This window comes from Callithrix jacchus, chromosome 8 (genome assembly GCF_049354715.1).
Source record: "Callithrix jacchus isolate 240 chromosome 8, calJac240_pri, whole genome shotgun sequence".
NCBI lineage: Eukaryota > Metazoa > Chordata > Mammalia > Primates > Cebidae > Callithrix > Callithrix jacchus.
This window is the reverse complement of record NC_133509.1, coordinates 26,575,476-26,646,769: the sequence shown is the minus strand read 5'-3', so window position 1 is coordinate 26,646,769 and position 71,294 is coordinate 26,575,476. Positions and strand designations below refer to the sequence as shown.

At 50.1% G+C, this 71,294-nt stretch overlaps 2 pseudogenes; both read right to left on the bottom strand.

Annotated features, from left to right (window-relative positions):
* Nucleotides 1-13,551: 13,551 nt before the first annotated feature.
* Nucleotides 13,552-14,224, bottom strand: LOC100389429 (NADH dehydrogenase [ubiquinone] iron-sulfur protein 8, mitochondrial pseudogene; annotated as a pseudogene).
* Nucleotides 14,225-29,674: 15,450 nt separating this feature from the next.
* LOC144577504 (netrin-G2-like) lies at nt 29,675-32,933 on the bottom strand (annotated as a pseudogene).
* Between the last annotated feature and the right edge of the window lie 38,361 nt (nt 32,934-71,294).

Below are 71,294 nucleotides of genomic sequence, written 5' to 3'. Positions count from 1 at the left end.
AATGGCAGTTCGTTCTTGATTTGGTTCTCCTTAAGTCTGTTATTGGTGTAGAGGAATGCTTGTGATTTTTGCACATTGATTTTATATTCTGAGACTTTGCTGAAGTTGCTTATCAGTTTCAGAAGTTTTTGGGCTGAGGCGATGGGGTCTTCTAGGTATACTATCATGTCGTCTGCAAATAGAGACAATTTGGCTTCCACCTTTCCTATTTGAATACACTTTATTTCTTTTTCTTGCCTGATTGCTCTGGCTAGAACTTCCAGTACTATATTTAATAGGAGTGGTGAAAGAGGGCATCCTTGTCTAGTGCCGGATTTCAAAGGGAATGCTTCCAGTTTTTGCCCATTCAGTATGATATTGGCTGTTGGTTTGTCATAAATCGCTTTTATTACTTTGAGATACGTTCCATCGATACCGAGTTTATTGAGGGTTTTTAGCATAAAGGACTGTTGAATTTTGTCAAAGGCCTTCTCTGCATCAATTGAGATAGTCATGTGGTTTTTGTTTTTGGTTCTGTTTATGTGGCGAATTACATTGATAGACTTGCGTATGTTGAACCAGCCTTGCATCCCCGGGATGAATCCTACTGGATCATGATGAATACGTTTTTTGATTTGCTGTTGCAATCGGCTTGCCAATATTTTATTGAAGATTTTTGCATGTATGTTCATCATGGATATTGTCCTGAAGTTTCCTTTCCTTGTTGGGTCTCTGCCGGGTTTCAGTATCAGGATGATATTGGTCTCATAAAATAATTTGGAAAGGATTCCCTCTTTTTGAATTATTTGGAATAGTTTCAGAAGAAATGGTACCAGCTCTTCTTTGTGTGTCTGGTAGAATTTGGCTGTGAACCCATCTGAACCTGGGCTTTTTTTGTGTGGTAGGCTCTTAATTGCTGCCTCGACTTCTGACCTTGTTATTGGTCTATTCATAGTTTCAGCTTCCTCCTGGTTTAGGCTTGGGAGGACACAGGAGTCCAGGAATTTATCCATTTCTTCCAGGTTTACTAGTTTATGTGCATATAGTTGTTTGTAATATTCTCTGATGATGGTTTGAATTTCTGTGGAATCTGTGGTGATTTCCCCTTTATCATTTTTTATTGCATCTATTTGGTTGTTCTCTCTTTTCTTTTTAATCAATCTGGCTAGTGGTCTATTTTGTTGATCTTTTCAAAAAACCAGCTCTTGGATTTATTGATTTTTTGGAGGGTTTTTCGTGTCTCAATCTCCTTCAGTTCAGCTCTGATCTTAGTTATTTCTTGTCTTCTGCTGGGTTTTGAGTTTTTTTGATCTTGCTCCTCTAGCTCTTTCAATTTTGACGATAGGGTGTCAATTTTGGATCTCTCCATTCTTCTCATATGGGCACTTATTGCTATATACTTTCCTCTAGAGACTGCTTTAAATGTGTCCCAGAGATTCTGGCATGTTGTGTCTTTGTTCTTATTGGTTTCGAAGAACTTCTTTATTTCTGCCTTCATTTCATTCTTTATCCAGTCAACATTCAAGAGCCAGTTGTTCAGTTTCCATGAAGCTGGGCGGTTCTGGGTTGGTTTCTGATTTCTGAGTTCTAACTTGATTGCACTATGGTCTGAGAGACTGTTTGTTATGATTTTAGTTGTTTTGCATTTGTTGAGCAGTGCTTTACTTCCAATTATGTGGTCAATTTTAGAGTAGGTGTGATGTGGTGCTGAGAAGAATGTATATTCTGTGGATTTGGGGTGGAGAGTTCTGTAAATTTCTATCAGGTTTGCTTGCCCCAGGTCTGAGTTCAAGCCCTGGATATCCTTGTTGATTTTCTGTCTGGCTGATCTGTCTAATATTGACAGTGGAGTGTTTAAAGTCTCCCACTGTTATTGTGTGGGAGTCTATGTTTCTTTGTAAGTCTTTAAGAACTTGCCTTATGTATCTGGGTGCTCCTGTATTGGGTCCATATATGTTTAGGATCGTTAGCTCTTCTTGTTGTATCGATCCTTTTACCATTATGTAATGGCCTTCTTTGTCTCTTTTGATCTTTGTTGCTTTAAAGTCTATTTTATCAGACATGAGAATTGCAACTCTTGCTTTTTTTTGCTCTCCATTTGCTTGGTAAATCTTCCTCCATTCCTTTATTTTGAGCTTTTGTGTATCCTTGCATGTGAGATGGGTTTCCTGGATACAGCACGCTGATGGGTTTTGGATTTTTATCCAATTTGCCAGTCTGTGTCTTTTGGTTGGTGCATTTAGTCCATTTACATTTAGGGTTAATATTGTTATGTGTGAATTTGATACTGCCATTTTGATGCTAACTGGCTTATTTGCCCGTTAGTTGTTGTAGATTCTTCATTATGTTGATGCTCTTTAGCATTTAGTGTGATTTTGGAATGGCTGGTACTGGTTGTTCCTTTCTATGTGTAGTGCCTCTTTTAGGAGCTCTTGTAAAGCAGGCCTGGTGGTGACAAAATCTCTGAGTACTTGCTTGTTGGCAAAGGATTTTATTTTTCCTTCACTTCTGAAGCTCAGTTCGGCTGGATATGAAATTCTGGGTTGAAAGTTCTTTTCTTTAAGAATGTTGAATATTGGCCCCCACTCTCTTCTGGCTTGTAGTGTTTCTGCCGAGAGATCTGCTGTGAGTCTGATGGGCTTCCCTTCGTGGGTGACCCGACCTTTCTCTCTTGCTGCCCTTAGTATTTTCTCCTTTATTTCAACCTTGTTGAATCTGACGATTATGTGCCTTGGGGTTGCTCTTCTTGCGGAATATCTTTGTGGTGTTCTCTGTATTTCCTGTATTTGAGAGTTGGCCTGTCTTGCTAGGTGGGGGAAATTTTCCTGGATGATGTCCTGAAGAGTATTTTCCAGCTTGGATTCATTCTCTTCGTCCCCTTCTGGTACACCTATCAAATGTAGGTTAGGTCTTTTCACATAGTCCCACATTTCTTGGAGACTTTGTTCATTCCTTTTTGCACTTTTTTCTCTAATCTTGGTTTCTCGTTTTATTTCATTGAGTTGGTCTTCAACTTCAGATATTCTTTCTTCTGCTTTGTCAATTCGGCTATTGAAACTTGGGCATGCTTTGCAAAGTTCTCGTATTGTGTTTTTCAGCTCCTTTAATTCATTCATATTCCTCTCTAAGTTATCCATTCTTGTTATCATTTCCTCGAATCTCTTTTCAAGGTTCTTAGTTTCTTTGCATTGTGTTCTTTTAGCTCACAAAAGTTTCTCATTATCCACTTTCTGAAGTCTAATTTTGTCATTTTGTCACAGTCATACTCTGTCCAGCTTTGTTCCCTTGCTTGTGAGGAGTTTTGGTCCTTTCTAGGAGGTGAGGTGTTCTGGTTTCAGGTGTTTTCCTCCTTTTTGCACTGGTTTCTTCCCATCTTTGTGGATTTATCCAGCTGTCGTCTGTGTAATTTCTGACTTTTCAATTGGGTCTCTGAGTGGATGCCCATATTGTTGATGATGAAGTATTTCTGTTACTTGGTTTTCCTTCTACCAGTCTAACCCCTCCACTGTACGACTGCTGAGGTCCACTCCAGGCCCTGCTTGTCTGGGTGCACCTATAGCAGCTGCGGAACAGTGAGGGATGCTACCAGTTTCTTTTTCTGCTATCTTTGTCCCAGGATGATGCCTGCCAAATGTCAGTCTTTTGGATATAGAGGGGTCAGGGAGCTGCTTGAGGAGACAGTCTGTACTTTATAGGAGCTCAATTGCTGAGCTGTGAGCTCTGTTGTTCATTCAGGGCTGTTAGGCTACTACATTTAATTCTGCTGCAGCAGCACTCATAAAAAAACCCTTTTTTTCTCAGATGCTAGTCTCGGTGGGGGTTGGGGCTTTCTTTGTGCATGATCGTTTTGCTGTCCTGCCCAGCTAGGAGACAGTCTAGTCACTATTTGTCTGCCGAGGCTCTGCCCTGCTGGTGTGAGGTTTCCCCTGTTTCTGCAGGCTCTGTCCTGCTGCTGCAGTCTCCGCCCTGCTGCCATGGGGTATGCCCTGCATCGGAGTCTCTCTGTTGTAGTGGGTTGCCTCAGCAATGGCAGGCTGCGTCAGCAATGGGCGTGTACCTCAGTAGGGGCGGATTGCCTCGGTAATGGTGGACACCCCTCCCCCATGGAGCTGCACCATCCTGGGTTCCACTGTGCCCTCAGGGAACCTCTCCATCTGGAGCGTTTGGAATTGCCATTTTGTTTGTCCCACTCCACTACCCCAAACGCTGTTTCCCTGAAATTTCCTGGTCTGGCTCACTGTCCAAGTCCCATTCAGTCTCAAGTTCAGCCTTCTCAAGTCTCAGATTGCTGGTTTAACAGGGCACCCAGACCAGTGCGCTTCATGTGGAGCGCTGTGGAGTGCTGCTGTGCTACAGTGCCAGCCACCGGCTGCACCGGCTGCCAGCTGCACCAGCCAAAGCCTCTGCCTGGCGTCCCACATCTCTTTTATACCTGGGAATTTCCCCATTCTGTGGGCAACAAAGATCCATCTGGAAATGCGGCCCTGACTCACCTTCTCCGCGCATTCACCGAGAGCTTTGATCCTGGGTTGTTCTTACCACGCCATCTGGAGTCCTCTCCCTTGTTTGTCTCTTTCTTTTTCATTTTTGTTGTTGTTTTTGAGATGGAGTCTCACTCTGTCACCCAGGCTGCAGTGCAGTGGCACAATCTTGGCTCAGTGCAACCTCTGTCACCCGGCCTCCCAGATAGCCAGGATTATAGGCACATCCCACCAGGCTCAGCTAATTTTTGTATTTTTAGCAAACACAGAACTTTACCATTCCTGGCCTCAAGTGATCTGCTTGCCTTGCCCTCCCAACATGCTAGAATTACGTGCATGAGCCACCAGGTCTACCCAGATCCTTTGTTTTTGTTTGTCTGGGGGTGTTTTTTCTTTATTTTACTCTTGCTTTTAATGTAAGGCTTTCTAATCCCAAATGCTTTAAAGGAAATATGCACTTTAGTGTTCTAACCCTTCAACCAAATTAAATGTTGGGTATGTCTGAAATTCATACTAAGAAAAAGAAGCAAAAATTGTAGGTAAGAGATAATATTTGTAAATAATTCAACTTGGTAGCTATTACTACTGATATGCAAAGAGTCTGTATTGCTCCATAATACCAAGGACGTTTAAAAATGATGCTAAAATCATGAAAAAAATAAAGTAAATCTATAGATAGAATTTATTTCCTGTAATTAACCAGTGTTTGATAACCACAGTTAGTTATTCACCACCAGTCACTGGCATAGAACAAAACAATAAGTAAAGAAACAAAGTGAAAAAACTCAGAAATACGATCTCCCCCAAATGTTATGTTTATTGCTTTTGACAGGTATAAACACCATATATTGTATTTGAAAATTTACTGTAGAATGACATAATGATGTAAATGATGTTCAGCAAAACGCATGCTATTGTATAGGAGGGACATTTTGTTCATGTTTTGGAATCACTGCCATTGGTATAGCAAGTGCTATTGGTTAGCTATCCAAAATTCATTCCTTCTCATCTTTTTTCCTTCCTGGAAGATCACTGCTTTGTTTTGTTTCACTTGTTTACCCTACCTCTGTGGTCAAGTGCTTAGGAAAAATATTCCAATTCCTAGCTATGTAGTCATTCTGATTAGTCTATAGCAATCATAGCAATTCCTTGCCAGTGACTAGCTTAGAAATGGGCATGTGCTGCACATGTATGTTTATTGCAGCATTATTTACAATAGCAAAGACATGGAACCAATCCAAATGCCCATCAATCATAGACTAAAAAAAAATGTTGTACATCTACATCACAGAATACTATGCAGTCATAGAAAGGAATGAAAGGAATGAGATCATGTCCTTTGCAGTGACGTGGATGAAATTGGAAGCCATCTTCCTCAGCAAACTAACATAGGAACAGAAAATCAAACCAAACACTGAATATTCTCCTAAGAAACATCAAACTCTCCTAAGTGGGAGTTGAACATTGAGAACATGTGGACACAGAAAGGTAAACAACACACCCCAGGGCCTGATGGGGGTTGTGGGATGATGGGAGGGAACTTAGAGGAAGGGTCAATAGGCGTAGGAAACCACGATGGCACAGGTTTATCTGTGTAACAAACCTGCACACTCTGCATATGTATCCCCCCCTTTTTTTGGTTAGAAAAAAAAGAAATGGGCAGGTGTACAATTCAGAGCAATGAGATGTAAGACTGAAGTCTTCTGGAGAGTCTTCACTGATTTGAAAAACACAAAGACACATGAAAAGATGCCCTATACCCTCTCCTACTGGTGTTTTCTGGTGTGATGCATGGAACTACCATAGCTATCTTATGACCCAAAGGGAAACAAGCCTAAAGGTGAGCCAGTCGACTAAGGATGGCAAAGCACAAAAACAGAAAGATCCCAGTTCCTTGGTGTCACTGAGCTGCTAAATTAACAATCTTGGAGCTACCCTACCTCTAGCTTATAATTATGCAAGAGAATATGTATTTTTACTATTTAAGCTGATTGAGTCTGAATTTTCCATTATTTGCAACCACAGACTATTTTAGAACATATGTTAATCACAGCAAAGAATTTAAGAGGTCTCTCATAATATCTTTATGAATTTGATGGGGAATGTGGATTGAAGAATAATTCAATTTGGAAGTTTCATAGATGATTAAATAACAGAGGGAGACTTTAGTAGTGTGTCTCAGAATTTATTTTGCCTTTAGTTTCTCCTGTTGAATATTTATCAGCAACCGAGAAACATACAGATGACATAAAAAATGCATGTGACTTAGCAGAGGGGGATAACTAATATGCTAGATGGCAGAATCAAAACTCAAAATGTTTTTTCCTAAGGAATGTAATGAATGCCCAATACTTCTACCCTTTCCCAACAGTTTCTTCTTCAACTCTTACCAAACTCAGATGTCAAATAAAAAAGCTTCACTGACAAATTAAATCTGTGAAGGTTTGATTTATCTCCCACTTTTAACCACAGTTTAACATAAATAGCAAATGCCACTCTGACCTCTGTATCTACCGCTATAAGAGTACTCACCACACCTTAATATTTATTTACTTAATTTTCTGTGTCCTTGAGCTCCTATATAACAAAAACTCTGCCTTCTTCATTGTTAGACTTTCAGCTCCTTGTTTGGTGCTATTGATGGAATAAAGACAAGCAGGAATAAATAAGTGAATAAAGGAAAAACTGAATGGATTGATTTAAAGAAACAATTTCACTCATTTGAAGTGAAAGATAAGAATAAAAGAAAATTGGGAAGGTAATGGAGACTACTGAAGACCAGGAATAATCTGAGTTCAGGTACAACAAATGATTAAGAAGTATTTCGGGTATCTGTTTGCTCTCCTGATGAAGCCCCCACTCTTCCACTTTTAGTTTGTTCACACATGTGTGTTTACATCACACACAACAGAACATTATAAATGGCTACCATTTTTCACACTTTTCAAAACTTTCACTGCAAGTACACTAACTAGCTTGTATTATGCTTTAAAAAACAATCACTGTGCATTTGCAGTTACTGCAGGGAGTCAGTATTCTGTCCACTGGGAACTGGACAGAAAAACTCTATACTTCAGCCTTTCTAAAAAGTTCTGCAACATAATGGTGGCAATGTAAATTACCTGGAATTAAAATATTTTTAAATGTTTTACTTTCCAATGCCACTCCATGCTCTCTTTCACTACTCATGCAACATAACCATGTTAAGACCTGAGATGTGAGATTCACACTAATGCTTAACCCTACACAACTTAATATCAATTATATGGTTTCTGGAAAACCTCACAATTCCAAAGCTAGTATATATGTTAAGCATTAAAGAGGCATATCCAATTAACTTAAGGAGGAAATAGAGATGCACTATTTTCGGAGAATAAAAAGGAAGCCAATGTGGTTTGGAAGTTCCTCCCTTCCAAATCTCTTGTTTGAAGTGACTTCCAATGTTGGAGGTGGGGCCAACATTTGTGGGAGATATTGGATCATGGAAGTGGATCCCTTATGAAAGGTTTTGTGCCATCCCCTTGGTGATGAGTGAGTTCTCGTTCAATTAGTTCATACGAGAAGTGATTGTCTAAAAGTCTAGGACCTCTGCCTTCTCTCTCTCTCTTGCTCCTGCTCTCACCATGTGATGGAGAGGAGTAACGCTCTCCTCTTCACCCTCCACCATTAGTGAAAGCTTCCTGAAGCCCTCACCAGAAGCAGATGCTGGCACCACACTTCCTGCACAGCCTACAGAACTCTCTTCTTTATAAAGTATTAAACATCTCTTCTTTATAAATTATCCAATCTCAGGTGTTTCTTAACAGAAACACAAGAACATCCTAACATAAAAGCCAAAGAGATGATCTACTACTTCTTGATTTGAACTCCAAGTCCCACTTACCAGAAATTTCTTTAAAAAGGTGAATAAGGGGAGGGCCAGTGGGAGGGGGAGGTGGGGAGGGATAGCCTGGGGAGAAAAGCCAAATGTGGGTGAAGGGGAGAAGAAAAGAAAGCACACTGCCATGTGTGTACCTACGCAACTGTCTTGCATGCTCTGCTCATGTACCCCAAAACCTATAATCCAATAAAAAATTTAAAAAAAAAGGTGAATATAACAGCTGATTAAATAATAAAAAGCATAATATTAGGGTTTTATTTCCTTATCAAAACAAGGCTCTAGGTTAACTTCAGTACATAGAATGAACCCTCAGTACACATTCTTAAACCTTCTCATTTAGATTGTGTTGTAAAATTAAACTGAGAATAGGCATGAAATCTGAACCCCTGAAAATTCATGTATCATTCCTAGAGAAGATGAATTTAAATTGTTACTTAGAATTTAGGAAGTGTGACTTTAAAGTGCTTTAGTTGCCTTTTTCATCTAAGTTTAATGATCATGTCAAGAGGTCACTAACTTCCATTATCGCAGGCTATTCCCAGTAACCACTGTCTCCTAAGGCTCTGAGTGGAAATTGTTTATAAGAAATATGGTATTCAAAGATATCCAGGATAATGGCTCTCTATGTCATGTCTTCTATGATTCATTGGATTCTTAACACTGGGTTATGGTATGTTATATACAGAGAAGTGAAGAATGAACATTACATGAAACTATATAAATGTGATGGAATATAAGGAAAGGTTCAAATACTAAATTTTAAAACTCTACATAACAATAACTCGCAGAGATCACATTCTATCTACTGTTCTATATTATATGTTATATATATTTTTAATCACATGTATCAGTAGGCACTCAAAAAATCCTCTTAAGAGAAGTATAATTGAATGGTTAAGAGAAATGGTTCTCAACATATGTTCCAGCACAAAATATTCAATATGAACTCTTCACATCACATTTCTATGTGTCTTGGGTCTGAGCCTGATGCCAAATGCAATGAGACTTATATGTAGACTATAAGCAGAGTCTACATATGGGAGACTGGCCAGAGGCCAGATTCTGGAGGTTTTAAAATATGGCTCCAAATTCTTTGGCACTTCTGTACAGAGGTGTGGTCTTTGTCTCCACATCATGAATTTGGGCAGGCTTGTAACTGTTTCAACAAGAGAAGAGAGTGAAAGTGATGCTGGGTGACTCCTGAGGCTGGGTCAGAAAAGGCCATGCAATTTCCACCTGGTTCTTAAATTCTTGCTCTCTGGATGCTTGCTTTCAAGAAACTCCCTTTGGGATCCCAGGTGCTATGTTGTGATAAGCCTAAGCCACACAGAGAAATCATACACAGGTGTTCTGCTTGACAGCCCCAGCCGACCCCTTTTTTCAGTCATCCCAGCTGTAATGCATATGTGTGAGTGAAGACACCTCTAGATCATTGGCTCTCAAATTTTAGCATGCATCAAAGTCAGCTGGAGGACACATTAAACCACAGATGACTGAGCCCCACATAGTTTCTGATTCAGTAGATCTTTGGTGGGGCTGGACAATTTGCCTTTCTGTTTCCAGGTAATCTGGAGACCACAGTTTGAGAGCCACTGCTCTAGCTCATTCAAGTCACCAACCACTGGTGAGACCAACATCATGGAGCATAGATAAGCCCTCTCTGCTCTCCTCTCTCTGGATTTCCAGTATACAAAAATTCAGAAATCATTCCACCTTTTTCAAATTAAGAAGATACATTGGAATGAAGTAAAATAACATGGGAAATTTTCAATACATTCTAAAGATCTTTAAAGTATGAGATCATACACTTTCATGCTTTAATGATTAGCTTGAATTATTCAAGTGATGTGACTTATCTCACAAGTGATTACAAAATATCGCTGCTTAATCACCACATCTGGGTCTTCTCCTGTTTGAATCAGTCAGAACTGGTTTTGAATGTCATCTCTGCTATGTACAGGTTAGCACAGCAATTAGTAAGGCAGGGAAGGGGTCTGTGGAGTTTGTGTGCCTGGGTTTAAACCCAGTTCTACCACTTCTAGCTGTGTGTGACCTGGAGTAAGATACTTAACCTTCCTAAGCCTCTGTTTTTGCATTTCTAAAATGGCCTGAGAAAATTAGTGTGGTCATTAAATGAGATAATGGCCTTAAAACAGAACCTGGCACTGAGAAGTTACTCCATAAATATGAAATGGTATGTGCCCTTGGACAGGTTTTGTTTTTATCTCTCTGAGAATTAGAATTTATCTACAAAACCAGGATAATAATATCTATCTCATAACAAGTGCTTAATATGTGGCTGCTATTATTAATATTTTTCTTACTGTGAAACAGGGACACTTTCTAGTATGGAAAGTGCAAGCCAGCCATTTTTGCCCCAATAAAATAAAGCTTTCATGTCGGGGACAGGCGACAGGGTGGTAGTAAAAGTGGCTTAGCCTGTCACTGATCAAACAGTACAGGAGTAAGTGATATTTAAAGTTCGATGATAGAATCAAAGGGACTTTCGACCAGGAGAAGTGGCTCATGCCTATAATCCCAGCACTTTGGGAGGCCAAGGCGGGCAGATCACCTGAGGTCAGGAGTTTGAGACCAGCCTGGCTAATATGGCAAAATTCCATGTCTACTAAAAATACCAAAATTAGCTGGGCGTAGTGGCAGGTGCCTGTAATCCCAGTTACTCAGGAGGCTGAGATGGGAGAATCCCTTGAACCCAGGAGGTGGAGGTTGCAGTGAGCTGAGATCACACCATTGCACTCCATCCAGCCTGGGCAACAAGAGTGAAACTCCATTTCAAAAAAAAAAAAAGGATCAAAGGGACTTTCAATAGTCTGTTCACATATGCTTTGAAGCTGGAGTAAGAAGTGCACTAAATCATTATGGATCCTGGCAACTGTCCTGGTAGTGTCAGCTCCAAGCAGCTGTGAATGAAGCAGCATTTATATTTGCTTCTTCCCAGCCCACAGCATTTGCTCCTTTTTCTGCCCTTTGTCCTTAAGTACAGGTTTCAGGCACCATTCCTACTGGACCTTGCCCTAATGGGTGGTTAGATCCTTTGCAATATTTATCAGTAATGAATATGATAGCTAAGAACTGTGAAATGATAGTTTTCACTAATGAAGAGGGAATAAAAAACAACCTTCAGAGCCTATATCTATAGCACTATAATGATGAGTGAGGAGATTGCCATTTTGAAGACAGAATTTTTCAGTTCTGTTAAAGCACCTCTCATAGGAAGCTACTTTCTTGCTTGCTCAGCCTATTCCAAATTTTACAAGGCATAGACATGGCTTTCTTTAGCCATATTTTTTAATGATCTGTTTAATTCTTCTTATAATTGGAAAAAATGCTGGAAGAAAATTTAGGTAAATATTTTCCACTTTTTGGATGAGGAAGAACATTCTATAAATATAAATAAATAAAAGGAATCACAAAGTAAAAGGTATACAGATTTGACTACATAAAAATTGAAACCATTCATATGTTAGTGTATACCATAGGCTAAATTAAAACTGAGAAATAACATCATCCACCAAGCATTTATATGCATAATATGCTAATAATCTATACAAATCAATGAATAAAACTCAACAATCCCAGTAGAAATATTGGCTAAAATATAAACAGATAATTTACTGTTTTCATTAATAGAAAAACAATTTTCTATTAATAAATAGAAAATTTACTGTTTTTATTAATAGAAAAAGAATTGCAAATTTAAACTGTGTATCTTCCTCCCCATTAGAAAATTAGCAAAGATTTGAAATGTGTTAATATTTTATGTTGGTAAAAGCTCATTAGGACCAGGATTCTTACATTCTCTCATGAAATTGGTCTAATTGTTATGAAAAATAACTTGGTTAAATAAAGTAAAAGTTATGAAAATGTTTTCAATTCTTGGCCCAGTGAGACTAGCAAAATTTCCCTAGGAAATAATTAGAGTTTCAGCCAAAATTTAATTATAAAGATGTGAACAACACTTTTATTCATAACAGCAAAATTTATAGAAAAACACCCCCAACACTAAGGGTTAGAGTTTTGTATATTTATAGGAATAGTATGCAGTTTTCTCATTTCAAGCCATTCTTAATGATTTGAAAAAATGCATACTAGTAAAAACTATTGAATAAAAAAGTCAAGACACAAATCAGTATATATGAGGGACAACTTTTGAAATATTTCTGTAGTGGGTATGTGGAGTGCTGCATTGAAGGTTATTCTGAAATAGCATCTGGGCTCAGCAGGAAAGAAGGCTGTGGCCACTAAATATCTGCCATTGGCCTGAAAGGTGGGAAATAACAGCACACATACACTCTCGTGCCATCCTGAGTAGTACATACAATATGGCTTTAATCACTTATCAGCACATGTGTAAAATTGCTACATTGCAGTAATAATTATCTTCAGATTGTAAGATTGGGTGATTTGGATTTTTGGGGATTTTTCAAGTTTTCTTTCTTTTTTTTATTTTTTTGAGATAGAATTTCACTCTTTCACCCTGGACAGAGTGCAGTGGTGCCATCTTGGCTCACTGCAACCTCCACCTCCTGGGTTCAAGTGATTCTCATGCCTCAGCCTCCTGAGTAGCCGAGATTACAGGCACCCACTACCATGCTGGCTGATTTTTGTACTTCTAGTAGACACAGGGTTTCACCATGTTGGCCAGGCTGGTCTTAAACTCCTGAACTCAGGTGTTCCAACTGCCTTAGCCCCCCAGAAAGCTGGGAATACAAAGCATGAGCCACTCCGCTTGGCCTAGTATTTTTCAGGTTTTTTATGATGGGGTTCAGGACACACTACTGTGAAATATGGCATCTTGACATAGTGAATATTATAAGCTAAAGGAATTTGAGAAAACAACAGAAGCAAGGACATCCTACTGACTTTTCTTGCTCTTCTCTCTTGAAGCAGGTAATAAAACCTAGGAAGCATTTTCTGACCTTCCCCTGAAGCAGGTCTTAAAACCCTCATACCCTTCCTATACCCAGAGAAAAGGAACATCGTAATCTCTGAAGATAAAGGCACACAGAAAGGAATTGGAATAAACAGGCCTTGCTAAATTTCCCCCACTTTTGTACACTCTGCTCAACCCCTTTGTCCTGTTATATTTCTCCACAGCTGTCCACTCGTCATGAAACCTCATATAAAAACACTCAAGTTTCACTGCTTCTTCAGGGCTTCGTTTTCTGTCTTTCCTTTTTTTTTTTAGGGTCAGAGCGGTTTTATTGGGTAGTAGCCTGCGGGCAGAGGGTGGGGCATCACCGGTACAGGTAGCCTGGATGTTGGCTATCTCTGCCTCCCACTTGTCCCCGTTGTTGAGCAGCTTCTCCTTGTTGTACAGCAACTCCTCATGCGTCTCCGTGGAGAACTCAAAGTTGGGGCCCTTGACTATGGCGTCCACGGGGCAGGCCTCCTGGCAGAAGCTGCAGTAGATGCACTTGGTCATGTTGACGTCATAGCGTGTGGTCTGTCAGCTGCCATCAGCTCTCGGCTCAGCCTCGATGGTGATGGCCTGGGCAGGGCAGATGGCCTCGCAGAGCTTGCAGGCAATGCGGCGTTCCTCCCCAGATGGGTACCGGCACAGGGCATGCTCCCCACGGAAGCGAGGGCTCAGTGGGCCCTTCTCAGAGGGATAGTTGATGGTAGCCGGCTCCCGGAACAGGTAGCTCAGGGTCATGGCCAGGCCTCGGAGGAGCTCGGTCCACAGCAGGGTCTGGGCTGCCCGGTCAGTCACTGACCTCATGTCCATCTTGGGCTCCTGCATGTCCACATGCTTGTAGGTGGTTGCCACTGCACTGCTGTGGAGGCTCCGGCTACCGGGAGGTCCTGCACGGGCAGCCTGGGCCAGGGCCCACAGCAGCATGGGTGTGGTCAAGCAGCGCATCTTGAAGCACCGCTACTTGCCTTAGGGCCTTCATTTTCTTTATAAAAGCTCCCAGTCACCTAAAACTTACATTAAATAAATGTGTATGCTTTTGCCTTGCTAATCTGTCTGTTGCTACAGGAGCTCCAGCCAATGAACCTAAGATGTCAAAAAAAGAGACATTTTTCTTCCCCTGCATCTGCATTGAATACATATTGGTTTTACAATAATTTTTGTTTTAGATTTTCATACTGTTCAGGTGACATTTTAACTAGAATATTACATTCATCCTGGGGAAGGCCACAGAGGTGGGGGAATAATTTTTGTAGAGAAAATAAATTTTGTATGTTCTTTAGTTTATTTTCCAGAAGGGAAAATGTACTATCAGAGTTAGGAATATCTTCAGGTTAGTTCTAACTCTCTTCGAATTTGGTTATGAATAAGAATGTGACCTTTTGTCTCCTATAGAAATTCAGGCACTTGAAAAAAGATTTCTTTGAATGAACTTAAAAAAATGACTCAATTTTTGTCAGTATAGATAGCCAAAGGGCCTGGACTAATAAGACCATATTTGAAAGTGTCAGTGTCATGGTGAGCTTTTAAAATTTTAAAGCAATTAATGATGCTTTTAATGTCTCTTACTAGCTTGTATGCTGCTGAGTCATTCCCATGCTTGAAGCTGATTTTGATATTTTCACAGTTCAGATTTCTCTGCAGAAAGTATTTACCAGGTGAAGAAGAGAGCGAGTGTAGTTGCATAGCTGAATTTTTTCCACGCTGTGAGGCTGTCTCAGAATTGGAAACCCCAAGCTTCTGGGAGTCAGGGACAAAGGGCCCAGATGAAGATCTCCCTTTAATTAGGTCTGTGACATGAGACAAGTCACTTTCTCTGTTCTATTGTAGTGTTTCCATATTTATAATATGAAAATATACTATAACTGCCCTCCAGGGCAAAATATATGAGGATAAATTGAGTAAAAGATGTGAGATGTATAAGCTGATGAGAGGCTGTCTTTTTTCCTGGGTCTCACTCCCAGATGACCTCGTACAAATCCCAACTAAGGTGTTAACTGATAATTAGGATGTTAACTGGCAGCCAAGCACTGAGCAACATTTGAGCTTCTATAATAAATGTAAATTAAGTGGGATCACCCCAAATTTCAAGTTTCAGAATCAGACAGTGTCAGCAAGATGTCTGGTTCTGCCCACAGGGAGCACTGGGGGAGAATGTTCTCTGCAGTTTCCCACAGCCTCATTCAATTCTCTTGAAGCTAAAATCCATGAACATAATTATGCATTATCTTTTGCTCAACCATATTCAGCCACGGTTGAGTGGCTTTGTAACCTTGCTCACAGTTGATGTTTGCCTTCCCCTGCTCCTTCAATATGCTCTCATGTCCCCAGAAACACCAGAACAAGTGTTATTAAGATGGACCACCAGTGCTCAGAGAAGGAACAGTCTTTGTTCAAGAATTAGTTACTGGATAAAGTCCAAATAACTAGCATCTTCTCAGTAAAAATCCAAATATGCCAAGATACCCAAAATCCATAGGGAAAAATTGGACAGATTTGACTTATTAAATCTAAAGTTTTCCTCTGTAGCAAAAGCACTAACACCAAACTCAATAACACAACACAAACTGAAAAGTAATTTCAACACATAACAGACAAAGTAATATCCATAATGTATCAACATATCCATAAATCAATAAGGTAAAATATCATACACATTTTCTTCAAGAAACCTTTACTGACCCTACAGTCTAAATCAAGACCCTCATTACATCACTGTATCATCCCTTTTATCTTTCTTTTCTTACACATATCTGTATCCCAGCAGCATTTAACAAACAATCGCCCTGGGCAGGCACTGTGCTACAAGCTACCTATTCACACACAGACAAAAGAGCAACATGACAAGAGCTATCCTGTTCGGCATTATATCACTTTGGGAAGTATTTCTATTTCCAGCTTGTAGACTCCTCTTTATAATTATCTAAACTCAAATATCCTAAAGAATGAAGAGTCCTGTTTTGTACTTATTTAAATTTCAATGAAATATATAATCCAAACAATTTGGTTTTATATGTAAAAATACTTAACATTTAAACTGTATTCTATTTCTCCATATTAAGTGGAAAGTTTTGCTTTGAAGAGGTTTTAAAAATGTAGTATAAATACCAACAAAAAATATACACGTATAAGAAAGCATGAGATGAAAGCATGTGATAGGGCATTTTATGTAAAATTAAAGATACTGCTGAAGCTTGATTCTCTGTCCCTAGGGTAGCTATTTCTTTGTGACTAAAGTTTAATAATGTTACCATGGAGCATTAAAAAGAAAATATACTTATTCAAAATAAAGAACCTTTCAAAAAATGTAAGTGTTGTCCTGTATGTGTGTCTTTAAAAATAAAATATTTATTTTCACTACAACTGATTCATTAGAGACAAACCATCTGTTTTCTGGTTTGTTTGACAGAAGTCATTTTTTTTCAGTATTGAAGCCTTCTAACCAGTGGATACTGTTATCCATACAAGAAATGATCAAATCTAAACTCCCTCTCTCCTTTGTTTCTTTTAACTCCTAAGCATTACGATGACTTTCTGGGTGGTGTTGGGGGGAGCGGAAGGAAAGCCAATTCTTGAATCATCTTAGCATCAAGTCACAGGGAATTCACAAATTGTTCCTTTACATTGGTTACGGTGTAGTCATTAAGTGGCTCTGCACCAGGCCAGCCAAGCAAGGGTTAAATCCCTACCCCAGGATGCCCTGAAACTGCTGCCAACAAGATACCAATTAGGCTCAATAGACCAGCAGGAACTCCTTGTAGCCATGTGGATGAGCATAATTGACAGCAGGAAGGTGCAAGGGTACAAGCCGGCAGCAGGGAACGCAGTGGGACAAACTGGAAGCAGAGTAAGTAGGAACAGGCAAGTGTGAAGTTGAATCTGGGCTTTGGCACGTGTATACTTTATGTGAGTGGCTTGATCAGTTGGAAAATCTTGTCTCACCTTGGACTGGTGCTATCTCAGTTGAAGTGGTGCAGTGTGCAACACCCTGGAATACTGCATTAGGCCAAGAAGATAGGCTTGCTTTTCCAATGAAGCCAAATGTCCACTCTTTATAACAGGTCGCCTTTTTAGTAGACATGGAACACCAGAAAGGCAGATTAAGAGAATTACCTGAACAATGCGCTCAAAGGCAAAGGCTCTCTCACTTGCTGACAGGTTCCCTCCCCTCTCCATTCAGCTCCCGATTCTGATCAGGTCCAAACCCCTAGGAGAATACAAAGGCAGTCTTAAGCATTATTATAAATATTAGACTAAATTTTAGTTGATAAATTTGGAGAATAAAGGCAATGATTTAGGAAGCAGGCTTCACGTAAATCATTGATGAGAGTACAGGAGCAAGTCATGCATTATTCTTTCATTTATCACATCTATCTAAAAATAAAGAAATAATAATGGAACATTGAAAAGTATATCATACTCACATGCTTTCAAAAGAAGCATTTATTGAGCAGCTACTGTGTACTAGATCCCTTCCAAAACTCAAAGTCCATTTGATTTAGTAAGAGAAATCGACATGTTAGTAAACATTTATTTCTACAGTGTGTGATGAGTGCAACCTTAGAGGTAATAACAAGATACAAGCAAACACCAAGAAAAAAGTGGTCAGATCTAACCCAGAGGTTTAGGAAGATGCTTAAGGCAAGCTTTAACCTAAGCCTTTAGGTTGAGCAGAAGTCTGGTTTGCAGTTGAAGGTGGAAGTGAGAATGGGATGTCTAAAGATTCAGATGAATGAAGCAATAAAAATATACTCAGTGACTCCAAGTACTTCAACATGGGGCTAGGGTGCAGTTTGATGAGGAAAGTGGGGGAAGATATTTTTGACCGATCTATGCTTTTGACTTCTTTATGAAAGCAAATGATAGCTATTGAAAGATTTAAACAAGGAAGCCATCTGCAGATGAAAATGAGCATTATGAAGGCAAAGAGGGGAATAGATTGAAGGGGATGTAGGCCGGGTCCAGGGAAGCCAGCTAAAGAGCCAACTGTTAAAGTTCTTATGGGAAATGTTGGGGGCCTGAGACGACTTTTGATTATAAAAAGGTGACTTCAAAAAGAACAGCATTGCATCGTTAAGTCCCAAAATGGGTTGTACTAAAGCTTCATGCTATATGGTGCTCCGAGAAGGAGAGCAATGAACTAGAGAGCTGTGGTGCTGGCTGCATAAGGAGAGGAGAGAGGAGAGAAGGTGAGGGGGGTATGCAGGCAAAGGCACTAATTGCACTGCATGTAATTGGAAATTATGCTCTTTACTTAGAACTACATTAAAATCTGTCACCATGGCCTGAACTGGAGATAAATGTAGCAATAAATTCAAACGTTAAAGAAGGAGGAACAGAAAATAGGATAGAAAAATGTATTTTAGCTAAGTTAGTCTTCTATCACTGTGGCTCAGGTTCTGCTGCTGGAAAACAGGACTAAAATCTCTGCTATGAGGCAGAGATTTTAAATCTCTTAGGCAAAGAGGATTCATACCACCTGTTCAGCATCTGCGTAATCTCTCTGGGAAAAGAATGAGTATTACATCATTTTAGAAACATTTTCACAGTCTACCCTTCTCTTTCCTTTAGGAATTAATTCATGGAAATCTTCCTACAATGGTTTCTTCAGGAGTGATTATACTCTGATCTCCCCACCTTGGCTCCAGACTTAGAGGCCCTCTTTCCCAAATGGAAAGAAGCCCTCTGTGAACTCTCTCCAGCTGGACCTGCAAGAACCAACCAGGCCCTCACCTGTTTGATGGTCCACTCTGAGATCTGCATTTTAGGAAGCTCATTCTGGATGCTAAATGGAGAATAAGTTGGAGAAAAATAAAAGCAGCAAGCCAGCAATGGTTGTCTATACTGGATGGTAGCTAAAGTAATGAAGAGAAATGCATAGATTTGAGAGCTATTTATCAGTGTTTCAGGAGCTAATCAATTATGGGGGAGAGCAAAAAGGAAGCATCAAGGAAAATTCTTAGGCTTTTGACCCAAGCACTCAAATAGCTGCTGGTTCCATTTATTGAGCTAAGGGACATAAGGTTCAGAAAGTTCAATTGCAGACTTTGTGAAATTGAGACACCCATGAGACCTCTAAGTAGAACTGTCCAGTAGTCCAGATATGCATGTCTGGAGATCCAGATAAAAACCTGGACTGAATAAAGTGATTCTGGTGTCATCAGCATATAGATAACAACATTGGGATCTCCCCGGGGTGAGTACAAATAGCCAGACCCCAGAGGAACACTAAGAAGACAGGAAGCCTTTGGTGAAGACCAAGACATTCTACTAGAGAGGTAGGAGACAAACCAGAGGAGTGAAATTCATAGAAATGTACAAAAAGGAGAGCATTGTTAACACTATGAAACACCACTGAGAAGTCAAGATAATTACAAAAAGTGCTTATATATCCAAAAGACTATAAATCGTTCTACTACAAGGACACATGCACACGAATGTTCATTGCAGCACTGTTTACAATAGCAAAGACCTGGAATCAACCCAAATGCCCATCGATGATAGACTGGATTGGGAAAATGTGGCACATATACACCATGGAATATTATGCAGCAATCAGAAATGATGAGTTCGTGTCGTTTGTAGGGACATGGATGAATCTGGAGAACATCATTCTCAGCAAACTGACACAAGAACAGAAAATGAAACACTGCATATTCTCACTCATAGGCGGGTGATGAAAAATGAGAACACATGGACACAGGGAGGGGAGTACTAAACACTGGGGTCTATAGGGGGGAAAGGGGAGGGCCAGTGGGAGGGGGAGGTGGGGAGGGATTGCCTGGGGAGAAATGCCAAATGTGGGTGAAGGGGAGAAAGCAAACAAAACACACTGCCATGTGTGTACTTATGCAACTGTATTGCATGCTCTGCACATGTACCCCAAAACCTAAAATGCAATAAAAAAAAAGAAACCAAAAGCTGGGCCCCAGAATTCCACCCTCCCTGGCCACCAATTCTGACTCCTCTGCTAGAAGCTCTCCTGGAACTGAGCTCATTGGAGGGACAGACAGACCAGGGACACCCGCACGTGCAGCTTCTCGGTGTCCACGGGGGGGAGAGACAAGGGCTGGAAGTGGTGCCTGGACTTCCAGCCACTCTAACTGGAGGCCCCAGGAGCTGACATTCCTCCAGCCTCCTGCCTCATCCTGTCCTACCTGCCTTCCTGCTTGGCTTTTCTTAACACAACTTCTGATGTTACTAAGAATGCTCCTATCTGTAGAATACTTTCCACAATTCCAGAACTTTCCCATCATTTTTTTTGAGATGGAGTCTCACTCTGCCACTCAGGCTGGAGTACACTGGTGTGATCTCAGCTCACTGCAACCTCCACCTCCCAGGTTCAAGCAATTCTCCTGCCTCTGCCTCCTGAATAGCTGGGATTACAGGAGCACACCAACACCCCTGACTAATTTTGGTATTTTAATTTTGTCTATCTTTAAAATTGTGTGGACCATGCCAGGTGCCATGGCTGATGCCTATAATCCCACCACTTTGGGAGGCTGAGGCGAGAAGAGCCTTGGAGGATCGCGAGGTTAGGAGTTCGAGACCAGCCTGACCAACATGGTGAAACCTCATCTCTGCTAAAAATACAAAAGTTAGCCAGACATGGTGGCAGGCACCTGTAGTCCCAGCTACTCGGGAGGCTGAGGCAGGAGAATCGCTTGAATCTGGGAGGCAGAATTTGCAGTGAGCAGAGATTTGCTGTACTTCAGCCTGGGTGACAGAGCATGATTCCGTCTCACACACAAAAAAGAAAAGATAGACAATGTAGTTGCCAATGTTTGAAAATCCAAAGATTTACATTAAGCTCGAGATTTCTGTTTTTTCTTGAAACATCTAAAGCAGGGGTCCCCAGCCCCCACAAGGTGAGCAGTGAGTGAGCATTACTGCCTGAGCTCCACCTCCTGCCAGATCAGCAGTGGCATTCAGTTCTCCTAAGGCTCGAACCCTATTATGAAATGTGCATTCAAGGGATCTATGTTGTGTGCTGCTTATGGGACTCTAATGCCTGATGATCTGAGATGGAACAGTGTCACCTGAAAGCCATCCCCCCCAACCAATTATTTGTGGGAAAATTGTCTTCCATGAAGCTGGTCCGGGAGGAATGCTGATCTAAAGAACTGGCAACTCTAGGGCTTACGTCCCGCTGGCATGTCCAGTCTGAACTGAGGCTGCTTCTCACTCCAGACTTCTCTTGGCTGCCCCAGTGGCTGGCAGACGGCTGTCCAGCCTGGCATGCACAGCAGTACGCATTTGCTGCCGGCCCAGCAGACAGCTGGCTAGCTGGGGGTGAGCCCAAATGTCCCAACTCATAGATTTCTTGCTACCCTGGAGCTCTGCCCCAAATACTGTGGGTATTTGTGGCTGGTCTTCCAAGAAGGATGTCAGGTGCTACCTGATAGCTTCTGTGTCCCCAGGGGGTTCCAGGAGGTGAGGCTGGGCATCTCCAGACCTGTCTGGGGCCTCCCCAACCCTGCCATGGACCTAAGGGCCATGCCCCCTCCCAGAGCCTGCACACTCCTTCTAGGGCACCCAGGATCTGGGCCTGGGAAGGGTGACTGGTTGGGGGATCCAGGCCCGGCCACCCCACCACGTGCTGGCTGCAGCTGAGGACTCCAAGGGTGTGTCTTTGAGCCCAGCCTTTCAGGTTGTTGTGAAGGGACTGCTTGGCTAGGACTGGCTGCATTTTATTCAGCAGCTTGAAGGCGACTTTAAATATTTAGACACATGGGACAGGGGCCTCCATCTGCACTCTTGTTCCTGCCCTGGAAATGCAAGGGGTGGGGTGTCAACACCCAGAGGCCAGGATCTGGTCTCCAGGCTTAGCATTGCCTGGCTGTGCCAACCTCAGGCCACAGGTCTCAAAGCCACCCCACCAAAGGCATTGTCCAGGCCTGCATGCCTCAGCACCTCAAGTCTGGCCTGGGCTGTGAGGGCCTCCAGGAACCCCATCCCAACTTATAGGCCTGCTGTCTCCATAGATGACCCACAGGCTCAGCTTCTTGGGAATTGGCCCTACCTGGCCCCCACATTCCTGCTGGGCCCAGCCAAGGGGCCTGTGCATCCTTTCTTGGGTATGGGAAAGCCTCTGAAGGCAGGTGGCACAGTCAGCTGTGCCTGCTAGAAGGGGCACTGGAACCTCCATTTCCTGGCCCCTAACATCCCATTCACACCCCACCTCCCCATTCCTGAGCCTCCCTCTGCACTCATCCCCCTTCCCCCAACCCTGTCCCCAATCCTAAACCTCCTGTGGGCAGCAGCAGAAAGGGGATGGAGGTGGCTTTTGTTTGAGAAACAGGCACAGAAGTTTAAGGGGCCTGCTGAGTCAGGCTGGGCTTGGTCAGGTGAGGGTGGTGGGGCGGGCAGGGGCTTAGGGAGTCTTTTTGTCCTTTTTTTATTTTTATTTTTGAGATGGGAATCTGGTTCTGTCACCCAGGCTGGAGTGCAGTGGCATGATCTTGGCTCACTGCAACCTCCACCTCCTGGTTTCAAGTGATTCTCCTGCCTCGGCCTCCAGAGTAGCTGGGATTATAGGCATGCATTACCATACCCAGCTAAGTTTTGTATTTTTAGTAGAGCTGAGGTTTCTCCATGTTGGTCAGTCTGGTCTCAACCTCCTGACCTTGTGATCCGCCCACCTTGGCCTCCCAAAGTGCTGGGATAATAGGCATGAGCCACTGCACCTGGCCTCCTGGTCCTTCTTGTTGGCACAAAAGCTTGGGTCCCTCTGCAGATTATGAAGAATCTCAATCCTGCCTGGTGTGTATGGCAGGTGGAGGCAGGGGGCCTACCGGGAGCACCGGGAGGGCAGAACCTGCGTCTGTCTGGTTCACTGGGCCAGGCTGGGCACACTGAGGTGCTAAGGATATGATGAGTGAGAAAGGGAGCATGAGTGACCCTGCACCCTCCTGGCAGGTTCTGGGGAGGGGGACAGAGAGGAAACAGAGCAACCACAGCAGCTGACACTTAGGGATCACTGACTTTGTGCCTGGCCCTGCTCTAAACACCGCAGGGCTCAACGCATTGGCTCCTTACAATAGCCTGATGCTGCAGGCACTACTTTCAACCCCCACATTTCACAGACAAGACAGCCAAGGCACAGAGAGACCGAAGAATTTGCCCAAGGTCATACAGTTGGCAGATGGTGGGAGACAGGTTCGAGCCCAGGTCAGATTCCAGAGCTCACTCCTGTAACCCCTTTCTTTCTGTCTGGGGAGTTGCCCTCCCATTCAAGGGCAGAAATGTGGACACTAGGTCAGCTGTGAAAGGCATGAGCTCCCAGGACTCTGGGCCTCACCCCAGTTGCTCCTAGCTGGGTCCCAAGGGCCACCTGCTCCATCAGCCAGGGAGCAAGCCTCTGGCCAGAAGCCATCTGGAGCACTTTAGCTGCAGGTGCCTCCACCTGGCCACCCCTGCAGGACAGCACAGACTCTTGTGTCACCAGGAGCACAGGTGCTGGGCCAGACCCTGAGGTGTCAGAAGGGCACTTGGCAACCCCACCCCCACCCCTGGGAGCAGGAGTCCTACTGCCAGCGGGCCCAGGCCGGGAGGGGAAGAGGGTGAGGCTGGGCAAAAAAATGAAAGGTGGGGCTTGGCATTTCTTTTGTATTTTTTTTGAGATTCAGTCTCACTCTGCTGCCCAGGCTGGAGTGCAGTGGTGCAATCTCGTATCATTGCAACCTCTGCCTCCTGGGTTCAAGGGATTCTCCTGCCTCAACCTCCTGAGTAGTTGTGACTACAGGCACCTGCCACTACGCCCAGCTAACTTTTATTTTTATTTTTTGAGACAAAGTCTTGCTCTGTTGCCTAGACTGGAGGGCAGTGGCTTGATCTCAGCTTACTGTAAACTCTGCCTCTCAGGATCAAGCGATTCTCCTGCCTCAGCCTTCTGTGTGTCTGGGATTACAGGTTCCCAACATGACACCCAGCTAATTTTTGTATTTTAAGTAGAGATGGGGTTTCGCCATGTTGACCAGTCTGGTCTGGAACTCCTGACCTTAGGTGATCCACCTGCCTTGTCCTCCCAAAGTGCTGGATTACAGGTGTGAGCCACTGCTCCTGGCCCGCTTTCCCTTCTCTTATCTTGCTGTCCTGACATGTGTCTGAGAGCTCTGCAACCCTTCACATAATATCCTCTGCTGCTTAAATCACCTGGTGTTGTGTTTTGGTGCTTGTGGCTAAGGTCCCTGTCCAGGATGCTCTCAGAACTCTGGTGCGTGGAGCTATAAGATGGCTGTATTATATTAATTGATCCCACTCTCAGCATCACTGCAGGGACCCTTGAAATAAGACATGTCCAGCCTCAGTGCTAGGGCTTAGCAAATGCGGGGGTTGGGGGTGATGTCTGAGTGTGGTTGGTTTTATTTTATTTATTTTTTATGGAAAAACACTAGAAATGCCTGGGTGCTTTGGCTCATGCCTGTAATCCCAGCACTTTGGGAGGCCAAGGCAGGTGGAACACCTGAGGTCGGGAGTTTGAGACCAGCCTGACCAACATGGAGAAACCCCTTCTCTACTAAAAATATAAAAAATTAGCCGGGCATGGTGGCGCATGTCTGTAATCCCAGCTACTTGGGAGGCAGAGGCAGGAGAAATGCCTGAACCCAGGAGGCAGAAGTTGAGGTGAGCTGAGATTGTGGCATTGCACTCCAGCCTGTGGAACAAGAGTGAAACTCTGTCTCAAAAAGGAAGGAAGGAAGGAAGGAAGGAAGGAAGGAAGGAAGGAAGGAAGGAAGGAAGGAAGGAAAGAAGGAAGGAAAAAGAAAGGCAGAAAGAAGGACAGAAGAAAAGGAAGAATGAAAGGAATAAAGAAAGAAAGAAAAAGGAAGGAAGGAAGAAGAAAAAGAAAGAAAGAGACACTGGAAATATCTATGAGAAAAATATTAGCAGTTATGCTGCACGTGGTCACTCATGCCTGTAATTTTAGCACTTTGGGAGACTGAGGCATGAGGATGACTTGAGACCAACATGGAAAACACAGTGAAACTTCGTCTCTACTAAAAATACAAAAAATTAGCTGGGCGTGGTGATGTGGGCCTGTAGTTCCAGCTACTCAAGAGGTTGAGGTGGGAGGATAGTTTGAGCCCAGGAGGCTGAGATTGAAATGAACCCAGATTATGCCACTGCACTCCAGCCAGGGTGACAGAGACTCAGTCTCAAAAGAAAAAGAAGAAAATATTAAGTTTATTAATTCTGGATGAAGAGTTGTGGGTGAGTTTAATTCAAAATTATTATGATTTTGCTTTTCTGTATTTTTGAACTTCCCTACAAGTTGTAATATGTGATTTAAAAGGAAAAATAAATAAGTAATGTTTTTCTTCCTGGGGTCTTTCCCTTAACTCTTCTGTCTGGGATGTGCCTGGATGGACCAGGCCCCTGGGGAGAGAGGGAGGTGGGCCCAGGTCTGCCGGGAGATGCTGCTGACTGCTCTCCAGGCTTCCATAACTGCCTCATAACCATAAGGCATGGGCTGGGCAGGAAATGCCAATGCAGCAATTCCGCTTATTTAGGGGAGTAGGTGGGGGCAGGGGACAAGCCAGGCTGCCACAGAGGGCAGTGGGAGGCATTTCCCTTGACAGCAGAGCCATTTGGATGAAGCCAGGCTCCCCAGGGCTCCTTGCTCAGCCTGACCTGGCTGTGAGTGCCAAAGGAGGGAGGCAGCTGAAGGAATGAAGGTGGGGGATAGCTGCGGCCGCCCACTGGGAGGTGGATGCCCCATGTCTTCCAGGGCTGCTTAGCCTGAGGGTGAAGCACTGGGCTTGAGTTAGGCAGCCCTGGGTTCAACTCTCACCTCTGCTTCTTAGCAACTGTGACTCCAGGCAAGTGCCTTTGTCTCTCCCAGCCTCTGCTTACCCCTCTGTAAAATGGGCCTGACAATTCCTTCCTCCTGAGGCGTGATTCTCAATCCAGGACGATCTTGCTCCCTCTTTGGCAATTACTGGAGGTACTTTGGGTTGCAACAACTGGGGGCGGGGCACGTTGAAGTGCCACATGGAAGCCAGTGATGCTGCTGCACATCCCACGTGCAGAGGGCACCCCCCTACCCCGCCACAGAGAATTATCCAGACCCCAAGGTCAATGGTGCCAAGGTTGAAAACCTTGCCCAGGATGCAGGTGAGGGTTAATGCAATAATGCAAGTACGGTGCCTGGGCATGCGGTGATGATGATTCAAGCCTCGAAATGCGAGCCTTTTCCCGTAACCTCCCAAAACCAGATGTCAAAACATGAGCTCTGGGGACAAGGGTGTGCCGTTTAGAAGAGAACAATCTGGGACTTTTGGCTCCACTGACCTTGTTTTCTCCTTCTCCTGCTGCTTGGAAGATGTTAAGAGTTTTTCTAAATGGCCACTGGTAACATTCCCTCCAACCTCCAGGAAGATCAGGGCGTCTGTGTGTCCCTGGTGACTGGGGCTGCCACTCTGATTTACAGTGAGCTTCATCTCCCTGGCCCTGGGTGCACAGGTCAGTCCCAGAAACGCTGATGCAGTGTGGGCCCAGCTGACAGAGGTTAAGAAAGACAGAATGGGCACACGCAGAGGTCCCCACCTCCCAGAACCCTTGAGGGAGTTCGGGGACACACCCAGGGTGATATAAAGAGGCATGCCCTCTGCACCACCTCATGGGTCTCTTCTCAGCCCCCAGCTGCCCACCTTCTGTACCAGGGGTTTCTACTGCAGCTCCCATGCCAGCCTGGCACTGGTGTCTGACAGAGGGTGGCCCATTTGCCTCCAGGCAAGAACAGTGCTGGGATGCATTGATGCTCCAGGGCCCCCAGCCCTGTGATTTGGCAAGGGCTGGCCACTGGGGCTGGGCCCTGCTTTCCCTGACTCAAGTTCTGCCTCTAGTTCTGCTTCTAGTTGACATTTTATCATCTCGATGACTAGAGGGAAGCATCTGTGTTTACCGACTGCTGCCAGCGCTGCTGTTTTTCTGGGCCCGGCTGCCCTCTGCTCACTTGAAGGCAGGGGCAGTCCTGTTCTAGACAGAGGTGGACTCCTTGCCTGAGTCATGAACAGTCCTCTTCCTGGTGGCCTGAGGGTCATCACAGGAGGCTGTGGCCAAGGAAGGGTGGGTTTCAGTCTCTCTCTGGCTTCAGAGGACTCAGGGGCCCGGAGATCAATCAGGGAGGGCCAAGAACTTGGTAAGTGTGCATGAAACAGAAAACCCAAATTCTAGTGTTTTAATAACGTCAATGTTTTTTTCTCACACATTAAGACATGCAGGCAGTACAGTGGCTTATGCCTGTAATCCCAGCACTTTGGTAGGCCAAGCCCAGAAGATCACTTGAGCCTAGGAGTTTGAGATCAGCCGGGGCAACATAGTGAGACCCCAACTCTATAAAAATAAGTAGATAAATAAAAGCAATGCAGAGGTTGCAGCCAGGGCAAGTGTCCCAGGCTCTGCAACCTCCACCCCCCACCCCCCACCAGCTCCACCCTCCACTGTCCTGAGGGCGACAGTCTTATGCTCAGTGTCTACAGAAGGCTCCTTCCCCAACCTGCTGACTGAAAAGAAGGGGGAGGGATGAGACAAAAACTAGAGGCACAAACTTGGACAGCTGAGGCTTCGTGGGGCATGGAGGAAGGAATGGCTTTTAAGGAACTTTCTGGAAGCCCCACCCATTATTCCTGCTTATATCTCGCTGCCCAGAGTTGTGTCCCCGTCCACTCCTATCCACAAGGTGGCCCAGAAAGGTGTTTTATATGGAAGTTTTGGGTCCCAGGCAGTGGGATTCTGTGCATAAGGAAGAAGGTGAGGGTGGAGACAGGCCAGCTGTGGGAGATGCAGGGTCTGGCGGAAGGCACTTCTGGGTCAGCAGGGTGCTGAGGTGGGAGCTGAGAGAGGAGGCAAGGAGGTGCTGACGTGTGAGCTCAGGACGCTGTGAGTCCTAGGCAGTGTCCTAGTGTACCTCCCCCTCCTTCTCTGTGTTGTAATCTGCTGTCTCCAAGGCCAAGTTTCTTCCACTTGGTCTTAGCTTAGTTTCAGGGACTTGAGGGAAGAACCCAGGTCTAAACCTTGCAGCCAGGGAAGCACCGGTGTGGTGAGAGAAGCCAGTGCCTGGGGCACCTGGAGGTGGAGCAGTAGGAGCAGTTAGCAACGAGGACAGGACCCAGGACTGCTTCAAAATAAACACATGCCAACAGGAGGCTGGACCGAGGGGGAAGTGTGGCCCCCAGGGCTGGTGAGCTGCTGGATCCTCAGAAGCAGAGGCCCCAGGAGAGGAGCTCTGAATCTATGAGCTTCCTCTTGACACTGGCAAACTGCCCCTGTCCCCTCCAGCACCCCTCTCTAATCTTGAGAAGGTAAGGAGGACATGGCTGCTGGCCTGCCTGGGATCTCTGCCCTGCCCGCCTCTGCCCACCTGGCCACCTGAAACTATGGAAGGAGGCGGTGGCCAAATTGTGAGTTCAACTAAATCCAATCCTGACATTGAATTTGAGGCTCTGGCTGCAACAGATCCGAGATGACACATCTGTCGGGGGCAGCCACCCAGAGAGTATCAGTCAGAGCATGGGATTCAATCTCTACTAAGGTTCTCCCTGAGAATTTTCCTTGGACTTCTGTAGAAAAGGGCCCGTGCACTCTGGATTTCTTTTTCAGGAAAGGAGGGAGACAACCCATCAGTGTGGGGAGGCTCCTGGCAGGTAGGACACCTGCAGCCTGGCCACGGGGTGGGAGAGCTTTGCCAGCCAAGCCTGTGAGGTGGGTGGGCAGAACCCACCCCAGAGGGCCTTTCTATGGCAAAGCCCTGGGAAATGATGGCCCCAACAGGGAAACCGTTCTTTAAGGCTCTCTTATGGGTTCCTCTCTAAGCCCCAAACCTGCCCAGCGTCCCCAACACAGAAAGAAAACAGGCCCTGGAGGCAGCAGTGAGCAGACTCTTTACTCCTCAGATTCTATGCCATGGACCCCCGCGGTGACCAGCGTTCCCACCCTGTACCTCCTACAGGGGACAGTGAATGCAAACAAAAATAGTTCTCTACAAATCAGTGTCCAGGCCTCCTACCCACTTCTTCTCTCCCCCTCCCCCAGACGGTGAGTTCCTTGGTCACTGAGCCTCCGGTGAGGCCTGGGGTTTGGTGGGTTGTGGGAAAAATAAAGAAAGAATAAAAAACAGGATCAAGTGAGTGACTGGAATTGTAGGCAACTAGAGGTCGGGGTCCACTGCTACCCGTGAGCCCAGGACAGGCCACGGGGCATCGGCCAGTCCCGTGTATGCCAGTATGGGGGGAGGCAAGACACGGTGTGGGGCGAACAACATTTCTCCAGACCCGTTGGCTCACCGCCAGCCAAAAAAAAGAGAGAGAGAGATTTAAAAAAAAGGAACGGTGCCGTAGATAATAGAAAAGAAAAATGAAACCACATGGCAGGCATGGGGGCCGGAGCCCCAAGGTGCCCCTGCTGCGTGGGGAGGGCAGTGCGGGAGGGAGCACGGGAGGATGGGGGTCCTGCTGAGTAGCCCCTGGGAGCAGCTCTGGCTGCACCCTTCTCACTGCCCAGCCTCAGATGCTGGCCCCACCCCGGGACCCCAGGACCCGCAGCCCCCGGGTGCAGGGCACATTCCCCGGGTGGAGCTCAGTGGCCCAGGCGGGCGGCCAGCCCCAGCAGCAGCAGGCAGCTGAGCAGGGTGATGGGGTGCGGGGCGGCCCCGGGCGCGTGGTCGCAGTCCAGGCCTCCGTCGGCGGCGGCAGGGTCACAGTGGGGCTGCTCACAGCGCACACCAGTGTAGCCGTGTGGGCAGGCACAGCACTGGTTCTGCAGGCAGGTGCCTCCGTTCTGGCACAGCAGCTCGTTGTCGTCGCACACGTTGGCTGCGGGCGGAGGGCACGGTCAGGGCATGGCGTGGACGGGTCCCCCCGCCACCTCCAAGCTCCTGCGAAGCGGGTTGTGTGAGCCCCCGGAGGCGCCATCCGGACTGGGGTTATAGGAGGCTCTGGGCGCGCTGGGTGCGAAACGTCCCCGCTCGGAGGGTCATGGCGCCAGGGCAAGATCTGGACCCTCCAGCCTCCCACCACTGCCCGGCTCCCCTGCCCCACTGGCTTCGGTGCGGTTCTTCAGACACGCCTGCAGTCTCCAGAGCTGTTCATGTGCTGTTCCGTTCCATGCGCCTGGAGCGTCCTTCCACCCTCTGCCCACGGCTAACGCCGACTTGGACAGCCTCCTGCCCTCTGTCCCCACAAACCCCTTCCAGACAACACCAGCTCCGCCCTTCCTGTAGTTCCCACCTGGCACCACTGTGCCCCACATCGCACCAAGCCCCGCCCTGAGCTCCTGGTCCCGCCACTTAATCCGGGCCCCACCCCAGGAACATCCTGTCCCCGCCCTGTCTCGCTAGGCTCCGCCTGCCTCGGCTCTGCCCTATCTCACCAGGCTCTGCCCCATCTCACCAGGCTCCGCCCACTTCCCTGGCCCTTCCCCGTCTTGCTAGGCCCCACCCACTGCCCCTGCCCCAGCCTCACTAGGCTCTGCTCACTGCCTTAGTGCTGCCCCGTCCAGTTTCTGCAGGCCCCGCCCACCAGGGACCAGCGTGCACTCACAGTAGCAGCCCTGGTGCCAGTAGTGCGTGGGGAGGCAGTCATCGCACTTGGGGCCCGCCGTGCCCTCGCAGCACTCACAGAAGCAGGTCTTGTTGCACCAGTCATGCACGGAGTCTATATGGTTGGTTGCAGTTACACTCTGGATGGACACGGGCACGGGTGCATAGTCAGGGCTATCTGTGGGCACCATCTGCTGGGATTCCCACTCTCCGGGTCTCACAGCTGGGTCTCCACACTCCCCAGGGGATTCTCCCCACGCCGGGTCCACGCGGCTGGACTGCAGGTGAGGACTCCCTGGGGTGTCCAGACCTGGAGAGAAGACTCTGGCTTCCTTCCCTGGGATCTAACACCTTCCAGCCCCACCTCCCCCAGCCCTGACACTGGTGTGGCCTGGGTCAGCCCCTTCCCTTCTCTGGGCATCTAGATGGGTCGCTGACCCCTCCTATCTCCAAAGAGCTACAACTCCGACAGATCGCAGGAGCTCAACAGAGGCCACTGAGCACGTCTGGGGCTGCTTTGTTAGGGGGAGGTGGCCCCCTCTCCATAGCTCCTTTACAGGAGAGTGGAGAAACAGCCTATTCCTGCTCCTGGGCCAGGCAGGGGGCAGGCCCGGTTTCCTTGGGGCTCTGCTCTGTGGGAGGGGGCAAATATCCTCCACCCAGAGAAACCTTGTAGCTCAGTGCTAGGTCGAGGCAGGGAGACCCAGGGAGAGGAGGAGGGTGCCAGGGTGGAGGCACCTCTAATGGGATCCAGAGGCCCTGTCTTGTCCCTGCAGCTGGCCCCCTGTGATGTCAGCAGCTTTGATCACTTAGAGTTGATGGAATTACCTGAAGGCTGTCCCCATAATTCAGACGGACAGCTCCAACTTTGCCAGAGCCCTTTCTCTGAGCAGCTAGAGCCTCCTCCTGCGTCGGGGAGGGGCAAAAGTGTCCCAGGGGACCTGGCTGGGCAGGGTTGGGGGACAGCCCCTGGGGTTGAGACCTGGTCTCTACCGACGACAGGGGTAAGGGGTTCTGGGCAACCATTCCAGGCTGGTGGGTTTTAGTTGGTGGTCATGGCTTTGGTCTTTTGGGCTTGTGTGTCTCCTGCCCAGACCCAGGCCCCGATGGGACTTCCTTCTCTACCTCAAAGCCAGTCCTAAAGCAGAACTTGGAAGAAAGCATACCGAGTGCCCACCAGGGGTGAAGAGCAGCCTTATAAGCTGGACCTGGGCTGGTAAAGCATTTGAAGAAAAGTTTCAGCAACAAAAAAGAGCTGAAAACCTTTGATCAGATCTGCCTCCCAATTTGATGAATGAGGAAACCAAGGCCCAGGGAGGGGAAGGGACTTGCCCAAATGCATGCAGCAAGGCCATCTTTTGGCTCTCAGCTGGCATCCACCCCCACCCCAGGAGGAGGGATAGGCTGCTCCTCCACCCTTCCGGAAAGGAGCTATTTAGGGGGACCACCCTCTCACACACACTAGCCCCAGACAGGTGCTCTGTGGCCTCTTCTGAGTGCCTGCCACCTGCCAGAGTCATAGCTCTTTGGAGCCAGAAGGGTTAGTGTCCCCTCCAGTTGCCCAGAGAGGGAAAGGCCACTGGTAAGTTTTGCAACTCCAATTATCCTACAGGAGAACCACAAGGGGAGGCCACTAATAGAACAGCTTCTAGAGCTTTCTGTCCCTAGAGACGCTCAGCTGGATGGGCCCTGAAGTTAGAATTCCACAGCTTCCCCTGGTGATTCTGATGCAGGGGGCCCCAGAGGCCACCTCACAGTGAAGTGCACCCTGCACGCGTTCCAGTGAGTTCCCTGTGGGTGCCCGCATCCTCTCACCAATGCAGATGTTCTCATCGTCCAGCTCCACCAAGCCGTTGCGGTAGTGGCCCAGCCAGCAGTTCTGGCAGTGCTGACCTCATGTGTTGTGCTTGCAGCTGACACAGGTCACCACATTGAGGAAGTCAATGTAGTTGCAGCAGTTGGAGTGGCTGTAGCAATCGCAGTCTGGGCCGGCCAAGAGGGAGAAACACCAATGGTCAGCAAGCATTCAGGGAAACTGAGGCACAGGGCAAGGAAGGACTCACCCCAGGTCATGCAGGGAGGGAGGAAGGCATCTTTGGAAAAGGCCTGGGAAGGTGCCCTAAGCCTTCAACCCTTCTATTGGATTTGGGAAGAGACAGGCCTCCCTGCTTTGGACCTGGAGGAGAACCTGAGTAGGCTGAGCCCAGGGATTCCCACCTGGCCCTGTAGACAGGGAACCAGGGAGGGCCAGTGGGCAGCACCTGCTAATACCTGGCTGGGTGCCAGGGCCAAGTCCTCTCTGAAGGATGGGCGCTTGCTGGGGTAATTAGAAAGTGATTCATGCAAGGAAAGCAGGGTCATGCCACCTGGCCATGCACTGGGGGAGGGACGTGCCTGGGTTCACGGCACTCACCATGGTGAATGAATGCATGCACGGATGCCAGACAAGAGGCAATGGGCCAGGAGCTCCTGCCCGTGCTGCTTTGGAAGATGGCTGGGAGGAAAATCCCAACCTACCGGACTCTTTCTTTTTTCTTTTTCTTTTTCTTTTTTTTTGAGGCGAAGTTTCACTCTTATTGCCCAGGCTGGAGTGCAATGGTGTGATCTTGGCCCACTGCAACCTCTGCCTCCTAGGTTCAAGTGATTTTCCTGCCTTAGCCTCTGGAGTAGCTGAGATTACAAACGCCTTCCACCACACATGGCTAATGTTTTGTTTTTTTTTTTTTTTTTAGTAGAGACGGAGTTTCGCCATATTGGTCAGGCTTGTCTTGAACCCCTGACCTCAGGGGATCTACCTACCTCAGCCTCCCAAAGTGCTGGGATTACAGGCGTTAGCCACTGTGCCCGGCCCAGACTCTTTCTTACCAGCCTGGGCTTTCTGCAAGTTTGGTTGTTTTGCAGGATAATGAGTGAGTGCCACTTTAAAGCAGGGGCCCTGGGAACCTGCTTGCCTCCCACTCGTCCTGGACTGGCTTCTGACTCGCTGTTCCTGGAAGTACATGGTTTCATACCAAGGACCACCACCACCATGTTCTGCTGCCTCCTGCACCCCATCGCTACCTGGTTCTCAGGCTGACTCCTCCCTGATCAGCTCCACTTAGAGGACCAGACAAGCATGTGACCACCTGGGGCAAGGCTTTCAGGGATTAGAGGTGAACACTATAATGTCATGGAGGATTTGGTGAGGAAAGTCGCCTTCTCTATCCTAAGAGTGGGGGGAGGCATCACTTGGTGTTCCTACTAAGGGACACAGTACTCACCCACTCCCCCACTCCCCCAGCAAGAAAGACAATGTGGCTGCCCCTGAACAAGGAAGGACACTGGCTACCCTCTTGAAACACCATCTGTGCATCTTTGTTTTTGAGACAGAGTCTTGCTCTGTCACCAGGCATCAGGCTGGAGTGCAGTGGCGTGATTTCAGCTCACTGAAACCTCTGCCTCCTGTGTTCAAGCAATTCTCCTGCCTCAGCCTCCCAAGTAGCTGGGACTACAGGCATGCGCCACCATGCCCAGCTAATTTTTGTATTTTAATAGAGATGATGTTTCACCATGTTGGCCAGGATGGTCTTAATCTCTTGACCTTGTGATCAGCCTGCCTTGGCCTCCCAAAATACTGAGATTACAGGTGTGAGCCACTGCGTCTGGCCTCCACCTGTGCATCTCTAGAGTACCCAGCTTCCTTTTTGTGATGAGATAAGGAGGGACTGACCTGGGCCTCAGTGACCAAGGGCATGGGATACCCTGCAGAAACAGCCTGTGCCCAGGAGAGATGGTGGCCATTCCCACCTGTGGGCCTCTTGGACCTGCCCCTTCACTTTGTCCTTCCAGAGACAAGGAGAAGGTAGGGCATCCTCTAAATGTCTCAAAGAGCAGCATCAGTGACCCGTGTGTCCCAGATTCTGCTTCAACCAGATGATCCCCTGGGTCACACCTCCCAGGGGAACCAGGACAGGTTATTTCTGGCATCTGCTCTGCCTGCTGTGTGGCCTGCCCACTGTGCCCAAGTTGGCTTCTGACTCATACCTGCTCCAAGCTCTCTTGGAGAGGGAGGCCTGTAGGGAAGAGAGACTCTGTTTAACCTTGGCCCAGCTACTCCGGGAGGATTTCCGAGCCAGGCATCAGTCCTCTGTCCCCCACCACATTTTTCCTGTGGTGGTTGGGGAACAGGTGTCAGGGAGGGCTGATGGGGCCCTGGGTCCTTTCTCTTACCTTGAAATTCTTCAATAGGCATCACTTGAGGAGATTTGGGCTTGAGCTGGAAAAGTTTGGAGACCTTGGCAGGGGCACGGGCAGTGGCAGGGGTGTCCACAGCTTGGAGAGATGAAAAACAGGTTCTTTTGTCTGCCATGGTCCTGCTGTCCAGGGAAGAGCCAAGCAAAGGCTTCCAAGGTGCCCTGGGCCAGTTCTAGGGCCAGCAGCCTTGTTGCCTGCTCAGATGTGAGGCTGGGAGAGTCCCCTCTGGCCTCAAATCACAAAGCCCCTCTCCTCACAGGGCCCAGGCAGGTGGAGCTCCTTCCTGAAGGAAATACGGCACACCCTTGAGCTCACAAATCAGCCCTGCCCTTGGTCCCTCTCTGAGACCATGGACACATCTGGGTGGATCAACCCCCCAAATGACTTCTATAACTCCTGACATCCCCCATGCCATGCTAAGTCCTTCTCAGAAGTCAAACAGTTTTCAGACAATTGACAGCTTCGTGTTGCCCACTCTTCTCTTGCACCACCTCTCCAAACTCCCTGGAGCATCAAACCCAGAGACTAAACCTGGTATTTAAGGACGTTGGCATCTCCCTTCCTTTCTGAAACAATCTGCCTGCTCCAGCCAAAGTGAGTCCTTTGCCATACCTGGAGTTCCACTCGCAAGTGCTGTCAAGCCAGGAATGCTGACAGCACCTGCCTTCCCTGGCCCATAATCCCGCCAGGGCCTCAGAGCCCTATCTGTGGTGAGCAGGCCACTGTCCTGGGAGCATCACTGTCTCAGCTTCCTTCTGGGGGCTTTTGGTGCCCTAATGAGTCCAGGGCAGGGAAGTGATGGCTCCCGCCAGCTCTGTCCCCAACACTGGAGAGCACTCTGCACCCAGGTCCTCCAGGTTCCTAAGAACCGAACTTCGGACCCTCTCTAAATAGGCTTCCAGTGCCAGAGCTTCCTACCAGTAGAGGGCACTCAAAGCCCTTCTAACAGCTCTAGATCTGGGGCTGGAGGGAATTTGAACAGGTGAGCTGGAGGGAACAACTGGGGCCAGGGACAACTTCCCTTCTGGAGAGTCAGGCAGTCCTGCATTTCCTTGGTGTGTCTATGGCTACCAGTGAGCCCCTGTGACTCCTCCCATGTACCAGAGGATGTCAGGGTCTTCCAGGATCCTGCCCTCCCTCCTTTAACCCACACATTTTCCACTTTGTCAGGCTCCCTGCCATCCCACTGCCAAGCTTTGCCTTGGCTGGTCCTCCGGCCTGGAAAGTGCCACCTTCTCCCTTTACCTGCCATAGTCCACCCTCCGAGGTCCCATGGCCCCAGCTCCTGCAGGAAGCCCCCTCTGACTCTCCCTGGGTTTCAGCAACTGCCCAGGTGTCCTGTGAGCAAGGGCAGCTGGAGAGAGGGTTCCTGTCATGAGAGGCAGCACCTCCACTCGACTCTGAAGCCCTTGGCAGGAGTGCAGGTGAAGGGCTTGGTGTGGGGGTGCCCCACGGAACCTCTCTAAGCAGGTGAGGTTTGGGGGCAGAGCTGGTAGATGTCCCAGGTCACTCCCCCACCGCTGTGCCTCAGAGCTCCCCAAGCATCCACATTCTACACCTGTGCCCTCAGTTGGTTCCTGTGGCCCCCCTCTGACCCCAGGTCCCCACCACGCACACCTTCTACTTCCACTACAGAGGGAGGGACCTATGAGTCAAGAAGGTGCTTCCTCAGGGTCTCAGGCCCATACAGGCCTTGCCCCCATACCTTCTGCACAGACGACCACCTGGGAACACCTGCCTGAGAGAGGGGCAGCTGTAGATGGCCTGGTCCACTCTTGGGGGGAAGAACAGAAGACACCAAGTTATGTGATGGGGTGGAGCTGGACACGTACTGAGGCATCACAGCGCATGCCCCACATGCCCCTTAGAAGCAGCAGCACTATAAGGAGAGGCTGTGTCTACACTGGCCAAAACAACTGGGTCCAACTCTGCAGAGGCAGCATCTACACTGCTGCAACTTGTGGGGGGGCCACACAGATGCAAAGCCAGCTAGACGGGAGGTGGCCCTATGCCTGAGAATCTGCTTACTCTTCAGTGAGACCCTTCCACACTCCCTGCCTGGTCCCCATTCCAACTGAAGGACAGAGCTAGGCCAGGCCCCATCTCTGGGCCGAGATCTCTCAGAGCTGGTATCTCCAGCTAATGGCTACAAAGTGGGACATGTGTTCTGGCTGAGATCTTAGATGTGTCCAGAAGTGTCCTAGGTCTCCTGTCCAGCCCCAGTCCTGGGACGGGAGCCTCCCCCAGCATCCAGCCTGCATCCCCAGTCACTGCCCTTCTATTTTCCTGTCCCCATATCTGGGCCCATTTTCACCAGGGACCCCAGCGTGAGTCAACCCCCAAATGCCACAGTGCTCAGCCCCTAGGCTCACAGGACACACAGCCAGGAAGGCAGGCAGGGCTGGCAAAGAACTGCCCTGTGCCCAGATTTCAAAGGCCAAACCCAGAGGGATGGGGGAGGGCTGCTGTCTTTGGCTTCTTGAGGGGATTATACACAATGGTGGCTATGGAGAAAGAAAAGGAAAACCTACCAGCTAACACGCGTGGAAGCCTTTTCAGATGTGAGCGGGGAGTCTTTGGACCCCAATTGACTTTAGTATAATGTTCAGTGGGAAGATGAGGCCGCCAGACCCAAATTGGCAAGGGCTTAATTAGAGCCATGAGAAAACCAGCCCTTAAGGCATTTGCTTTGAGGCTATTTCCCTCCACCCTCTGTGGCCCAGCCAAGGGAAGGAATAGTGTCTCCAGTGGCATTTTCCACCTGCAGTGCTGTCCTCCAGACAGCTTAACATCGGCAGGCCAGAGAAACATCTGGGCCAGGAGTCTGAAGGCCCAGCAGGACTCTGGTCAAAGAGCCTGAAGCATCTGTTGGGAGGCACTCGGGGGAATTCAAGACCTTTCAGGGACTGAGGTCTGGGGTTGGGAGAGTCCTGGCTGGGCTGCCCAGGGACACACTCAGGTGTGCAGGAAGCAAGTTCTCACCATGGCCTGTGCAGTGTGCCAAGGCCCCATGGAAGCCTGGCCTGCTCCTTCAGAACTGGGAAGCCCTGCAAGTCAGGCCTTAAAGACAGCACAACCTTGGCTGGGCACAGTGGCTCATGCCTATAATCACAGCACTTGGGGAGGCCGAGACGGGTGGATCACTTGAGGTCAGGAGTTCGAGGCCAGCCTGGCCAACATTATGAAACCCCGTCTCTACTAAAAATACCAAAAAAAAGAGCTGGGCTTGGTGGTGGATGCCTATAGTCCCAGCTACCCAGGAGGCTGGGGCAGGAGAATCACTTGAACCTGGGAGGCAGAGGTTGCAGTGAGCCAGGATCACACCATTGCACTCCAGCCTGGGTGACAGAGCAAGACTCTGTTTCAAAAAAGAAGCACTACCTCACAGATCCTGGAGGCCTCAGGGCAATAGCTTTCGGTGGCTGAGTTGCCATGCCCTGAGTTCAAATCCTGCCCGTGCCTCTCCCTAATCCTGGGACCCTGGGCAACTGCCTCTTTCTTTTCTTTTTTCTTCTGAAACAGCTTGATTAGGGTGTAATTTACATATCATAAAATCCAGCTGCTGCTTCCTAAGCCTCAATCCCCTCACATGTGGGACTAGGAAAATAACAGCCTCCCTCTCACAGAGCTGCAAGCCCAGAATATGATGATCCAATTACCTGGAATGATGAGGGACTGAGAGGCTGTGGGGATGGCACAGTGGCCTGAGAGAGTGGCAGGTGCTGGGATGAAGGAGGCAGGCTTGATCCATGAGGGAACTGGCCACGGGAAGAGCACTCTGAGCCCGGATGCAGAATGGGCTCTGACTGTCTCACTCGGGAGGAGGTGTGATGGGCAGGTGCTCCAGGAGCTTGCACCTGGGCTCTGGCACCCAGGCACATGCCCCCTTCCCCTAGCCCAGCCAGTAACCCCTCCCCAAAGTCCCAGTGCTGCTTCTGCTGCCCCTAGGGCCTTCCTAGGGGCTGAATGGTGGCCACATGTGGTACTTTGTTATGATGGCCAGAGCTGACTCAGACCTGCTCATCCCAAGTGAATGAAGAGGGAACAGTCGGGAGGAATGGCTCAGAGGGGTAGCACCAAATTGTGAATTTTTGATGACTTTCCCAGATGCTCTCTCTGGGAACTCCCCCACCAGCCTGGTTTCTCAGTATGCTGACACCAAGTGGCATCACACTGCTTCACCTACCCAGAAAGCTCTTATCAACCCAGCACCAAAGCTGTGCCATGTCCCAGGCCACTTCATCCCCTTCCACCTCAGAGCTTGTGCCCCTTTGGCCACCTCTCTCCTCCTGGTTTTCAGAGCCCTCCCACATGTGCCTCCCCCAGGAGGCCCTCCTGACTTGACTCAATCTTTGAACGCAGTTCCCACATCATCCATCACAGAGTTGTTAATGTGCTTACTGGGGACAGTGTAGTGAGGTCTCCATATTGGGCCTGAATGTCAGTAACCACTCACTAAATTATACTTACTACATCATATTAGTTAGCTATTAATAAAATGATCGTGATATTGACATATCTCCTATTGAGTGTTGATAGTATTTCTGTCAACCCACAACTGCTGAGCCCCCCACACTTCACCTTTTCCTTGCTCTCTCTTTGTCCTCCTGCCTTGCCTAGCCCTACCCTGCCCAGGCCCCTAGTGGGTTCTATGGGGTGGGGATTGGGGGGGCAAGTTATCCCTCAAAACCCCCAGTTGCACCCAGCCTATCTGCCACTGGGAAGACTGACACAGCTGGCTCTAGCTGGAGATGGGGTCTCCAAGTGGTCTGCTCCAGCCTACAGGGCCCTCCAGCCCCCGCCTCAGCCTGGGAAGCAGATGGTCAGAAACTAATGAATCAGTCTGTGTGTTTACAGGTCCCTCACCTGCTGCGGAGTGGGCTCAGTCAACAGCAAGTACAATAAATAAATCCTGAGCTGCAGCCAACACGATTCTCTCTCTCCTCCTTTCTCTTTCTGTCTCTCTCCCTTTCCTGCTCTGATTTCTTTCCCCAAGATCTCTGAATTCCACTGAGCTGGTCAGTAGCTCGAAGCATCCCAGCAAAGGCATTGTTGGAATTCACTTGACCTTCCTTTTCCTCTGCAAACACAGCATTGCTCCCTCTCACTTTCCTTCTGTTTTTTTTTCTTTTAGTTGGAGTCTTGCCTTGTCACTTAGGCTAAGTGAAATGGTGCCATGTCGGTTCACTGCGACCTCCACCTCCTGGGTTCAAGCAACTCTCCTGCCTCAGCCTCCTGAGTAGCTTGGATTAAAGGTGCATGCCATCATGCCTGGCTAAGTTTTTGTATCTTAAGTAGAGACAGGGTTTCACTATGTTAACCAGGCCGGTCTCAAACTCCTGACCTTGTGATCCACCTGCCTTGGCCTCCCAAAGTGCTGGGATTATAGATGTGAGCCACAGCACCTGGCCTTATTTTTTTTTTTTGAGACAGAGCTTTGCTTTATGGCCCAGGCTGGAATGCAGTGGTGCAATCTTGGCTCACTGCACCCTTCGCTTCCTGGGTTCAAGCAATTCTCCTGCCTCAGCCTCCTGAGTAGCTGGAACTATGGGTGTGCACCACCATGCCCAGCTACTTTTTGTATTTATAGTAGAGACGTGGTTCCACCATGTTGGCCAGGCTGGTCTCAAACTCCTAACCTCAGGTGATCCACCACCTCAGCCTCCCAAATTGCTGGGGTTACAGGCATGAGCCACCATGCTGGGACCTTTTATTCTTCACTGGGGGAATTCTGAGGACCCAGCTGGGTATTAGAAGCCCAGTTTACCCCAGTCCCCCTACCCCAGGGCTGACAGCGTCTGACAGCTGATAACATCATGGGGGTGGGGCTGAGATGAGGGTGGGTGAAGGTTTGCCAGCCTTCCCTGGGTCTACACGTTTTCACCCATGTACAGGACAGCAGATCGACTAATCACAGAAACACCAGTCAAAACAAAGTGGGCTCATACACGAGAGACTGTTACGCACACCTCTAACCTTTTAGGGTGGCTCCAGAGCCGCCCTTTGATAGTAGCAAAAGTGGTAGTAGCTTCTTTAAGTGTTTCATGAAAATTACAACAAAAATCATACCCTTGATTTTTAAAAATAGCCTTGGAATTTTCTCTAGAAAAATGCAGTAACATACCCATTTTCCATACAGTTTTGGTCTCTGGGATCTGAAAGCCCTGAGTTCCCTCTCAGCTCTCTCCTTTGGGACTATGTGACTTTGACAAAGTCATTTTACTTCTCTGAGGCTCTATTTTCCCATTGGGTGTCATTTGAGATGGTGTGTGTCTCACCCTACCTGGAATACCTAGAAAATGTCTCCAAATGGGAGCGATTATTATGAAACAGCAGCTTTGTATTAATTCAGGGACATTCTGCTCCTAGCAGCCTTCCAAGGAGGAAGTGGTGAGGTTGAGACCACCAGGCTTGTGCATGAGGAACACAGGAATTTCATATCATGGATTGCCTCCAGAACTGGTGACTCAAAGGAGGGCAATGATTGTAACATTCCCTGTCTGCCAGCCCTGTGCCCAGGCTGGGCTGGGCACTTCACACCCACTCCTCCCTATACGCTCTCAGCAACCCCTGGGGGAGGGAAGTGCTACAGTCTTGCTCTGTTGCCAGGCTGGAGTGCAGTGGTGCAATCTCGGCTCACTGCAACCTTCATTTCCTGGGTTCAAGCAATTCAAGTAGCTGGGACTACAATGGGCTTTCACCATGTTGACCAGGCTGGTCTCGAGCTCCTGACCTTAGGTGATCTCCCCACCTCGGTCACTTCACAGATAAGACACCAAGTACCCATGGCCCCATATCACTTACCCATCCCCTGGACTCCATGTGACCTAACCTTGAGGAATCATGGGGAAGCCAAGCCTGTCATGTCTACACTCTCCTCTCTCTCTGGACACACACAGGCAAGGGACCCAAAAGGTCAGACAGTGTGGCCAGAAGTCAAAGGAGAGTGGGCAGAGTGAAGGGAAGGCAGCTAGCCAGGCCCAGAGCACCAGAGAACCGGGGGAGGAGGAGCCTCCTACACAGACGTGAAGCCTGAGCTCCCGGAATGAAACCCTCAATAGAGAAAACATTTCATGCCATGCTTTTCAAGACTCGTGATGGGCACTTAAATGCTTTTTCTTTTATATTATTTTCTGTGCAAAGGGTACAGTCAAAGTCAGAGACCAGGTTGTAAACATCATACACAAGCTGCAGGCAAAAATATAATTGAATGGGAAAATGAACCATTAGTAAGAATGGTAGTAAATGTGCCTGTGGGAAGCCCAGCCATTTGAACCTCCAGGCCCCTGACTACTGTTCCCGTGGAGGGGTGGTCATGGGAATGGTCACCAAGTCTCAGGAAGAAGAACAGACAACTTCATGCAACTGGCCTTGCAATCCAAACCTGCACTGGGATGAAATCACACAGCTGGGAGAAATCACCAGGGTGCCTCAGGCAGGGCTTTGCAGTTTGTGGCTGGATGCACTACCTCGCTCCCTCAGCCTCTCAACAGCTCCACCAGCTTGGACGAGCGTGACTTCCTTCAGCCCAGTGAGGTCCAGGACATGCTACCCTAAAACCTTCTTAAAATATTTTAGGCCACCAGGCACGGTGGCTCACGCCTATAATCCCAGCACTTTGGGAGGCTGAGGCGGGTAGATCATGTGGTCAAGAGATTGAGAGCATCCTGGTCAACATGGGGAAACCCGGTCTCTACTAAAAATACAAAAATCAGCTGGGCATGGTGGCACAGCCTGTAGTCCCAGCTACTCGGGAGGCTGAGGCAGGAGACTTGCTTGAACACAGGAGGTGGAGGTTGTGGTGAGTTGAGATCAAGCCACTGCACTCCAGCCTGGGTAACAAAAGCAAAACTTCATCTCAAAAAAAATTTTTTTTAGGCCAGGTGCAGTGGCTCATGCCTGTAATCCCAGCACTTGGGAGGCTGAGACAGGTGGACCACTTGAGGTCAGGAGTTCGAGACCAGCCTGGCCAACAGGGTGAAGTCCTGTCTCTCCTAAAAATAAAATAAAATAAAAATTAGCTGGGCATAGTGGTGCATGCCTGTAGTCCCAGCTACTCAGGAGGCTGAGGCATGAGAATCACTTGAACCTGGGAGGGAGAGCTTGCAGCGAGCTGAGTTTGGGCCACTGCACTCCAGCCTGGGTGACAGAGTGAGACTCTGTTTCAAAAAAAAATTTTTTTTAAGCTGAAGGGATGTGAGAAAGCCACAGAAGTGGAAGGTCACTCTTTGAGCTTCCCTTGCCCTTCTTCCCTGAAATGGGTCATGAGGTTCATTTGAGAGGTGCCCTCCCAATGCCCAGAGGAAGGAACATTCTCATCTCTGAAGATACAGGGTCAGAAGAGCCTGGACTCACAGGTCTTGGAAAGTTCCCGCCAGTTTATCACCAGGAGATTATACTTCCTTTTAGACAATCGGACTTCTCCATGACTAACTACTTCCTCATCAACCCTAGCATAAAAAATAGATGTTACCGTGTCTTTGGGTCTTCATTCCTCAGGAAAGCTCCCATGAGGCCGGGCAACGCAGGGAGATGCCATCTCTACAGAAAAAAAAAAAAAAAAAAGAAAACCCAAAACAACAACAACAACAACAAAATAAACTAGCCGGGCATGGTGGCACACATCAGTGGTCCCAGCTACTTGGGAGTCTGAGATAGGAGGATCACTTGGGCCCGGGAGGTGGAGGCTGTAGTGAGCCATGATTGTGCCTCTGCACTCCAGCCTGAGTGACAGAGTGAGACCCTATCTCAAAAAAAAATAGGAAGACAAAGCCTCTTCTACATAAAACTTACATGAAATCCACTTGTATGCTTTCATCATGTTAGTCTGTCTTTTATGATGGGGCCTCAGCCATCAACATAGGATGGATGAGGAACAGATCTTTCTCCTCCCGGAGAATCCTGACCTCTCAGTTGGATGGGAGGCTTTATTCAGGCAGCCACCATGTCTGTTCCCATCCCCACTCCAGCCCCAGCCCAGAGCACTCCTCGGGGACTCAGGAAATCTTTGTAGAATGCTTGAAAGCCCAATGAGGCTGCAAGCACTGGCTTCACAGTGTTGTCAGGAATGGTGCTGGGTGCACCATGGCAAGTGCCTTGGTAGCACCAGCTCACAGGTGATGGATGTTGGGAGAACATTCATGGCCATGGCCTGGCCAGGTGCTTCAGCAAACAGCAGGTCCTGCTGTTAGCGAGCGTGTCCTCCACCTTGGCCCTGTACCTGGCGTCCCATGTGGGTCACCCCACCACCCTCCATGCTCCCAGGGACTCTGGAGAGTGTGATCCTTAGGACATGAGGCTTGGAGAGGTTGAGCAATGTTCCAGGGTCATGTGGTGGGTGAGGTGGGACAAGAAGCCAGGGGAGGGTCCTCTGAGCCGGGCTCTGAGACAAATTGGAAAATGGTGCCTGACACCCAAAAGGGAAAGAAGGCCGCTCTGGGCAGCACTGTGCTCCTGCAGACTTGGGTTCCACTGGGAGGCAGGTGTCATGTCTCTTGACACCAAGGTGCATGGCTGGCCCGGGGAACAGTTTAGTAGCTGACAGGTTTTTCTGAACCTATCTGCCGAGTTGCCAGTGGAACCCGTCTCATCATCCCCTCAGCCTCACCAGGACGGGAGGCTGCTGCCGTGTCCAAGGTGGGAGGGAGGCCAGAGGCTGCCCAGGAGAGGCCCTGGGTATGGGTTCCTGGGTGGAGGACAAGGACTCAAGCACGGGGAAAGCAACAGTGGGGGAAGGCAAGGAAAAGCAGAGAGCGAGCCCCACTCTTCTCATTGGATGTGGCCTCTGCCATTTTGAGGGAAACCCTATGGCCAGGGCAGGTGCATAAATCAATAGGTTCCCATGGAGGCCATGGAATCAGGACTCAGGGGCCTCAACCTAACACCATGTGTGACCTTGGTCAGGGTCTCACCCTGTCTGTGCCTCGGTTTCCCCATTCCTGAAATGACCAGGCAGGAGTGGGCTGTCCAGCTCTGACTCTCACATCCTCAAGTCTCAAGTTCTGCACGTTCCTCAGGCCCCTGTGCTGCTAGGGAGGAAGGGCACAGAGACACATCCTCCTCCCCCGACTCCAGGGAGAAAGCTGGGGTGCCGGGGGAATTCTCCTTAACAGATTATTTCCTATTTATTGGTAAGAAAAGTTGCATCAGGGATAAATTATTAACAAAGCTGAAATGGAGACTGCTTAGAGCTGATTCTAATTCTAGCGGCCCTGATGGTCTGTAACTCTCTTAGCTCTCCCTCCCTCTCTCTCTCTGTCCCCCTCTCTGTTTCTCATTCTCCTTCTATGGTTTCATTGATTGCTGTCCCTCTTGCTTTCTGTGCCTCTGACTCCTTCCCTGGGTGCAGGCTCCTCTCTCCTTCCCTTTCCGGCTTCTCTTCATGCTGCACGAAGACCCCAGATGACAGGCAGCAAGGTCACCCTCCCTGCTCCAGAACAGTGTAAATCAACCTGGTATTTTAGGGCTAGAGCTGCAGCTGGCCAACAGTTTTTCTGTTTTGTTTTCTGGCTGGAGCAATTTCCCTCCCAGCTCCAAGTAATTACTCAGGCAGGGGCAGGCAAGGGAGCCTCTGAGCTTCCTCCAGCACTGCCTCCCTGGGGACTTGCTTGTCCCAGCAACAAGCCTCTGGAAGCCATGGTGGACATGCCTGCTGCTCCTCCCCAGTTGGGCCACAGTGGACATAGCCTGGGCACAGGGCCACCTTGAACTGGGAGTCCTGGCCACCACTCAAACCTGCCTGGGCCCAAGCAGAACTCAAGAAAATGAGCAACTCTCCCCTCTGCCCCTCACGCCGCATTATTTTGGAGGAAAGGCAGCACTTTAGGCCCTTCAATCCTGGCAACAGTGCTCCTCCTTCCAGAACCTTCTGTGAGTGTGAACTTTGGAAGAGCAGGGGCCTCAATCACCTTTGCACCATACCCCGAATGGCTGTTTACACACAGCGGTTTTTGACAAACATTTTGTAACTGAGTGAGGACCTTCTGCAGTGGCTCTGTGGCAGCTCCACCCAGGAAAGGTGCTGCCTGGGGAGAGGCGGTGAACACCTGAGGGCCTCGCTCTGCTTTGGGGGTGCCGTTCTAGCAGACTGACTACTTCATCTTCCTCATCCCAACTCGGGCTCCCCCCACAGAACTCCCTGAACTCTTTTTGGAAGACCTGGGGGCATTGGGCTCCCCCGATGGATGAGCTGCCAAGGAGCGGGTCTACTGGGAATCAGAGAGTAAGGATAAAATGCCAGGCCTGGTGTGGGCACTCACTGCTCACCAGGACTACAGACCCCTGAATGACTGATCTCCTCCATCAGCTGAACTGCAAGAGTGTGGTGGGCTGGGGAGGCATTGCCATGGCTCTGGCTAGGCAAGGGTTAATCTCTCCAGGAACTTAAAAATGTATTTTTTTTTTAAATGACACATTCTGCTTTTCCCTGGGCATAGGTGGATTCTTCTCACAGCCAGATTTCCAGGAATGTTTGGGGAGGGAAATTTTATCCCAGCTAGAGTGCCGCTGCATCCCTGTGGCCCCCAACAGGCGACTAACAAGACCCATCAGACACACAGGCATCTGTCTCAGGGCAGGGCTCCCCCGCCTTTGCAACCTCCAGCAACAGGGGTTTCATGACCACAAAAGGCAGCTAGGTCAAACCCCACTGCTCCCTCCTTTGAGTGTGGGGCTGTCATTTGGTGGGTGCTTGGCACCTTTTCTTTGTCCTGGGTTCCCTGGTTTTCTCTGGGTATGCTGTAAACATTTTCTAATTGATTAGAACAGGGAGAGAGGAAGGTTGGGTGAGGCCAAGCGCTCCTCCTTCCCCACACCAGAAGCTCAGTGATCCTCAAACACTTCCCTACCAGGGCCATTGCTACTGCTGCTCCTCCTGCTCCTCCTCCTCCTCTTTCTCCTCCTCCCTCTCCCCCCCTCCTCCCCCATCTCCTCTCCCTCCCCCTCTCTCTCCCCCTTCCTTACTTCCTCTTCCTCCTCTTCCCCACCTTCTTCCTCCCCCACTCCCTGCACACACAGAGGCTCAATCTGGCGACTCCGTCCCTGCCCACCCCGCTCCCCACTCAAGGCTTCACTGGCCACCCAAACAGCTGAACACTTTCATACATTTAAAAAAAGTAACTGAAGGGAAAGGAGAGATGGAAGGACAAAAGAAAGGGAGAGAGGAAAATGGAGAGACGGGAGCAGGTGGGGGAAGGGCACAAGAGGAAGAACGCTGCATCCGGAGAAGCCCAGTTAAGTGCATTATTGATTCAGGATGTAGAAAATGCTTAGAGAGTAGAACAGCGCCCTGTTCTTTAAAAGCTTGTGCAAAGCATAAGCTAGACCCAGGCAGCGTTCCCAAAGAGGGCCTGCTCTGCCCCCATGAATATTTCATCATGGAGGGAGGAAAAGTGGCTGTGGGGATTTCAGTGCTGGGTGGGGTGAGGGGCAGCCCCCCCCAACCACACTGCTGAGGCACTGGGTAGCTGCCTCTCTTCCATCCTCTCCCCGATCCTGGGGGCTTTTCTGGGCTTCCCATTCTCTTCTCTAGGAGCTCCCCGGGCTTTCTTGCTGGTCAGCAGGGCCTCAGCCAGGTTCCAACAGAGGCCCAAGCTGGGGAAGGGGGTCAGCAGGGAGACATCAGCTGATAGGTTTCCAGAGGGGATGAGGGTGAAGCCTGGTCCCCAGCAATCATTTCTCCTAAAGGCTCACATTGTTCTCCCCTGCACTGCCCCGGCTGGGGCCTCTGCTGACCCCTCCAGCCTCCCCACCCCCAGCCCCTTCTCAGCCTGCAGCCAGATGTCCTTCCCTTCATAAAACCCAAGTGTCCCCAGCTCCCACTCAGAGCCCCAGCACCTTCCTCTTCTTATGTCCAAACCCTGGACCTGGCTCTGCCACCAGCTCTGCCTCTACCCCATGTCTTTCTGGACTTCTTTTTTTTTTTTTGAGATGGAGTTTAACTCTGTTGCTCAGGCTGGAGTGCATTGGTGCCATGGCTCACTGCAACCTCCACCTCCTGTGTTCAAGTAATTCTCCTGCCTCAGCTTCCCAAGTAACTGGGATTACTGGATGTGCCTCCACACCGGGCTAATTTTGTATTTTTAGTAGAGACAGGGTTTCTCCAGGATGGCCAGGCTGGTCTTGAACTCCTGACCTCGGGTGATCCTCCTGCCTTGATCTCCCAAAGTGCTGGGATTGCAGGTGGGAGCCACCATGCCTGGTTTCTGTCCTCTTTTCCACTGGCCAGTCTCTCCCACCTTTTGGATGGATGCCCCCTCAATTCCCTGAGCTTTCAGATTGAGGCACCCCCTGCCTGCCGCTCTGCCTCCAGCCTTTTTCAGGTGTCTGCTTAAATTTTTCTTTCTCAGGGAAACATCCCTGGCCACTGCTGCCAATCCTGGAGGAGTACTGGGTCACTGTTCTCCCCACTGGCTTCTCCGGCTAATGATGGGTGTGTCCCCTCCCCACTGTGTGCTCCAGGAAAGCAGGGGCAGAGCCTGACACACCAGGTGACCCCCATCCTCAGCCAGTTTCCTCTCCAGGTGTTCCATACTCAGAACAAGCTCTCAGGAGTAGACACAGCACCTGATGGATGGAACCTGCCCCTGAGAACAGCCAGAAGCTGCCACCTCCAAGGGTTTCTTCCTGTTGGTCTCTGAGGAGTTAAGAGGTGTCAGGGCTGAGGAAAGAGTAAAGTCACTGGGTCTGTCCACACCTGGGGACACCTGGACAGGTACACCTCTCTGTGGATGAAACCCTACGGGGGTGCAGTTGGGTGTGAGCAGTGAGGCTGGGCTGGATAAGTTTCACTGATTTATTCATCAACAATTTGTGAATATCCTTTGAGTGCCAAGGCGGAGCCACCATGCCCACTTTCCATCCTCTTTTCTACTGGTCAGTCCCACCTTTTGGACACCCCCTCCTTCCCACTGAGCTTTCAGGTTGAGGCACCTCCTGTCTGTAGCTCCCCAGAGACAGCTCTTAGATTTGGCCACCCATGAAAACATGAAAATACTTGGAGACAGGAGGGGTGTGGTGACATTCCTATGCCCTAAGGTCAGAAATTATACTCCAGATTGAAAGCTAACAAAAAAAATCAACCAACTAACTTACCAATCAAGTAACAAAATAACCAACCAGCTAACCAGCTAACCAGCCAAAACCCTCAGCAGATGACTCAGATGTGCAGCCAGCTTTGAAAGGCTGGTACAGGTGCCTCAGAGAAGGGCACCTACACAATGGCACTGTTCTGGTTATGACCATACCTACAGGTGGAGGAGCCAAGGCCCCCCGAGCCAGGCACTTGCTCAAGGTCCATTTCTGGTGACTCAGGTACTTTGTCCCCTTTCAGGAATGTCAACCGCTCTGCTGTGTCCACAAGAGAAGTCACCTGTGTCCTGGTCCCCATGAATGGCACAGATGACAAGCCCTGAAGATGATGGGCTGGGGCAGTTAGAAGGCTTCCTGGGGGAGGTGGGATTTTATCTGGGCTCAGGACAGGTGAAGTGAGACTCGATGAGGCTGAGGATGGTGCTCTAGGTCAATTGAGCAAAGGGCCAGGCTGGCACATGAAACACTGCAGGGAGCAATGGGTTAACGCAGGTCGCTGAGCCAGGAGCTTGGTGGGGAGCACAGGAGCCAGATGGGCTGCTTGACATTAAGCAGTGCCAGGGCAGACCCTGATGCTGGCCGGTCCCCCTCCTTCCAGGAAGACAAGTGAAGAGGCTGGGAACAAAGTGTGAGAGCTCAGGCGATTCTCTCCCAAGACTGGAGAGTTGGCACCCTTCAGCACCCAGGAAGCCAGAAGGAGGATGGAGCAGCTGCAGCTCAGATGTGAGAGATACTCTGAGTGAGCTGAGGCAGGCCATGGAATCCTCTTCCTCCTGGACTTTCAATTTTAAGATGACAAGATGCTGCAGGCTGGAAGGGCTCCAGAGCAGACCGGGGAAAGGTTTTAATCAATGCTTCCCAAACTTGGCAGTGCACTGGGACCACCTGGAGGGAGGTTTAATGCCTCCTCCTACTGTGCTGCCCAGAGAGGCTGCTATAGTTGGTCTAGCGGGGTGGCAGAGGCAGCGGGGAATGAAATGCTCCCAGGCCAGTCCATTAAGCAGCCCAGCTGAGAACTACCCAGGTGGCTCAGAGGGCCACCCGGTCCCTGTCCTCTGCTTCTGGTGGGGTCATAGCAGCCCGCTGGGCTTGAGGCCTTCAAGAAGATTGCCCCAAGCATTGGGGGTTGGAAAAGAGCCACAAAACCTGAAGCCTCCCTTTCCTGCTGGGAGACACTCTTACCCAAGGCTGTGGTTTTCAGCAGGTGGCTGAATCCCTCAGGGAAGGTCCCAGGCATCACAGTTGGTCAGGGCTGATGAGATGCAATGTGCACCTGAGGTCATGACTGCTGCCTTGAGGACCCCCAAGTGGGACAATTTTCCATTTTGGAGCAGGCAGAGGCAGCAAGGAAGGCCACCCAGCCCCCCTTTGCATGTGTGTCTCTCCTTCCTACGCCCCTCCCCGAGGCTGAGAGGCAGCCAATGGGCCGGGGGGGAGGGGAGGGCTGCCCCGTGCCAAGAAGACAGTCCTGGACCCATCCCTTAGCAGACGCTGCACTCCCCCCACCCCCTGCACCCTCCACCCTCTATTTTTAGGCTTATAATTGTCCATTGTTGGGTGCATTTTTTTTCCCAACTCCTTCCCCAGGAAAACAGATCGGGTTCCTCCAGGCAAAGCCATCTCGCCTTCCCCGGAGCTGGTACGTGGGAGCACACTCGCTGCCAAATAGACTTGAAATAAGTGAATTATCAAGTAAGTGGATTAGCAGACTCCATCGTGTCTCAAAGGGCAGGGGGTGGGGAATGCCACCGTCACTCCTCCTGGGCCTCCCTCCTCTGGGCTGCCAGGGTGTGCTGGGGAAGAGAGGCTAACAGGGACAGTATGTTCACCAGCACACACGGTTGTACACACGCACACATACACAGATGACAGCTGCCTCCATCTATCAGGTGCTTTCTGAGATCCACAGTGACTCGTGTCAACTGAGCAATCCACCAACATGTTTAGGAGCCTGGACGCTGGACTGGGCAGAACCGCCTGCAGGTGCCAGGCTCCTCTACTTAGAAGCTGTGTGGACTTGGGCAAGTGGCTTAACTTCTCTGAACCTGAGCATCCTCATATTCAAAACGTGTCTAAATAAAAGCTTTACCTTAAGTCTTCTGTGAGGATTCAATGAGCTAGCTTAGGTTAAGGGCTTGGTATACACTAAGGACTCAGCAAATATTCGATGCTGCTGCTCTGAGGAGAAGGATATAGAATCAAGAAAGTCTGGCTGTGGCCGGGTGCAGTGGCTCACACCTGTAATCCTGACACTTTGGGAGGCCAAGGCGGGCGGATCACTTGTGATCAGATCAGCCTAGCCAACATGTGAAACTTTGTCTCTACTAAAAATATAAAAAATTAGCCAGCCATGGTGGCACACGCCTGTAATCCAAGCAACTCAGAAGCCTGAGGAAGGAGAATTTGCTTGAACTGAAAAGGTGAATGGTGCAGTGAGCTGAGATCATGCCCCTGCACTCCAGCCTGGGTGAGTCTGTCTCAAAAAAAAAAAAAAAGAAAAGAAAAAAGGAAAAGAGAAAAAAAGAAAGAAAATGATTTGAGGAGTCTAAGACCAGCCTGGGCAACATGGCAAAACCCTATCTTTACAGAAATACAAAAATCAGTCAGGTATGGTGGTGCATCCTGTGATCCCAGCTGCTCAGGAGGCTGAGGTCGGAGAATCGCTGGAACCCAGGAGGTGGAGGCTGCAGTAACCGAGATCTCACCACTGTCCTCCAGCCTACATGACAGTGAGACCCTGTCTTAAAAAAGAAAAAGAAAAGTCCTCAGGCAGTTGGATCAGTCAATTACAAGAAACCAAACCCTGATTTCCCTGAAGGTAAGAGCCCCAGAGGGCAGAACTGTCTCAGGCCAGATGGTTGACTGAAAGTGATCATAGGTGGACTCAGGGTAATCTGGGAAGTCCCTGCAAGAGTTTGCAACCGTGTGTGTGTGTGCGCGCGCGTGCGTGCACACGTGCACGCATGTGTGTGTCTACCCCTGAGCCCAGTGTTTGCACACACATGTGCACATGTGTGGTTCTAGGAAGAGCACCATAGATTCTCAAGTGGGGCCATGACCATGAAAAGCGAGAGGCTCCCACTCTGGGGTTTTCTGGGTTGGTTCCCTGCCTTTCCCCTCCAGGTCTTCCTGGATGCTGGGAGGTTATTGCACCTCTTTCTTCTTCCTTCTCTCTCCCTCTCTCTCTCTCCATGAAGCAGAATCTAGGAGTACAGTGGGACTCTAAGGTTGACCTGCAGACTCTCTTATTTTGTAGGCAGGAATTCCAAACCCCAAAATGGGAAGAGACTTGCCTGGGGCCACCCAGCTCCTGGCAGCCAGTGCCCAGGGAGCCCCATCCCTAGGAGATGAGCCCCAGGAAAGCACCAGGCCCCAGAGCTGTGGGCAAAGGTTTTGGATGGTACCTGGGTGGGGACAGGGGCAGAGACAAAGTGTGTCCAGAGAACAGGCTTCTCTGCTTGCTGCCTTTTGCTTTTGGCCATCTCTTCATCCCCCAGAGGGAGGGACACCCTCTAGAAGGACACCCCCAGCCACAGGCTGGCAGCAGAGGACAGCCTGCCTCGGCAGAGGGCAGGAGTGCCATGGGCTGATCTCTCACTTGTCTCCTCTTCACCTTTCACCTGACAGCAGACTTCTGCTGTGGCAGAGGGAAAATGCCCGGTCATGTTTCATTTCCTTTTATTTCCCCAGCTGACTCTTGGAGTCAACTGAACGAATAGCTTGGGCAGCAGGAGGGAGGCGGAATGAGAGGTTGAGAAGGCCCAAACGGTCCCCGAGGGACCCAAGACAAACTGTGCTGGGAGAGAAGAATGCCAGGTCCTTGAAGACAGGCCTGAGACCCTTTCCACAGGGTGGGGAGTTCTGGAGGACTCCAGGGTTAGATTCTTAGGGATCCACACACACAGATATTCCAATACAATTCCCCCTGCCAACAAGATCCCGAGAGGTCAGGGCACCCCTCTGTGGCCACCCAATGAGATCTCAGCTCTGCTAGCTCTCAATTTCAGAACCGCCATGCAGACTCCTGTGTGACAGAAGGCAAGACAGGGCAGTGACGGAGGCCCTGGAGATGGATCCAGGCTTTGGCTGTGCAAACTTGGGTCAGCATCTCCACCTCCCTTTACCTCCCTCTCCTCATCTGCACTGTGACCTGGGTTCGGTGCCTTTCTCTGAATCGCCACTGGTGCATGGCAGTATGGGAGCATGCATGTCCCAGCCTTCCCTCGTGAGGCTCCCAGGCATCTTGTTCACCACCAATACCCAACACCATGGTCACTGGCATTGCTGCTATCACCAGTGTTCCCGCCACCATCCTACTCAGTTGTGCCCTCCTGGCACAGAGCATGCTTTCTGTCCACCTTCTGTAATGCTGCCACCACAGAGAGGACCACAGCTGGCAGGTAGGCTTAGGGGGCGCTCTTGATCCCCCTCAGGGCACCCAGGATCCTGCTCCGAGCTGTGCCTGAGTCACCAGTAGTGACATATAGGCAGGAGCTCGCCTAAACAGGCCAGAAAGTGGACGTGTCAACCTCACTGACCCTGAAGGGGCAGCTCCAGCCCCCGCTGGCTGCAGGTGGCATCCAGGCAGGCATCCCGTGTCCCCCACCAGATGCCATCACGTGAGGTCAGATCCAGGGCCTGTGTAGATGGACAGAAACCTAGTGGGGAGGGCCCCCTGTCCTCATGGCTCCAGTCTACCTCTGGGAGAGCCCATGGCCTGGGGTGGAGACTCCAGGGTCTGAAGCTCCTCATCATGGGCTCCAGGAAGTCACTGCAACCCTCTGGGCCTCAGTTTCCCCATAGGAAATGAGAAGGGATGGGCCTCATCAGTGGTTTTATATTGTCTTCACAGGAGCCCAAGACTTCCTGGGGGTGGAGTGGGCGACTCAGCGGCCTGGGGTGGGGCAGGGCAGGAGGACACCAGCCACCTACTTCTGGGGTCCCCTTTCCTGGGAGCAGTCAGTTTCACTGTAACATGCTTATCCATGTTGGGGTTTCTCTGGCCTTAGACAACCTCCAGCATGCTTTCTAAGGTGTTTCTCTCTATTTGAAATGATGGATAATTATCTTCAGCATTTATTAAATACCTGCCACATGCAAGCACTGACTGTAGGGCAAAGAAGAGGACAGATAGTGCCTGGCTGCACGGGAGGGGGAGGAGGGGGAGTGGAGGCCAAGGAGGCATCTGGAGGCCAGAGACAAGCCGCAGCATCTCCTCCCAAGGGCCCTGCGCTGAGACTCTAAGTCAACATTCCAGCCTGAAAAAAGGAGAAGAAAATGAGGGTGGGGAGGGGGAGGGAGAAGGGGGATAATAAGCGTTTGGGTTTTTCCCCTCAGGCCTCACTGTGGCATAGTCATTAAATGACTGGTATCTGAGTTAGAGCCTTGACTTCCCTCAGTTTTGGAGTCTCAGTTTCCTCATCCATAAAATGGGCACAACAGGAGAGTAATAGTTTCTACTGTGCACAGTATCCAGGAGGGTTTGATGATGCAGTGCACACAGAATGCTTGATCCTTTAGAGGAACAGATTTGAGGCCGGATGTGGTGGCTCATACCTGTAACCCCAGCACTTTGGGAGGCCGAGGCGGGCAGATAACTTGAGTCCAGGAGTTCAAGATCAGCCTGGCCAAATGTCAGAACTCTGTCTCTACTAAAAATACAAAAACTAGCCAGGTGTGGTGGCATACACCTGTAATCCCAACTGCTTGGGAAGTTGAGGCAGGAGAATTGCTTGAACAGAGGAGGTGGAGTTTGCAATGAGCCGAGATTGAGCCACTGCACCTCAGCCTGGGTAACCACCAGGTGGGTGGATTGTTTGAGGCCAGGAGTTCGAGACCAGCCTGGGCAACATGGTAAAATAGTGTCTCTACTAAAAATACAAAAATTAGGTGAGTGTGGGTGGTGCACACCTGTAATCCCAGCTACTCGGGAGGCTGAAGCAGGAGAATCATTTGAACCTGGGAGACAGAGGTTGCAGTGAGCCGAGATTGCACCACTGCAGTCCAGCCTGGGCAACAGAGTGAGACTCTGTCTCAAAGAAAAAAAAACCATGACTAATAAGCACGTGATTGCTCACATCGTTAACCATTAGAGAAATGCAAATTGAGACCATAATGAGATACTGCCCCACACTCACTAGGGGAGTCCTAATACAAAACCAGAAAATAACAAGTGTTGACAAAGATGTGGAGGAACCAGAACTCTTGTGCACTGATGGTATGAATGCAAAAGGGGCAGCACCTGTAGAAAACAGTTTGGTAGGGGTCCAAAGTGGCTCCCGCCGGAGGTCATGGCGCTCACGAAGGTGAGGTCATCAGTTCAAGGCTAACCTGAGCAACCTCATAAGCTCAAACTGATTGGAAAAAAAAAAAAGAAAGAAAACAGTTTGGTGGTTCCCCAAAAGTTAAACGTAGAATTACCTTGTGACTCAGAAACTCCACTTTTAGGTAAACACCCAAAAGAAATGAAAACATACACACACACAAAAACAGGGAGCCAAATGTTCACAGCAGTATCACTCCTGATAGTCAGAAAGCATAAGCGGCTCAAATGTCCATTAGTTATGGAACGAATACACAAAATATGGTGTGTCCACACAATGGCATATTACACAGTCGTAAAAAGGAAGGAAGTACTGATTCATGCAACGATGTGAACGAATCTTAAAAACATTATGCTAAGTGAAAGAAGGCTGTCATAAAAAGTCTGATATTGTCTGATTCCATTTGTATGAAATGTCTAGAATAGGTAATTTCATGGAGACAAAAAGTAGACTCATAGTGGTTGCTGGGGGTGCAGGAAGGTGATGGGGAGTAACTATCAGGCACGGGGCTTTTTATTGGGGTGGTGAAAATGTGTTGGGACTAGGTAGAGATGGTGATTGTGTAACACTGTGAATTTGCTACATGCCACTGATTTGTATATTGCAAAATAGTTTAAAAGGCAAGTTTTATGTTAGACACAATAATACGTTTTTTTTAAGAGATGGGGTCTCACTATGTTGCCCAGGCTGGTCTCAAACTCCTGGCCTCAAGTGTTCCTCTGGCCTTGGCCTCCCAAAGTGCTGGAATTATAGGTATGAGCCACTGCACCCGTCAAAACATTTTTTTAACTGGTTAATTTTATGTTATGTGAATTTTACCTCAGTTTAAGCAACGTCTTTAAATCTTGTTAAAAATGCTTACAGCTGTGCTGGACAGGGTGTACATCTGGGACCCCTCTCTCTGCATTGGAGTCTACTGCTTTGTCTCATTTTGTCTCTGACCAATCTGAATTTCCCTAAACTCTCAGAATGTACCTGGCAATCACCAGGGAACATCGGATGCACTGGTTAATGTAGCCAAGCCCCACTGTTGCTCTGTTGGGGAAACTGAGGCTAGGGGGTGTATCCTTGGTCTCTCAGCAGCCAGGGCCTAGAACTCTGGCTCTCCTCTGCATTCATTCTGCTCCTGTGTGCCACTCCCTCCCCCTGCCAGCAGTTGGTGTGTGCTCGGGGAATTAGAAACACATTTTCATATATTTAAGCAAATATGCTGTTGATGAGAAACAAATTGGATCCTGCAAACCAAAGCCGAACAGAACCGGTTCCTGCATGACCTGCTGATCCTCCCATTCCCCAGTGCCTGACCCCTCCAGGAAGGAGCCCTATATGGGCACTGGCCACAGGAACTCTGGGCCACAGCTTGACACCCAAGTGGTCCAGCCTGGTGAGCTCTGGATTAGCCCGACGGCACAGGGCTTCCATGCTCTGGTTCCCACCGCTGTCCCTCAGCTGCCCTCCTGCCCCTCTCGCTCCTCTTCCAGAGCCCATGGCCAATTGCTGCTAACTCTAGCGAGCTGCCAGGAGCCAGACAGAGGCAGGCTGAATCCCAGCTCCAACACTCAGTGGGCTTTGAGAAGTCTCAGAATATTCACTGGTCAAATGCACAGTAACAGGCCTACGGGGCCTTGGAAGAAGTGAGCAGGGGTGGACTGCTTCCCTTCTGTCACCCACACACTTTCCCCTTCAATCACCCCACCCCCACCCTGTGTCTCAGCACACGCCATTTCTTCTGCCCAGACCCTCACTCTCCTGATGCTTCCCCATAAGGCCCACCTCTGAGCACACGGCCTGTGCCTCTGGCTGTGGGTTTGGCCTGTGGGGTCCTCTTCTGTCCCTCAAGTTAAATTCTAGAATAAAAAAAAACACCTTTTTTTTGAGATGGAGTCTCACTCTGTCATGCAGGCTGGAATGCGGTGGTGCAATCTAGGTTCACTGCAACTTCCATCTCCCAGGTTCAAGCAATTCTCCTGCCTCAGCCTCCCTAGTAGCTGGAATTACAGGCACCCGCCACCATGTCTAGGTAATTTTTGTATTTTTAGTAGAGACGGTGTTTCACCACATTGGCCAGGCTGGTCTCAAACTCCTGACCTCTGGTGATCCATCCACCTTGGCCACCCACAGTGCTGGGATTACAGGCATGAGCCATGGCACCCGGCCCTTTTTTGAGCATTCCTTTGTTCTGGCACCAGCTGAGGGCATCACACACCTGGTCTCATCTCATTTGTACACTCTTCCTTTGAGGTTGTGTCCAGCACCATGCCTGGTTTCAGGTGAGAAAACCAAGGCTCAGCGAAACCAGGGACTTATCCCAAGTCCCACACCCAAGAAGTGCAGGATATGAATGAGCCCTGTCTTCCCCCCCCGAAGCCCAAGTTCTCATCTGCAGCATGGTGCAGCCTGCCTGCCTGTCCATCCATCCGTCCATCCACTGCCTGCCTCATCACAGATGGGATTGGAGGCAGCTTGTTATCATACACAGCATACATGAGAAAAGCTCAAATGGACTGAACATCAGGGCTGGGGAACTTAGAGGCAGACAGCCCCAGGAAGGTGGGGACATGCAAACCAGAAAGGTCAGGGGTCTCTAAGTCTCTGACATTATTTGGAAACATGTCTCCTCTGGCCCTTTCCCACAGCCGCCTGTCCTCCTTGGGGTGTCTGGACCCCACCCCCTTCCCTCAAAAGAAGTCAAAAGCAAGGATCTCATCCCGTGGGTCTCAGGCCTCGGACTGCTCATTGTCTGCTGCCCAGGGGGGAGACTTCACTCTACAAGATGTCATTTCATGGAAATATTCTTGTCTTAGGCTGGGCCCTGCCTCGGGCATTTCAAGAGACTGAGTAGCTTTAACAGCGGGTGCAGCTCAGGCACCAAAGTCACTTGCAACTGACTTAAGGACAGTTGTGCAAACCTCCCGGCTTCATCCAATTGCATATCCCACAGAACAGGGGCTGCAGTGGAGAGAAGCAGTGGCTGCCAGGGTCTCCTCTGTCCTCACCCAAGCCCCAGTTTTTCCTTCAAGACTCAGCCCTGATCCTGCCTCCTCTGAGAAGCCCTCCTGGATTACACCATACTTCCTCCCTTGCATGCATTCATTCAGGAAATGCTTCCTGGGCACTGATCAAGCCCAGGGGGAGGTGTTGGGGATGCAAAGATAGTGAGACAGCCCTGCATTTGAGGAGCTCACAGTCCAGGGAGAAAGGAGACATGCAAAGTGAGAGAATTGGTCCCAACAACCAGCATGCAGTGAGCCCCTATTCTGTGCCAGTCACCATGCTCATGACAGTCTCTTATGCACATTCTATTAATAGCTCCCATGTGAGAAACTAAGGTTCAGAGAGGTTAGGTCTCACATCAAAGACCACACAGCACAGGATTCTAAACTTTCCATTCCTAGGGCCAGAGCTCTTCCACACCAGGCCAGTCAGTAAGCAGGATGATGTGACCATATGAGGGCCTCCTCGCCGAATTGGGCAAGGGAGTCAGAGACAGCTTCCTGGAGGAGGAGGTGGGGTCCAACCAGAACATTGAGAAAGGAGCCAGGGTTATCCAGGTAGAAGTGGAAGCCTTGAAAATGAAGGAAGGAAGGGGCAGGCATTTGGGTGAAGGAGACAGCATGGCCAAGGCTGGAGCACTGGGAGGGCTCATGGGAAGAGGTGCCCTCCTCCTTCTCTAGCTCCTATTGTATGAGGTCCTGGCACCACACTTGTTAGCTGCATGTTGTCTTTGACACCTGCTGTGTTTTCTCTTGTTTTTCACTTAAGTTTTCTCTAGTCATCATCTCACTCTCCATGACAACTGTGCCTGGCATGAGGTCAGACCTGGAAACATCTGCCACGTGGAGGGGTGTGATGGTGAGAGGAGGGAGGCTGGGTTTGGGGGCCAGAAACAGAGTGGGAAGGAGGCCAGAGCCATTGGGCTGGCCAGCTCTGCACTGTTGGATGGAAACATTTCATGATCATCAAGGTCTGGGAGGAGGCAAGGCATCTGTGACCTTGATTCTGCATGCGGTGTTCAATGTCACAGTGGGGAGTGGATGGAGGACTCCAGGACCTGCCTGCCATCTGCATTCATCAGCCAACTAGACTCCCAGGGGGAGGAATGGAAACATTTGCTCTGCAGCTGGGTAAACTGAGGCACAGAGAAGCAAAAGCAGGTTTTGTAACTAAGATGCATGTTTGAAAATACACATTCACAGCCTGCCCCTGGCTTTCCTGTCCACCAAAGCCAAGGTATCTCTATATGCCAGAGTCTCCAGCATGGCTGAAATTTCAATGTTCACCCATGTCAGTGTGGAAATATCCAGCTTATCAAGAGTGGATAAAATAACATTCAAGTCTCACACTAGAACAGAACCTACGGTCTCCTTCCAGTATGTTGAGAGAGGTATTTCCTCTCCCAGGAAGTCAGTGAGGTGGGCAAGGCAGTGACCTTCATATCCCTTTTACAGATAGGGAACCTGAGGCTTGGAGAATTGGAATCACTCACCCCAGACCACCCAGACCCCAAGTGACAACACTGGGATGTGAGCTCAGGGCTTCAGATTCTAAGCCTGTAGCTCTTATCAGGAGGAAGTGCTGCCTCTCTCTGGAACCTTCCACTGGCTCCTGCTCAGAAGCACAGACCCCTGCCTTGGCAAGTGAGGCCCACATCTGGGAATCTCTACTTCCAGCTCCATCTCCTCATTCCCAGGACCCCCACCCTACTCTCCTGCTGGCTCCTGTCTCCCCTCAGCAATGCCTCTCCCATTAACCTGCACAGACCCTGTGGGACCCACAGCCCCTTCCTCAATGACAGGCTTCATCCACCACCATGGACCAACCTACCCCAGCACTCCAGAGACTTCCTGTTATGGCAGATTCTGGCTCAGCAGGTGTGGGGTGGGGTCCGGGGTTCTTCACCTCTATGAAGGTGAGGCTGGCACTGCTGCACCAGGTACTCACTCTGAGTGGGAGCTGCAGGATTCCCCTAGCACCCTGTCACCTGGGCAGTGGCTCTCTCCATCTCTGTCTCCTGCCCGTCAGATCTCCCCTGAGTCTCAGGCAGCTAGTGTTTGTCTCCAAGGCACAAAGGAAGGGTTTCCCCTTCCTCTCACAAGCAGTACAGGTGGCTTGTGGGAGACCTGCCTTGCAGAGGACTATGGGCACCTCCCAATGCCAGTCATGCCCTCCACATTTTAAAGGGGTCCTGAAAGCAGCAGTTGCCCATCAATGGGCTGAGACGCCTTTGCTGGCTGCCCTTCCCGCCTCCTCCCTGGCCTGCAGCCTTGCCAGGCTGACCTCTCGGGCAGGCCCTGGGAATTGGGGTGGGGGCTGCCTCTCTTCCTCCACAGCCCTCATTGCAATTTTGTCCTTGCCCAAGAATCCTTTGTTGAGAGCCCATCCCTATTAATTCTCATTGTGCATTTAGAGCCAATAGGTTTTTATTTATTCATTTATCTTGTCTTTCAGCCTCCTCCCCTTCCTTGCAAGGCTGGAATTTACAATTCAGTTCTCAGGTGGCCTTGCCGAAGGACAGAAAGCCTGGGAGAGAGAGAGGGGGTCTGCACCCTGCATCTGAAAAGGTTGTCTGCCCCTGGGCCCCTTTTGTGCCCTCAGAGTGCAGCAGGGCTTGTGCTCCCACAGGCTGGATGTTGGGACACACCTAGCACCTGCCACAGAAGGGGCCATGGGGAGCAAGGACCCATGGGTGATAGCAAGGCTAAGGAGGCAGTGGGCATCTGTCCACCATGAGGGCACCCCCTGGTGGCTGGTTAACAAAAGCTGCTGGGCTATAGGTGTAGAAGCTGCAGAGACTAGAAATACAAGGCGTGGCATCCTCAAATCTGGGGAGAGGCAAAGGACTCGGGGGAAGAAGAGAAGCTAGGAAAGACACCGAGGTCATAATCACTACAGTAACAAGCCAGTGACCAGTACTGTGCATTGAGTACCTCCTATGTGCCAGCATGTACTAGGGCAGAATGGCGAGGCTGCACCATCCCATCAGCACCAGGACGCTCCTACATTATGGTTTCTCCTGGGCAAAGGAAGACAGTGAAGCTCAGAGAGATCAGAAGTTGAGAGAGGGGAGGCTGTGCTACCTGGTAGGTGGGCATGGACCTTGGCCATGCACAGTTCCCAGCCTCCTTTCTCAACTGATTGACCTTGGCAGGATTTAGGCAACACTTTCTAATTCGTAAAATGAGATTAGAATAGGACCCACCTCAGAGGATCCTAGAAATGATTAAAAGAGACCTTCCTGGACCCTCCTAGGGGAAGCCACAATAAATTGTGGCTTCAGGGTTTGAACCCAGATCTGTCTGGAAGTAAGCACACCCTCCAAAACCCACCCTCCAAAGCCAGCCCTCCAAAAGCTAGCCCTCGAAAAACCAGCCTTCCAAAGCCACCCCTCCAAAAACCACCCTCCAAAGCCAGCCTTCCAAAGCCAGCCCTCCAAAAGCCAGCCCTCCAAAAACCACCCTCCAAAAACCACCCTCCAAAGCCAGCCCTCCAAAGCCAGTCCTCCAAAAGCCAGCCCTCCAAAAACCAGCCTTCCAAAGCCACCCCTCCAAAAACCACCCTCCAAAGCCAGCCCTCCAAAAGCCAGCCCTTCGAAACCTCCCCTTCATAAACCAGCCTTCCAAAGCCAGCCCTCCAAAAGCCAGCCCTCCAAAAACCACCCTCCAAAGCCAGCCCTCCAAAGCCAGTCCTCCAAAAGCCAGCCCTCCAAAAACCAGCCTTCCAAAGCCACCCCTCCAAAAACCACCCTCCAAAGCCAGCCTTCCAAAGCCAGCCCTCCAAAAGCCAGCCCTCCAAAAACCACCCTCCAAAAACCACCCTCCAAAGCCAGCCCTCCAAAGCCAGTCCTCCAAAAGCCAGCCCTCCAAAAACCAGCCTTCCAAAGCCACCCCTCCAAAAACCACCCTCCAAAGCCAGCCCTCCAAAAGCCAGCCCTTCGAAACCTCCCCTTCATAAACCAGCCTTCCAAAGCCAGCCCTCCAAAAGCCAGCCCTCCAAAAACCACCCTCCAAAGCCAGCCCTCCAAAGCCAGTCCTCCAAAGCCAGCCCTCCAAAAACCAGCTTTCCAAAGCCACCTCTCCAAAGGCTGCCATTCACTTGCTGGGCAGCCTCCCCATCCTCATCAGCTGCACATTTGTAATCAAAGTAGAGCTGGATTGAGCCCGTGATGAAATATTTAAGTCCATCAAACAGGTGGTGAGACACCGAGAATGCACCCATGTGGGAGACTGTGGAGATGCTGCTCTTTCTCCCCTGCCTTCCACACCTGTCTGCCCAGGAGAGGGGCAGGGGAGGGGATGGAAGAGAGCACTCTTCCAGATCCCAGGGCTTGAGGACTGCTCCCTGGGATGAGGCTCTGCTGGCATTGGCATTGGGACTGGGAGGGATGACCACCTCCCCAGGGCAGCTGCCTACTGCACTGGGTTCTCTAAGGGTGGGGGTGGGGCAGAAGTCCAGGACCAAGGACATCCTAGCCAGCATTGGCCAGGAGAGGGCTTCGGACTTGCCTCTGAGGGTCATTTCCTGACCTCAAGTCCTCGACCCGAGGCTGGTCCTAGAATTATGATTTAACTGCTCCCCCAAGTACATTAAGGCAGTGATTAATATTTAAGAGAAAAAATATAGTCGAGACTCTAATACGAGAGGCAGAGGTTGACTGTGCCCAGGAGAATGTGGAAAACCCTCCCACCAGCTGAGAGGTGGACTCAGCATTGGACCCTGCCTGGCCTTCTTCCTGGCTTCCAGAACCCAGCCACCTTGCTAGGTCCTGCGGTCCCTGGGGCAGTGATGGCCAGAGACTATCCAGCCCCAGCTCCTGGCTTCCTGTCAGTTTCTCCTTCCTTCCCTCCCTCCCCTTCTCCCCAGCTGGCCCTGGCCCAGCCACCACCCACAGTGACAGCCTCATCACCACTGATGAGCCCAAGTAAGAAGCCACTTTCTCGGTGATGTGACCAAAGCCAGCCATGGGATTGAGTCCTCAGGAGTCTGAGGTGGGGGTACTGGGTCAGCATAAACCCAGAGACCTAGAGGCTCCACTGAGGACATGCAGAGGCACCAGCTACCTGGGGAATGCCATCGAGCCCCTCCTGTGGGCTCCCATAGCCTGGCTGCCCTACCCGGCTCTGCCCTGCCCTTCCCAGGACAGCCTCCAGAGTATGTCCCAGCAGGAAGCAGCTTAGCTCAGAGACACTGGGGCCACTCTAAGCTGGAATCACAGCTTCACCACTTCCTGGAGTGCAACCTTGGCCAGATACCTTCACCTGTCCCCTGTCACCCCTGGGCTGTCTCAGTTACCCCACCTGTGTGCACCTACTCCATGTCAGGTCCTATTCCAAACACTTTACCTACATTAATTCAACCATGAACACCTCACAATGACCCTAAGAGTGTGTGCTCTTCATGTGCCCCTTTTGCAGATGACAGAACAGAAACCTGCAGATGTCCCTGGGCCAGAGCCCACCCCTGAGGCTCCTGCTTTATACAACACAGAATCCACCTGGCTAGCTGAGGGGAGGACTCCTCGCAATCACATCAGGCTCAGCCCACACACTCAGGCAGCTCACATGCAGCATCTCTGTTGTTGCTGCTGTTAACGTGACTTGAGTACTGAAGTACTCCGTGCCTCTAGGACTCCTCCTTCTCTAACTAGGGACTCAAGGGACAACCCTGAATGTCTGCCTTCCTCTGACTTCCTCTGACTTACCCAGAGGCTATCATCATTGCATGTAGGAATGGAAGGGGAAGGGGACCCAGCTGCCCCGTCTATCCCAGCCTGACCCCCAACTTCCTCCTTCATGAATTCCCTCTGAGCCTCTGTCAAACCTCCCTGTGCAAAGGGCCAGCTCAGTGCTTGGCATGCTCCAGCTTCATGGTGCTGTCTGCTGTATTGGATTGAGTGGGCTAGGAGGTTGTACTGCAGGAAGGATGAACAGAGGGAGATTAGAGTATCATGTTGCAGGTAGTGTCTCGCTCACTCGCCCAGAATGCTGACTTCCTACACAGGAGGTGGGGCTTACCTGCAAGGCTGGGGAGCTGAATACTGTGGGCTTCCCGAGGGAACTGATCTAGTGGTCAGCTAGTGGAGAATGCCCCTACCCCAGAGAACAATGTCACATGACCCCAGTGTCCTCAAGGTGGCCTCTGTTTTGACACATTTCCAAGGTGGGACAAAGGCGTGGTCCCAATTTAAGAGGCGGGAAAGTCAGCCTTGCATCTTGGTCCAACCACTCTGCTCATCCACCCCAAAGAACTATCCCAGACCTCCTCCCACTTGGCCTGAGCAAACAAAAGAGCAGCAAGTGGACTTACGTGGGAGCAGAACCTTTCAGGGGGATGTGATGCCTGAGGGATCCACCTTCACCTTGATGTAGTCCTTCAGGCGCAACACCATGGGCTGGCAGGCATAGAACTCCCAGGTGGGGCCCTCATCCATGGTCACCCAGGATTTGCAGATGTTGTAGTCCCCAGAGGCCAGTGGGAGGCAGTGCAGGAAGAGTGCCAGCAGGTGCAGCATTGCTGCGCAGTCCACAGGGACATGGCCCAGAGACACCCTGGAGAGGCAGTGATGGGGTCAGGTGGGACTCTCGGACTCAGCATCGAAATGCCACATCAACCAGGTGAGGTTGGCCAGGGTATCCCAGGGCCCCAAGCACTGAAGCTTTGCAAACAGCAAGGAAGTTGTTGTTTCCAAAAGGCAGAGATGGAAAATTCAGAGCCAGCATTTCTCAGACTGCTGATGGGCAGATCAGAAAGTTGTCCATAACTTCACATCCTCCTAACCTTGGTGTCACACCTCCCCCGGAGCTGAAGCTGATCAAATCAGGCAGACTCTCAAATTGTGACAGTGGATGGAAATGGGTTAAGGAGAAAATCCGCGGGGATCCTGCATGAGAGGGGATCAGATTGCTTTTAATTTTTGTCCTTCCAATCAATCCAGGTCTTTAAAGGGTTCTTAGTGGGTGAGGTGCTCAACACAACTGCAAAACAACCCTCCGGCCTGTGTTGTAGAGTTAAAATAAAATCAGGAGGCGGGCATGTTAGCTGGAAACATGTTTCCTCTTTGGGACTGGACTTGGCTTCTCAGACCAATAAAAGAGATTTCTTTCATATGGGCTTAAGGTGGCAACAGCTGTGTGACTAGACTAGACTAAAAAGCTACTGAGGTGTTAACTGGGAAGAAGGCTATTTGGCTCTGCTTTGGTGGGGCCAGCACTAATGGGGCCCAGCTGACCTTGGCTGGTAGCCATCAGCAACTTATGAAGTTTCTCAGATCTCAGCTAGGTACCTGGGGTCTGGCTTGTCTTTCATTGTAAGAGGGGAGGAGAGAGAGAGAAAGAGAGAGCTCATTAGCAACAACACCTGCAACGAATTAAAGACAGGGAGAATAGAGATATATAAGAACAAAAGCTCTCCAGCAAAATGTGCAAAAGGTGAGGCTGCATTATCGAGGTCTCCCGAGAAAACTGGATTATTGTTATTAATATCAGAGTTGCACATTTGGAGATTGGGCATGCTATTTAAAAGGTGATGCATTTTTCTCTCATTGCTGGGAGTATTAGTTCAGCAGAAGTGCCCCTGCTTGGGGGTCAGAGACTTTCTAAAGCATCCCCAGGAGCCAAGATTTAATGGTTGCTTTAAAATACCACGACTGACAAGTCAAAATGTCAAAGTTGTTAGGGGCAGAGATGAGACTTTAAGTACAGGTGCAGCTGAGCCCGTACCTATATGTACAGATGGACAGAGTGATCCTTGTACTGGCCAACAGTGAAGAGCCAGGCATGGATAAATTGTTCTCCAATCATAGACACAATCTGAAATGACTGATTTAATTTTTTTTAACTGTAATAAACTAGGGATATTGAAGACTGACAAAGAGGTGATGATGTTTTGTGAGATCCGATTTTTCTGATCAAGGCCAGCATTTTGCAATCATTATTAGAAAGTATGTCTATAGACGGGTCACTATTACAATTATTGCTGTGCTATTTTAAGCTTCTGGTTACTATCATTATTTAAAATCAAAATAGATATAACTAATATATCATATCAAAATAGATATCAGTAACATGAATGTTACATTGGAAAATAACATGACTCCAGTACTGTGTTATGTTCCAGACACTGGATCTGTCACCCAGAGAACCCAAGTCCAGCCAGCATGGGATTCTGGCCAAAACACTGTCCAACAGAGCAAAGGTTACTGCAATAAGTTACAGCAGAAGCCCCTACATGATTAATGATTCTGGTTATTATGCCTCCGATGATCACATTTGACCTCCCAAACCATCCTGCATGTCTCACCTGGCCTGGCTCTCCCCTGACATCCTCTTTAGCGCCTGTGCATGCAAGACCCCTGATGAGTTAACTGTGTTTCCATGAAACTCCATTCTCCATCCAGACACAAAAACTCTGCTGCCAAAAATGACAAACTGAAGTGGCGGACATGTGCTGCCCTGAGCACCTCGAGCTCAGAGCAGCCTCCAGCCAGGGACCCAGGGCTCCAGGCACGAAATTCATCCATCTGCATTAGGGCAACCCCTGCCCCTCCCTCTGGATGAAGGGCTCCTGATGGAGACGAATGAGAAGCCAGCCAGGACCATTTTCCCTGTTTCACCTCTGGCTGGTTAAAGAGGAACCTGTTGTGGAGCCTGTCCAGCCTTAGAGGCGCTCCTTGCTAGAAAACTCTCAGAAAGAACGTGCCCGGTGTCTATTTTTGCAATCTGAGAAAATGTAGTAAAAAATAGCGTGGCCGGCAAAGGTTTGGATGCCTCTACCTGAGATCCTGCTGCCCAGAGCACAGCACGTTCCTAATTAATCCTTCCAGCAGTCGACTCCCAGCTGTTCACTAACAGGTACCGCGCTCCTCTGGCTGCTGGGACAACCAGGACGCCGGGCTGCAGCTTGCAAGGAGGACGCAGCTGCCACCTTCCTTCAGCTGCAGGGCCTGCGGCTGCTAAGGGCTTGTAAGGCGCTGGACGCTGCCAGGTGCAGGGAGGCAGCGAGGCCCGGAGGCCGGGAGGCTGGGGCAAGCGGCGCATGGGGCGAAACTCGCAAATCTATGAATTGCAGTTCTGTTGGCTTAAATGACACATGTTCCCTGGAAAATTAAAAAAAAAAACACCAACAACAAAATCTGCCAGGGGAAAAATGTGTTTACAACTAGTCAATCAATTGGGCGTTGCTGGCATCGCAGGGGGAATTATGAGCTCAGTGCACGAATATTAGAGGCGAGCTCTGCCAAAAAGAAAAAAGAGAAGCGGGGGAGACACAGGACTCCCTGGGATAACGAGGCGGAGCCCAGAGAGTGAGGAGTCGGCAGGGAAAATTTCAGAGTAAGAGGCTGCATCCCCGCGGGTCGTTTTCTCCGTGAAAAATTTATCTTCATCTGATGTTATTAAGAAACTGCAGCTCCCAGGAACAAATAGAATCAATGCGCTTTATTTTCTTTTAAGAGTCCTCAGGAACCGAGGGGTGCTGATAGCCAGGGTATTAAAACCCGAAAATTAGATTGTATCAGGATTTCTGAACTCATATCTCTCTGTCTTATTGAATTAGCGCCTCCCGAGCTGGCTGGGCTCGCCTGCAGGGTCCTCTCAGAGTTGCCGGCTGTGCCCTCGCCATGTGGGAAACTTGCCGTGGCGGGCGCAGGGCCCCTGGAGGCACTGGCGGGAGGGCGCTGGGGACTTCTGGGGCCTATGGTGGGGGGAACCCAGCCCACCTCAAGGTTCCCTCTCTGTCCTCCGCAGGGGGGCGGAGGGGGTAAAGTCTTCCTCCAGGGGAGGGTGCGGGGTTCGGGGAGGGAAGGGGAGCTTGCTCTGCGAGGTCACCTTCCAGTCCTCTGCCCCAAGCGGGGTCCAGCGGGCGCCCCGCGCTCATCGCAGCCTCAAGGGGCATCCGAGTTCCAGCGGCCCGGGTTTCCCCCTGCTCCCGAGCAGGTCCTTTCCCCCAGCACTGGTTTCCCGCCCTCGAGAGCCCCAGAAAGTTGGGGACGGGAGGCGGGGCGCGAATAGTAGGCCCCGGGGTGGGTCCCGGCGGGGTCGAGGCTGGGACCAAGATTGAGTCTGCGCTTCTGGCCGGCTGCGAGCTCTGTGCTCGGCACACCAACGACCCGGCAACCCCGCGGCCGCTTTTTGTCTTCTCAAAGTTGCTAGCAAGCCACGGGAGCAATTAATCATTAAGCCTGTAATAAAGGCCTGCCCGAACGGAGGTGCCCACTTTTTTGGCACCGCCTCCCTTAATTAAAAGACCGGGAGCAGAGCGCCTGGAAACTGGCTGGATTGTTTGCCGCCGCCGCCTCCCCCCCGCCCAGACGCCCGACTTACTCCGGAGCGGGCGGACCCAGTGAGCCCACGGTCCTCTCCTCCCGCCTTCCCGCCGCCTCTGCTCCCCCGACCTGGGCTACACTCAGTTCCAGGTTCGACTACACCGGCCCCGAGCCGGTGCCTGCGCCTCCTCACCTCCGACCCCCTCCCAAAGCCAGGAGAAGTTTCCAGCCGAGGCCGGGCTGGCCAGGAGTTTTTCTGTGCAACTCACAGGCTCCCAGTTTGCAGAGAGATGGGAGAGCACGGGTTGGGGGTGGCTCTTCGCGATGGCGGTGGGATTGGGGTGGGGGAGAGGCGCGGGAGCAGGGTTAGTTTCCTTTTCCTTAACACTTCTGAGCATCCTTGCGACAACCCTCCCCGCCACACACACACACACATACGCGCGCGCGCGCGCGTGCGCGACGGAAACGACGCGGGGAAAGCCGGCCAGAAAGACAAGCTACCCCTTTAAGATGCTGCTATGAACGCACCCTCACACAGCCAGCTGGGGCGACTCCAGGCTCGTAGCAGCCGCCACCAAACAACTTTTTCATCCGAGCTTCTGCTGGGCGGCTGTAAGTGGCTCCTGGGCCCGGGCAAGCCTGCATGGTCACCGAAGCCCTTTAAAAATGAAACCAGCCGGGCCAAGCTGAAGCCTCTCCCCTGCGCCCGCTAGCCTCTCGGGCTCTCCCTGCCCGCCTTACCCGGGCTCCGAGCGGCTTCCCGACGCCGAAACCCGAGACCCGGGTGGGCCGAGGACCGCCATCCTCCGGCGCTGTGCCTCCCGCCTCGGGCTGGTGCTGGGAGGGGGCTCGGGCCGAGGGCTGCGAGCTGCTGCTCCTTCCCCGCGCCGCTCCCACCGCTGTGGCCGCCGCGGCCGCCACCGTCAGATCCGGGCAGGTGAGCCATCTGGCGCGGGCGGGGAGGAGCCGCCCGCTGACGTCCCAGAGACGCGGGCCAGGGGAGGGGGCCGCTTGCGCCGCCGGCATCTCCCGCTCGGGCCGAGCAGGAGGTCGCCGCTAACAAGTGCAAACTTTTTGGCCCCCTGGGTGGCCCCGGGAGGACCCATGCTCCGGCGTCGGGTAGCCCCCCCCGGCCCAGGTGGGCTTCGCGGCGGCTAGTCTGGGAGCCGGGGCATCCCCCACAGCGCGGCGCGGGCCAGATGGCGGGCGCTTCACGGCCCCCCTGCACTCCGCTCCAAGTTAATGCCGAGGCTAAATCCTCTTGCCATCACTCTCGATCACCATTGGGGCTTTTATTTCTCGGTCCGATCCAGGCTTTAACACACCATCCCACCACGGAGCAACGGTCTTCTTAAGGATGCAGGAAGGAAATATTTCGCAGCTCAGGGGATGTGCCACAGCCCTGGGAGGGGCGCTGCGAGCAGGGGCGTCCCGGCGGGCTGCGGCCAGGGTGGCCCCATTAGCTTCTGGGGGATCGCTGCCTAAACATCGCCTCCAGCCCGGGTGCCAGTGGGTCCCTGCTCCCAGAGCGCATCCTCAGCCTCCTCTGGTCAGGCGCAGCCGGGCTGCAGCTTCCTTTTCCAAAACCTGGGGCCTGCCGGCGTGCCAGCACCCACGGGTGTGGGGGCTGCCCCATCGGCAGGAGGGAGGGAGCCAAGTGGAGTCAGTACCCCCACCCCCCACAGCTAAGGGCTCAGCGCTGCTCCTTGGTCTCTCCCAGTGAAGTGCTGCCACCCAGAAGGACCCAAGCAGTGGGTACCGGGGTGGGTGGGTGGGTTTGGGGAGATGGGGAGGGGGAGCAATCTAAGCACACAACCAGAGCCTGAGTACCAGCTGACATCGCCGCCTCCACCCTGATGGGCCCTGCTTTTGACGAAGCCAAGCCAGCTTTGCAGAGAGCGCAGAGTAGAGGGGCAGGAGGGGCCTGCCTGAGGGGTTCTCTGCCTCCCTCCCAGGCAAGCACGGGAGGGAGGTGTGGGAGGGCTCCCGTAGCCACAGCCCCGGGCAGGGCAGAGGCTGCTCAGTTGACAACATGGCATCGGGCAGCCCTGGGCTCTCTGACCCACTGGAGGTTTCCTGACAGGCTGCCTCCCAGGGCTTCTGGGAGAGTTTCCACATCTTCCAGGAGCACATGTGATTTTCGGACACTCCTGGCCTCCTGGGGTGGGATCCCGGCAGTCTTGAGCAGCCAGCACTGTCATTTGGATGCAGCGAAAACAAAGGGCCTGAGGACAGAGACAGAGGCAGAGAGAGACCAGCCCAAGGTCACAGAGGGTGTTGGGAACGGAGCAAGACAAGGCATCTCAGTGCCCCGCCCTGCTGCCACCCTTCACCTCCACCTTAACCCTTACTTGTCCTCAGCTGCCCTGAAAACTGGAGAGGGAGTTAGACTGCTGAATAATATTTAGAATATCTGACTAAACAAGCAGAGGATGCAGAAATAAAGATTGTCATCTGCTGTAATACCAATAATAATATATTTATTGAGCAGCTTTTTTATGCCAGACTCCATGCAAACCAGTCTATGTGCGTTATTTGCTGAATCTTCACCAAAGCCCTGTGACTTCACTGCTAGTA